Below are 72,089 nucleotides of genomic sequence, written 5' to 3' on the forward strand. Positions count from 1 at the left end.
TCCACTGCAGACATGCCAACAGAGAAAGGATTGTACCCAGAAATTCAACAGCACATAGTTGAGCCTCAGTAATCAACTGCTAACAGAGATCAAGAACCACATGAGAGCAAGGAACAAATAACATCAATCAAGGAAGCAACATCATGACTGTAGTGAATGCAAATTTAAGTATGAAATATCTCAGAGGATACACATACCAATTTATCTCCTGCCAGAGATTTCAGTACCACTATATATGCCTCCACCACATTTTCTACAACAAATACTAATTTCCTGTAGTCCTGTGAGGATTCAAAATGAAAAAAACAATAACATAATTATTCCATCCGACATTTCACCACAGTAATCAAACATAATGACCAGAACCAAAAACAGATTTGACCCAACATATCTAATGCTTCTTCTTACAATAACACTTACTTCAGAGGTCTCGTGAGGAAGGTACTTAACGCATCCCATTAGCAGCTTAAAAACCGGCATTGAATCATACGGATAAGAGCAACAGAATGACACCATAGACGATATCAATTCCATCCCAAATGAAGAGGAGGATGACTCCGAAACTGACAATTTTATGGTCGAGAAATACAGTAAGGGCCTTAAAAATTCACAAACATGCACAATTCCTAGCCGCTTATTCTGCAACATAAACAGCAACACTTGCTGCAAGAGTTCACCGTGAACTTCCGACCGGCACGACAACACCTGCCAAAAAATTTAGGGGTTATAAAAACTCAGCTCACCTCATTCAAGACTCAACAGTTTACTTGTACACCAAGTTCAATGATTTTTTTCTTATTTTGCTTTTGTAACAATAGTACAATACTCGCACAAACTTCCACTCATACACTCCTAAGGGAGGCAGCAGTGGGGAATTTTCCGCAATGGGCAAAAGCCTGACGGAGCAATGCCGCGTGAAGGTAGAGGGCCTACGGGTCGTGAACTTCTTTTCCAGGAAGATTTTCTGGCCCATAGTAGCTATTTTTCCTAAATGGCCTATTTTGTGCACATAGCTCAAATGAAGAAAGCTAGCAAGTAGCAACATCTCTCTAAGACAATGTTATCAACACATTCTTTATTATTAAACAAAATTCATTTCATCTCACTAACTAAATGGCAAGTACCACCAAATAAGAAATAGGACCCACATGATCTTAGCTTAACAGACAAACTTGTCTCAATAACAAAGAATGTCTTAGCTCATATAGTTTGTGAAAGTAACTTCTTCTTCTCCAAATTCCTTGTCATTTTTCTAGTGAACTTCCCCCCAAAAAAAACACACCCCATTTGCCAATTCGAATCAAGTTTCAATCTTTTGGCATTTCAGGCCTAATATACCAGTAAATACGAAAGTGAAATAAAAAATTAACCTCAGAATTCCAAAGTTCACACACAAACAAACATGTTCTTACTTGAACAAAAGGGTGCGTCTGTATCGAATTGAAACGCCAGGAGCCATTGTTCTTCTGAAAACCGAAGCGAACAAGGAAGCCCAACCCCTTCACGAAAACGGGCACAAGCTTCGGGTCGGATCCTTCGAGTGCGGACTGGAGCTCCAGCAAGCCACGAGCGACGGAGATGACGGAGTCGGTGACGAGGCGGCATAGCTGGCGGACGGACTGGTCGACGACGATGGCGGAAGAGGAGGTGAGGCAGTCGGAAATGGCGCGCTTTCCGGGTTCGGATTCCGGGTCGAGGTACTTGGGCGCTGATCGGAGCTTCGAGAAGATGGAAATGACGGCTAGTTTTTGGAGACCCGGTTGGGGGACCCGGGTCTTCTCCAGAAGAGGACCGTATGACTCCATCTTCACTCTCACACTGTAAAATTCAACTGGCACTCATACAAACATCTTATATTAGTTCAGAAACTGACCAAATTCTACTGTTCACTTTGATTTTGATGCAATTCCTTCTTAATTCTATTTAACTTTTATTTTTTGTTTATCGGGAAATTAACAACTGGCAAAGAAACAAACTAAGGGATGACTAGAGAATCTTTCAACATATGAGTCTCTAGCTTGGAAGAACGAGCAAGTGAATCAGCAGAAGAATTATCATCACGGTGAATCCACGACATCTGGACCCTTCACCCTCTATTTAGTTTTTATTAACACACCATTCAAATGATATTTTCACGCCTAAAATAATTATGTATTTGAAATTGAAATGCCCTTAAGTGTAGAAAGTGTTCGAAGACACTTAAGGGCGTTTTAGGGTTTTTGTATAGCTCTTAAAAGTTAAATTTTTTTTTCTATAATTTGAACTTTCAAATATATATGTTCGCACTTTCAAAAATTAAACTTTCATAAGTTTAAGTTCTGAAAATACGAAACAAATATGCTTATAGAAGTTCAACTTTCCAAAGCTAAAGTTTTGGTATCCTAGAAGTATATTTATTTTGCACTTCGAGAAGTTTCTTAATAATTTAGCTTATGAAGTTCCGTTTTGATAGTGCTAATTAAATACACTTTCGGAAATTGAACTTTCAAGAGATAAATTTTTGTGTTCCGGATGTTCAACTTTTAGACGCGTATTTATTTTGTACTTCCGACACGCAAAGCTTTCAGGAGTTCAGTTTCAAAAATATCGTGAAACAAATCCACGCCTAGATGCTAAGTTTATGTATTCTGGATTTTCAACTTCTGAATGTCTATTTTTTGGGTGCCCACTAGGGTGGGGAACTTTTAAATTGGTCCACCGATGGACCACCCCCTAAACACCATTGGATTAGAGAATCTTGGAATATTCTTTAGATCAACGGTTAGGATTTACTGAAAACTAAAAGGGTAAAAATGTAAAATGTTATATCATTATCTCCCTTCCTCTCCTTCCTCTCCCTTCCCCGAATCCCTGCGAAACTGCATTAAACCACCAACCTCCATTGTCAAGACCTCCATAGCGAAGCCAAACCATGCCTCCTTCAATTCAACCCCTCCATCATCATTCACAAATAATTTCACAAATAAACTGATTCATTCTAAGAGGAAAACGGAAATAAACTTCCAGAAATCAATTCCAAAATAAACTCCAGAAATCAAAATAACCAGATCTGAAGTAATCTCAAAATACGTACCAGAAATCAATTCCAAATATCAATTCATACAGAAAACTCAAAATAACACAAAAAAAAAATTCATATCAGGGACACAACCCTATGGCTCAATCTGGAGATGAACAACTCAAAATCATCCCTTCAGTTGAAAACGGGGTGGAGGCGCCGCGAAGAGAACAGAGGACAGTGCTTTTCCGAAGTGAACCGTAGCTGATGTACTTGGTTGTGGCTAAGATGCGCCGGTTGATCTCGCTGTCCATCTCAAACTCGCTGCCACCTTCAACCTCCATTCCCCAACTCTTCCATGCAGTCAGCGATTGAGCCTTGGCAGAGGGTTTTCGCCGACATCCATCCCACTCTGACGGCTGCTCCTCATGCATCCACCGTTGAAGCCATCGCGACCAGAATGGTGGCGCGAATCAACAAAGAGACCACCGTGGCTTCAATTGACACTGAGGCCAGTACCCAAATCCGTCAACGGAGAACCCTCGACCTCGTCCTCCTCCCTTTCACAAGCTCTCATTCACTACTACCAACTCGCCGGCACGCTTCGCCACCGCCAGGATCACCGCCTCAAGCTCTGGTGCGCCGCCGGCCAAGGCGTCCCTCTCATCCGCGCCACCGCGGACTTCACCCTCGATTCCGTGAACTATCTTGATGATTCGAAGCCCAATTTCATCGAGCATCTGGTGCCCGACCCGGGACATGAAGAGGGGTTGGAGCGAAACCATCTTGGTATATGACACGGTGTTAAAGCTTCGACCTTGACCGTGGGACTCAGTGCGAAGGAGCAGATCGATGGGTCTGATGCGAAGAGTGTAAGGGGCTAGAGGTTGAAGATGGTACTTTGATGTGAAGATGGTGGTGGGGACTGGAGCAGATCGATGGGACCAGATCGATGTTAAACTATTGAGGAGCAGATCGCCATTGATCGATGCTTGTGTTGTTGCTGATTCTTCACGAGTATGATGCATTGATGCCCGAGCTTGTTTCCTTTTAGATTTCAGATTAACCTAGGTAGGGAAGGTAAAGGGAAGAGGGAGAGGAAAAAGGGTAAAGGGAAGGGGGAAAGACAAAATTACCCTTCTGGTCCATGGGTGGACCAGAATATAACTAGCCCACCCTAGTGGCCACCAATTTTTTGCACTCCCAAAATTTGGACTTCAACTTGGACATGAAAATTTAACTTCTAGAAGATAATTTTTTTAATCAATCAATACATATATTAAAATTTGGAGGATGTATGAAGTTGTTAGCTGATGTGTCAACTCCACAAATTTTTGGCAATATTTTATTCCCCACCTAAATAAACTGTAATATTTTATCACTCCTTTGATTTTGATTTTGATTTTGTTTTACTGGAATGCATTAATCTAATGTCGTTTTGGATTGTTGCATTGAATCAGTTGTGGAATTCGCGAGATTGACGGGGACGTCTACGGTATTCGCTCTTCTTATGCTATCTTCCTGGGATTAGTTTGGAAATAGATCCCCTTTCTTATATTTTCTCTCCACTGTCTCACTCACCATCGCATTCACCTGCACTTCTCCCTCTTCCCACCTCTCTTTCCCTTCTTGCATATCCTAGACATGGTTCTGGAGGCTTGGACTTCTTAAACTAATTGACCTTCTGTTTCAGTATGCTCTTTGAAGAGGTAAACAATCTACCTGTACAGTTATGTTGTAACACAATATCATTTCTTTTCTCATTTCTGCTATTGCCTCAAGTTCTATGAATTTATTTTCTCTAAAATGTGTATGTCTTCAGTGTTTTCATTTATTGTCTCATGAAGCTCATGTTCCCCCTTTGTGCAGGAAAATAGTTGTCTCCACTATTATTCTTTATGTGGAATGCTTCAAGAGGTAGTTTTCTATCCTGCCCTTTATGTTGGTTGTTATATAACTATCCACTGAAATTGGCTATTATGTGCAGGCATTGTGATTTGTTGTTTCTAATGAGCTAATACTATTTTTAAATTGATTATATCTGCTTCATTAGTTAATTTCTCTATATCTCTTATTGTGAGATATGGATTTGATTTGAACTCTAAATTGGGTTTTTGTAAAAAGAAAAGTCAGAGGTTATTTATGAATTTATACATTCCCACTTCCTTCTCCCCGCCTTATGCGACAATTTCAAAGTTATTGTTGTTTCCAAATATTGTGGTTTTCAAATTTGAATTTAATGCCCTTTTTCCCAATCTTAAGTCTTACCTGTCATCCAATTTGTTTCACTTGCAAAATTTCAAACTTTAATTGACGGAGGAAAAACCATTAGTTTCTGACTCTCTCTCTCTCTCTCTCTCTCTCTCACTTCAGACTTCATTTGGATTTCAAACATCTGTTTTGATGGTAACTCATTTTTATCCACAGAGAGAGTATGTGATCTGTATTGAGATTGAAAGCTATATATATATATATATATATATATATATATTAATGGGGGCTTCTATTGTAATGTCATGACTAGGTGAAGCATTTGTTGGAATAGAGTAGGAGCACAAGAAGAACGTAGCAGTAGAGTGAAGGAATTGCAGAACACTTGGTGATATTGGAAACTTGGCCACTTGGTGTATAATCATTCATTATATATCCCTTAGAGAGTATTCGGTGTTTCATGTAAGGTAAGAAGGAATTCATCAAAGATTCATTACCCATCTCCTTTAATTTTTTAGAGCAATGTGATATAAATTATCAAGTATCTAATGACACCAAGTTCTTATTGGATCGTCTTTAAAATACCAATAAGGTTCTTTTCTTCAATCCTGCTAAATGTTCATCAATTTTTATGTACAGAATTGTGTATTATAACTGAAATTGAACAATATATTTTTGTCGTAATTTGATACTGCTGCTTGGCCTTATTCTTTTGTGCCTTGAAGAAGTTTTAGGATGTTATTGGCCCAGGATCATTTTCCCCAGAAGCTCCCTTAGTAATCATGAACAGAATTATGATATTGTTACTGTCATGACCAAATTAAAAGCCATGGTTAGTTCAAAGGACAATGAAAACTATGATGTCTCTTTGAACATTTCCAACAACTCACATACTCTTAGAAAAAGTTACTGCAAATCTTATTTGTATTAGAAAATTTTCATTTGTTTCAAGCATTATTTTTAACTTTTTCCTTATTCAATTTTTTAAGGTTATTGATTAGATAATTATTTGCCTTATGTTTGAGTTGTTTGGTCCATGGGGCCAACGTCAGCTATGTAATGTGAAAGTGCTTTTTGTTTGAAATGAAGAAAGTGCTTCCTTATTTGTTTTCTTTTTCAAAGAAATTCATTTCAAATAATGAAGAAATAAAAAAAATTGATAGTTTAGATCAATTTCAATTTTCTTATGTAATTAATACACTAATTTATGGTTTAATATGGCTTGCAAAATGTCTTATTCAGCTTTCAAGCATACTAGCGTTTTTACCCCGTGCGTTGCACGGCGAATATTGATCTCATTATTTAAGCACGATTAATGAATTAGGCTTAATAGCTCTTTTGGTCCCTCACTTATCACAATTTTTCACTTTTGGTCCCTTTAGGAAAAAATTAGCAAAATTAGTCCCTCATATTTACACACTTTTGCAGTTTTCGTCTAAATAGGGATCATTTTTGCAAACAAATAAGCAATGTAGAGGATCAAAAATGCTAATTTTTTATTGGGGACCAAAAGTGCAAAACTGTGATAAGTGAGGGACCAAAAAAGCTATTAAGCCTTGAATTAAGATATGAAAAATTGAAAAATGAGCATTCAACCAAACAAAATATCAATGAGTATTACACAACTTGCAAAATTTGACAAAAACTTTATATACATTTAATCCTAAATATTTTTAAAATTATAAAAAATATATTTAAATTAGATTAAAAATTGTTCCCAAGAGTTAACAATAGTGGTAAAAGCTAGGAGCCATAAGGGAAGGATGGGAATGAAGAGTTAGCAAAAATTATTAGTTTTTACATGAACTATTTCTTGTGTAGAATGTTTTTCCCCGTCGAACTTTTTTACCATGTAATCTAATCATAAGTATATAGTACTCATTTAAGAAAAATGTTTTAAAATTTGACTGAAAATTTGGCCTCAACTACTATTATTTAGTACTCATTTTAAATTTCAAACTGAAATCTCAATTTTTTTTTACAATTTTTAAAAAAGGAAATCCATTAACTTAAATTGAATATTGACTCATTAATCAATGAGATCATTCTATAAATTATATTTATTTCTTAAAAAATTAAAAGAAACCTAATTAATTATTATGAATGAATTTACAAATGATTTAGGGTGGAAAGAAAAGCGTATTCTGTGTCTGAGCAAAATAATTTAAAATCCGAGTGAAAAATTGGATCAAATTACTTTTATTTAGTACCCATTTTAAATTTCAAACTCAAATCGCAAAATTATTTTTTACAATTTTAAAAATAATAAATTAATTAAATAAAATTAAATATTCGCTCCTTAATCTATGAGATCATTCCATTATTTACCTTTTTTCTAAAAAAGGTAAAAGAAACCCCAATAATTATTATGAAAGGAAAAATCAAAATCTACTCATTAAAACGGAACTGACTCTTTTTTTCATCATTCCACTCCGAAATTTCATGTTGCCCAATTAGAATGTTTTTTTTTTCTAAATTGATTATTCATTTCCTTTTTACTTAAAAAACGGATTTGCCTTATTTATACTCATAACTAACTAAATCTGATTTTGCTTAAGAAAGTTGATTATGTACTGCACTCATTAAATTCAATATTTATTTTCTTTTTTCATTAAAACTAAAGGATTAAGCGTTTACATTTTTTTAATATCACACCATAAATTTTGACGCAAGTACTATTATTCACAACCAATTTTCAATTTCAAATTTCAAACTCAAATTTCAATATTAAATTGAATATCCACACCATAATCTATGGAATTATTCTAAATTTTATATTTATTACATAAAAAAGTTAAAGAAACTCCATTAATTATTATTAAAGGAGAAATCAAATTTATTCACTAAAACAGAATTGACATTTTTTAATTTATTTTACCTTGAAATTAAATGTATCCCAATCAAAATGATTTTTTTAAAATTGATTATTCATTTCCTTTTCATTAAATAAACAGATTTCTCTTATTTATATTGATCACAAACTAAATCTGATTTTGCATAAGAAAGTTAATATCTACCCATTATATTTATTATTGATTTGCTTATTTTGTTAAAAAAAATGTATCAAGTGTTTTAAAATCTGACTGAAAATTAGGCTCCAATTACTATTATTTAGTACTCAATTAAAATTTCAAACTCAAATCTCAATTTTTGTTTACATTTTATAAAAAAAGAACTCCATTAACTTAAATATAATATTATGTCCTAAAAAATTCTATATGACCTAAAAAATATAATATTCACACCATAATCTAAACGCAAAACAGTAAATAACTCAAAGTGCACAAATAAATAAATAAATTACAACATAAAACGACAATCTTTGCTAAGTTGGAAGAAGATGCATCAGCTTTTAATCTAGAAGTATTTGTCATGAACGGATCTGAACTATCCTGAAATAAGAGTAAAAATTGAAATTCACAATACATAACTATCTATAGTGATAGCATGTGCATATATAATAGTATTTAATTTTATTTTAACTTACATCACTTAATACTAATTATGTAAGCCGCAACTGTTCAACACTGTCATCATCAACCAAAATCTGTGAACACCAAAAGAAAAAGAGTATAACCAAATTGTAACATGCTAAACATTAAATCAAGCAGCAAGGTCAGTAGATGAAGATTCATGCCTAAAATATAAAGATGTATATGTTTCTTGAGTTATATGTTTCAATATGCTTTGCTCAAAATAAATGTGAATCAAAAAATTCATAAGGCTTACCTCTCCTTCCTCGTATCTCTTCTTTGGTTTTTAATTGTAGAACAAAACTCAACCAAGCCACTTTGGAAAAACAAACAAAAAAATTCAGCAAAATCTAACAGAAAGTAGGAAGAGGGCAAAAACCTCACTTGTTGTATTCACTCTTGAAGAATCTTTCATATAAGCTCACCATCCCCAATTCCAATTCGCAATAAAAGTCCCATGGTGATGAGGCCTATGAAATTACAGAAGGAAAAGTAAAAAAGCATCACTCTAATCAAAATCATTTCAATAAATCACACACGTTGCAGATCATTTCATAATGTTCATAGAAATGTAACTATACCCTTATGATATGGCAAGAAACTGGTTGAATCAGAAGCAATACCTAAACTTTTTTTGCTTTTTCAACATTTGCTTCTCAATTTCCCAGTCATCACAACAATAGTTATTTCAAAGCTCTTAGATGATGGTTAAATAATGGAATGATAGAGGAGAAGAATTACATAAGAGAGTTTATATAGATGAAAACAATTAGGGTTTATGTTGTTTGCACGTGAAAAAAGGAAGGAGAATATTGTTCCAAAAAGAATATTCAAAATTTGAATTTATAGGTTGTCAAAATTTTAAAATTTGAATCTTGATTTCAAAAACGTACTTTTTGAAAGGTTAGCAAAATCAGTTTTAATCACATAAAAAAAAAGCAAAATACGTATAACAAAAGTGAGAAAGTTTTTGTTTTTAAGCCTTATGTATGAATAAGAATATTAAACATCTATTAATGTGATTTTGAATGATTATTCCATAGGTAGTCAATGATGGGTGATGACTTTTGTTACAGCATTAATGGAGAGTTTAAAAAAAATTAAACAACAATTAATAGTATTTTGAATGACTATTCCATAAGTAGTTAATGATGGGTGATGACTTTGGATTCAGCATAAATGGACAGTTAAAAAAAATTAATCAACAATTAATGAGATTTTTTATGATTATTCAATAGATTGTCAATGATGGGCCACAAAACCAAAATTAAGGAGAAATTGTCTCACCATAAATTTGTCAGAATGATTTAGAGCTTGACACTTGTCAGCTAATGAGGGAGGGTGGATAAGAGTGAACCTGGGAGTGCCAACTCATCTAAGTGGGTCTCACAGAGTTCTTCTTTTCTATAGTATATAGATAGATTTTGTGGTACTAAGACTCTAATAGTCAAAATATGACATGGAAGAATTAAAAGAATGATAAGGATGACCCGTGAGGCCATGACAAATTAACCAGTGAAAGATTAACCATTGATAAAGTTGGTATGATTCAGTTTATTGCCTCTAATTTCCAGAATGATCCTTATACAGCTGATCCTTTCCAAGTATTCAGTTTATGTTGATTGGTCAATTTCTTTGCAACCCCAGGTTGTTTATAAGAGTATTACAAGTGTCTGTCAATGTCATCTTTGCAACCCCAGGTTGTTGATTAGGGTATTACAAGTGTCTGTTAATGCTTTGCTTTCGGATCTGCTCAGTCATAGTCTTGCTTATTTTGGCCAAACACTTGAAGTATCAATTCCTGAGCTGAATGAAGATGTTGTTGTGACTAATCCAGCCCCAGGTTGTAAGAGTATTACAAGTGTCTGTTAATGCTTTGCTTTTGGATATGCTCAGTCATAGTCTTGCTCATTTTGGCCAAACACTTGAAGTATAAATTCCTGAGCTGAATGAAGATGTTGTTGTGACTAATCCAGTGCTTAATGAAGGAAGTCCCCTTCATACTCTAACTCTTGCTAAGAGCGTGCCTGAATTTGTCTCAAGGAGCACAATGGGGGCATGTGTCTTTCAAATTTGATTTCACCGTCAAATATTTGGAGCACTATCCAAAGATGGATTTTTCCCAATGCTTTATATCCCTATTGATTTTCATTGTTTTTTTAGGTTTGCTGTTATGATGAATGCTTTAACAAAAAAGCACTTATGTGCCTTGATGAACCTTATAATGATTTCAAGACTGTGGACTTTCATGGCTCACGTTGGAAGGACTTGAAGTATTTGAAATATTAGATTTAGAGTAGTCATTAAATTGCAGGAGGTAGATCTCCCATTGTTGTATTTTGTTTTTTTTTTTTCTTTCTTTACAATGAAATGCTAGGATCATTTAAATTCAGTCATTTCTTTAAGAACCAATGTAATTAGTGTCGGCTATACATGAATCAATTTCAATGAAATTAGCTGTGCAGGGCCTATGCTACATGTTTTCATCTCTTTTGTTAGTAAACTTTCTATGGTTCTCAATTACAACTCTCGCTATTTGTAATCTACCTCATTATTCTATGTCTTGATTAATATCATTTTGCCTGAGCATTATCTTAGTTTTGATTTGGCTCTAATGGGCTTGAAAACCATGTACCAAACGTTTGAGTCTCACTATGACAACTTTTGTATGACTTTTTTTTAAGTACTTTATTAAATTATAATTAGGTAGCAAGAAAATGATGGAAATCATCCCTTGAAGAACTAATACATTGGTTCTCTTTAATATATGGATTAATACTATTCTGGACCTGGCAAAGTTTGTTTTAATATTTGGATTAATACCCGCTCCTTTTGGCTTTACTAAATTCATTAGTTAAGCAATTTTAAAAAATTATAAAGAGTGAAAACATGATCTACGGGTATTAAAAATTATGATTATACGTAACTTGGGATGCAAAATTACGTAATAAAAATACAAAGAACGAGAATCAACATTTTACAATCGGGTAGATTAATATTTTTATTCTTAGAAACAATACAAACTTCAAAGTTAATATTTCTAAATAATAACTAATTATCTAAAATTATAAATAATTTTATGATAAATTCCAATAATATTTTTATTTTTATTGATTGTTTAAAATTTGTATAATACTGAAATTAATAAAAATATAAGAATACATTAAATAATTTTCTGAATAAATTAAATAATTTTATGAATAAATATATACAATTATAACTTATGTCAAGTAAAGATATGTTACACAAGAATAAAAGATCTTATAAATATCTAAATTAATATGATTAGATTAAAATTAGTTATTAAAAAATGTAACCCAAGTACTAATATGTACAAGAAATTACTTCAGTGTTTATATTTAATATTTTTAATAATTTAAGGATAAAAATATTAATATGGAAATTTAATACTAAAAATATGTCTTGCAGAGATTAGAAAGTATTAATATTTATGAGCAAAATCCACCTTGCACGGGTGAGAACATTCAACATGAAAATACTTATGTTAAAGCTAATAGAAGAATTCATTTTTAAATAATTTAAGTGCATTGTTCGTAATATAAAAAAAATAAATTTAGAGAAATTATATATATATATAGTATTTATTGTGTATCAAATACAATAGTACTAAATTTCGCCGTGCAGCGCACGGGTAAAAACACTAGTCATTCATTATATTCATTCTTGACGATAGCTTCAAATAAAGGAAAATAACTTTTTCAAAAAAGTGATGCAATATCCTAAAGACCATATGAAGCCCCTAAAAATCTCAAATAAATGAGCAAGAAATAAACTTCTAAACAATAAGTTATTTTAATCAACCTCACATAACTATTTAACCAACTCTGTCAGCGCTGCAAAATGTGCTACTAATAAGACGTCTGAATCATGACTATAGCGACACCAACAAGGATCAATCAAGCATCTATAAGAAACAAGGATCTAACACGATAGCTTTTGAATATTCTTAAGGTACCTTAGTTAGAGGTGAGTAAGCACATCCACACCATGGATGGAGGCGGAAAAGATAGAGATAACGAAGACTGAGGCGGAGACAGTGCCCGAATCTAGTAGGTGCTAGCTGAATTCTGCTACCGAGGCGGTGAGCGGAGGGTGAAGAGAGGGTTCAAGAAGGAAAGGTGGATTGTGGTGGCTAACAGCGTCGGGAGGGTTACAAAGAAAGGACATAGCAAGAAAACATATTTGTTTAGATAATATGTCAGCTAATGCTGGAAAAAAATCTAACCAAGTAGGAGGAAAGCCTTTCTAGTTGAAGAGCATAACCCGCCAAAGGGGAAGCCCTGAAAGGAGGTGATAATGGAGCAAAAGAAGCCCAAGGGAGGTGATGACGCTACAATGTGGTGGAACCCTAGCAAAAGGTTACTTATTTAGATAATAAATGTAACGCCCCAATTTCTCAACTGAGGAGTCACATTAGTAACCTAACAAAGTCTAAGGACTATTTCGTAATCCTAAGAAAACACGATATATAATTTTTTTTTGAAAACAAACTAAACATACTCGAAACCATAACATAACCTTAATTAAACAACCCGTTTCCGACATATAATAATAGTGTCTTACAATAGCATAAGCAAGTTTCCAAAATAAGTACGCACACTTAAACAGTGGTAAAAACAGGGTTTTAGTAGCAGAGTTTTCAGATAACAAAGAAGACTCAAAGCATAAACTACTAAGAGGAAACTATACAGCTTCTTCCATCCTTGCTCCGCCGGTTACTATCCCTCCTCCATCTCAGCATGGCTAAGCATCGCTAGAAGGCTCTTCATCGCCTAATAGCGTTAAGCGCCCAAACAACAAGTAGCAAATAGAAAGGGTTAACTCCATGCAACTACCACATATAAAAGAGAAAATCATGCTATTCAAATTTAATTACCTAGTATGGTAAATAAACTTGCAACTTAAGTTAATCCAGATATTAACAAAATCAGCGATATAACTAAACTCATATATCAACAACTTAACATAGATTAACTCAGATAATAATAACCTCAACAATATAACATCAAATCAGATATCAATAAACCAATAACTAAAATCCAACAACATAGGGTCATGTGTTAGTTCCCTATAATGCAACTATATGCTGCTACCAAAGTGGATCGATCAATAACGTCTCGCAAGACGGAACAATCACGCGGGACCACACCCCACCTCATCGCCACTTTAGGACATCTCGCAAGATGGGACAATCACGCGAGACCACACCCCACCTCATCGCCACTGTATAACGTCTCGAAGGACGGGACAATCATGCGAGACCACACCCCACCTCATTGCCACTTAAAGACCAAGCCGTATATGCCAAGTCAGTCAACAACAATGCCCAAACCAATGATTAATTCGGAGTAATCACATGTTATTCATATTATCAACGAACATAATTCAATTCAATTGCATACCAACTCAGTTCAATGACAGAAACCAGTAAACGGCCGAAGCCTCTCAGAAAACGGAGACACACGTCTCAATAAGTTCACTCGGCCGAAGCCTCCAGAAAACATTTTCCCAGTTCAGCATATTAATCATAATCCAATGTCAATCAATATAAATATCTTCATCTCAAACGCAGGCAGTGCGATAAATACATGCAAGACTCAAGGACACTCTAAAACTTAGTTACCCTTACCTTCGTGAGTAGAAGTTGTGCATGGAAATTGCGAACCTAGAACAAGGAAACACAATCATCAACACAAGCCCTACTAGAAGCAACACTATCTAATAACACTAATCGAAACCGGAAAGAAAGCTTTTAAAGCTTCAAAGTTCCTATTTAGGCACAAATTGACAACAGAACTTCATTTGCTAAAACGCGCATAACTTGAGCTACAGAACTCGGAATGACACGAAACCAACGCCAAAATTTCGACAATCGAAAGAGCTACGCTATAGCTCAGGTCATAGAGACCCAAAAATTATTTTTGGACAAGGCACCATAACACTAAGTTTCGGCCACTTTAGAAAATAAGCCCGAACTTTTTCTTCGATCTAATTTAATTCCTAGGTATTCGTAGGTGATATCTAGGCCAGGGAAACTCTCATAAATATTTAACGACTGAAAATATGACTTAGGGGTATTTTGGTAAATAATTAATGACAAAAAACTCAAAGTTGAAATTCTGAAAAACAAAATTGATGAGGTTGTTCATAACGACGTTTATAGCACTTAATCTCAAGGGTACTAAGCTTGGTTGCGACTTTTTGATAAGAAAGTAAGCACATGTGAAGAAAAATGGGTTTTTAGTCCGTTTTTCAGATCTACGGCGACTCGGTGAAAATCCGAACGATCCGACAGTGATTGTAGCATGTTGGGTTGTAGTAGAAGATAGTTGGAAAGAAAAATCGAGGTAATCATACATTTTTACAAAAAGCTCAAAACTTTGAGCACAGAAAGAGATAGAATAAGCCGACAGAAAGCTGAAATAAAAGTAAGATCAAGCATCCCTACCTCTGTGCCTACGTGTAGCTTCCGAAATTATGACGATCGGGCAAAGGATGAAAAAGCTCTGCTCCACTCTCTCTTTCTCTCTAAGCTTCGGCCACTTCTTGGGAGAAAATGAGAAATTTCTCATTTTTTCCCTTTTTATAGGTGAGGGGAAAATCCGAAAAATCGATATTTCGCAGTTCTAGTCATTTTGGTACTTTCGTCTGCTGATAAAAATTGAGTATTCGGCGACAGAATTTCGAAACTCAAATCAAGGTTCATTTAATTGAGGAAAACGTCTCAAAGACGGTGTGAGTCGATTTACGCCAAAAAACTACTTTTTGCAGTCGACGTCGGATGAAGAAACTTCCTTATAAAGAAATATCACAAACTTCGAAAGAAATGAGGCAGCGTGGATGGAAACTTCGTTAGAAGCTCCAAATAGAAAAAATCTTCATTCAGGGTCTTAGTTAAAGTCCCCGAGAAGTTAAAGTCTGGCTTCGGCGAACTTCCAGAAAGCGAAACCTAACAAGCGTACAGTCCAGGGTTTCGTATCGGAAAGATGGTCATGGGAAAAATTCTCAGAGGTTCTTATTCTCTCTTTAATTCTAAAATTCTCTTTAACAGTGCTCTAGGAGCGGATATAGCCTTTTTTGGACACTCTCGACCTTAGTCGGGTGCGAATATGGCTCGTGCTATCAATCAAAATGACTATAATGTCATCCTTAAACATACTGCGAACTTTCGTCTTCATAACATTAGTCAAAACGTCAAACACAAGTCAAGTTCCACTCACGCTTACACAGAGTCCTATGCGTGAGCTGGAAATTAATTATTTAATTATAAAATCCTAGGTCTTACAATAAACCACCTAAAATACGAGAAAAAATTTAACCAAGTAGGAGAAAAATCTAAGCATAACATAACCCGCCAAAGGGGAGAAGCCCCCAAGGGAGGTGACAATGGAGTAGAAGAAGCCCAAGGGAGTGATGGCGCTACAATGTGGTGGAACCCTAGTAAAGGTTGTTCGTTTGTTAGGTGTTGCTTCATCACCATCACTCCAAGAGGCAAGACACCCTTACACTATGTTTGTTAGCATAGAGATGGGAGAGAGAGAAATACTGAAGAGAGAATTGGAAGAGAGATGGCAATACCAACCTTGTTTGGTATGAATGATACAGAGGAGAGAGGGGCCGTGGAGAGAGAGATGGGAAGCTTTTTGGAGTCTCTTCAATTTGAAGAGAAATCAATAAAGTTGATGCTACTTTTTATTCTTTCCTGTTTTGCCCTTAAAGTTATCACTATCTTTATTTTTAATATTATATATGTTAAGATAAAAATGTACTTTTACACAAAATATAACTTTACACGTCATTCTTTCTTTTATCTCTCTTTTATTTCTATCATACCAAACAACCTCTAAATCCACTCTGTTTCTCACATATTTCTCTCTACTCAACTTCTCTCTTCCCTACTCTCTCTTCTCTATCTCTCTTTTCTCTACCAAACAAAACATTAGTAAAGCCATGTTGTATTGTTATTGTATTATTATTCCTGGGATGTGGCCCTTCTCTTTTTTGGGCTTTTTGTCTCATAATTGAGTGATCTTTGACCCTAAAAAAATCGTCTAAGTTTAACTATTTACTTTTTTTAAGTCAGAAAATCTTCCGGGTTGGATCTAAGGGTGTTCATAACCGATTCAATCCAATAAAAACCGATCCAAAAAATCGAAATTCAATTAAACCGAAAACCGAACAATTCAAAATTAGAAAATCTGAAAACTTTCATTGGATTGGATCGAATTTTGGATATGATTATCAAAATCGAACCAATACAATCCAAACCGAATGCAGACAAATAAATATAAAATCATTCATACTTATATGTATATGTCCTTAAATGTTTATATAATTATTACATCACATGCACTTATTTATGAAGATATATTTGGGTAAATAGAGTTTGAAGTAATAATTTGAAAAATATGCATAAAAGTGAACATATATTTGAGAATATGTCATTCACTATGTATGATTAAACTTTTTTCTTCTTCTTATTCTTATTTTAGAGTTAATGAGCCAAGAAAAAAAAATGTGGTAATATTTTGGAGACTTTTGGTGATTATCTTTACTTTTTTATCCAAAACTCTCATTATTTAGGCTTAGGCTTGTAATTTGATGTTATATGATTCAAATTAACTTTAATTTGTTCATATAGTAACAATGTCTTTGAAAAACCGAAATTCAATCCAATCCAAACCGATAAAAATTGGATTTGATTGGTTCGAATTTAGAAAAAGAAAAAAACTGATGGGATGATGAAGAGACAAAACCGAAGTAATTGGATCGGATTGATTTTTTTCTCAAAACCGAACCAATCCAGACCGCGAACACCCCTAGTTGGATCTCCTCCTTCCTAATTTATATGTTCATTATTCCAAATTTATATGTACATCAGCTCTTGACACTTTTAACTTTGTTTATGTGAATTCGCCTTGTTCATTATTCCAAATTTATATTTATATGTACATCAGCTCTTGACACTTTTAACTTTGTTTATGTGAATTCGCCTCGTGTAAATTCTTTGCCGCTTAATTAGGGGTTGTCTAAATGACCCATAATAAAGATTGAGTTAAATAACTCATCATCCAATCACATTAGAGATAAGTGAGTTGGAATTTCTATATTTTATTTATTAATTTATTTCCAACTCATTTATCTTCAATGTGATTGGATGATGGGTTATTTAACCCAAACTTTATCATGAGTCATTTAGACAACCCCTTAATTACATCATCTTTTTTAAGTTGGTGCAATTTTTAGCTTAACACAAAAACTAATGTTAAGCAACGCACATTTTGGTTGATTATACATCAAGAAATAGCTCATATATAATCATTGACATAATTAGGAGTACTTCATGAGGATATGAACATGGAATTGATAGAAAAACCAGGGTAATGCAAGTGATTGTGCGTGTGGTTACATTACATTATATATATTAAACATGAAATTGAACAATTAATGCAAGTGGAACAAATACAAATTAACACACATTCACAAGAACTATCAAACAAACAACAACACAAAGCCAAGATAGATCGAAGAAAACCCCCCACAACACAAAGGACGAAAAACTCCTCCAAAGTACGTACATACATACAAAAGTACCAAACATGGTGCCACTGATTTTATTTTCCCCACATTATATATAAATCTAACCATGATATAAAACCCAAACCGCCGCTATTGATCATTTTGTGTCATGTGTTGTGATTGGTGTCCTCTTGGCTTCATGCGCCTTTGTCTGTATGTCATGTCCAACCTCCTTAGTCTTCTGCCCCACGTAATCCGCCATGTCCGCCATGCGGTTCTTCGCATAATCTAGCTGCTCCGGCACAATCCCCCGCGTCTCCCGAATGTAGTTCATCAGCCACGAGAATGACATCAACCCGGTCAGCCCGAACGCCCCTGATGTCAAGATCCCGGCCACTGCAAGGCCAATGGTCATGACAGCAGGGACTATGACCGGGCTGAACAGGATGAGGAGCGGTGTGAATACCGCCAGCCCAATGAGGCTGGCGATGAGGGAGATTCCGGCGAGGAGGAGGAGCGTTCCGCCGATGGGGACACCGGCAGCGACAGCAATGATTTGGGAGGCTGAGGGGCCTCTCTCCGGGAAGAGGGAACTGAAACCTCCTCCTCCTCCTCCGTAGCGTTGTGGCTGGTTGTTGAAATTGATGCCGCCGGCTTCGTAGCGTTGTGGCGGGTTGGCACCGCCGGTTTCATAGCGGTGTGTTGCGGTGGTGTGGACATGCACTTGTTGTTGGGGTTGTGCCATTTTTTAGAGTAATCAAACAAGGTTAATTTCGAGAGTGGAGATTATTGAGGATTGTGTTGTGTGAACATGTGAGTGAGTGATGAATATTATAGAATGAAGTGTGTGGTGTTTTATAGAACGGTGGAGATGCAGGGTGGTGACACGTGCGTGTGACATGGTGAGTAAGGGGTTTGCATGAGGAACAGGTTTCAGGGAAGCTTTGGTTACATGTCATACCCAAAAGGGAAAAATAATAATCTGAAGGTGAATGAATTGTAAATGGGGAAATTGTGTTTTGAAACTTGGTTTTGGTGTGGCATTTTGTTGTTGCTGTTGCCACATTGCTCTGTTTATGCTCTGCAGAGTTGTTGTGTTGTGCGCATTACATGGAAACAGGTGCACTTTTGGGAGTCCAGTCCATTTTTTCATGTAAAGTTGAGTATTGATTTACACATATTTTCTCTATTATTTCCACTTTTTCATCTCACTTTTCTATTCATCTACATCATATATTTCTCATCTCTCATTAATCTCTCTTCTCTATTGTATATATATATATATATCTCATTAGATGGAGATGAGCATAGAGCGTCAAGAAAACATTATTCTAACTTGCGCATTGTTTGTTTAGCATGAAAATAAGTGGAAAGAAAATAAGAAGATGGAAAATAAAACTCACACTAGCACACAAAAAAGTTTGAGGGGTGATACATGAACCATAATAGATGTCAGGATAATCACATTTGTGATGGTCTTTAAAGTTAGGATATCCACTTTCGTGACAATTTAAAACTACAACAAAATGAAAAGCTTGAAAAAACACTAGAAAACACATTTTGTGGCGATATTAGATGACCACAAATTTAGGTATCACAGGCGTTTTATACTATACGATAGTTCACCTATCATTTTCAAAAAAGTTTAGTGACTCTATTTGGGAAATTAGTTAGTGTAGAATGTAGATAGGAAAATAAGTCTTTCTAAAAATTGGAACATGCAAGACTAATTGTAAGACCATATGCAATGGGTGTGTTGAGTGGGTAGTTGAGTGTTGAGAGAGTAGTGTAGTGGTGTTGAGTGGGTAGTTGGGTTTGAGGAGAGAGGAGAGAGGTGTTGAGTAAACTCAACATGTTGATAGTGGGTTGGTCAGGCCATGTGGCGGCCAAAGATTGGCCGCCACAGGCGCGTGGGTAACACGAAGGGACAGGGCGCGTGGGAGCAGGGAAAGGCGGAGAGAGAAAATGGCTGGTGGATAGGTCTGACACGTGGCTAGCTCTGATTGGTTCGCTGGATTTTTATCTTCTTAATCTTTTGAACTCAATTGTTTCATTGAAAAAATAAATTTCCGAAAAAAAATTTTATACCAAAATTCATGATTTTTTTCCCTCTATAAATAGAGACTTGGTTTGTTAGATTTGGACACAGAAAAAAATCCAAGTTTTTCACCATCTTATTATCTTTCTCACCATCTCATTATCTTTCTATTAGCCTTTGTTTTGAAATGGATCACAACAATTACCATTATAACACTCATAATTCTTCTAACTACCCATTTAGCAACCAAAATCTCAACAATTTCCAAGATCCAAATCAATTTTCCAACTACCAAAGTCCCAACAATTATCAAGATCTAAGTCAATTTCTCAACCAACATCCTCAAAACATAGATAATTTTGTTTTGGCACCAAATTTCAACCAGTCATCCTCTGTTCCAAACTTTCATCCATATCATGGATCTATGTTGAGGTCTCCATCTCAAACACCCCCGTTTAATGTTGGTGTAACTGATTTTCCCGAATTTTCAACAAACATGACTCTTGGTGACATGACAGCTGTGAATGAAGTCACGCCTAATGAAGAGGATTCAACTCCTAGGAGCAGGAAAACCCAGTCACCGGCATGGAACACTGAACAAAATTTGGTGCTAATTAGTGGGTGGATCAAATATGGAACAAGCAGTGTTGTCGGGAGAAACCAGAAAGGAGAAACATATTGGAGTCAAATTGCTGAGTATTGTCATGAACATTGCTCATTCGATCCTCCTCGCGAGGGAGGTGCATGCCGAAACTGCTTTAATTATATGAGCAATCAACTGAATAAATGGATTGGCGCTTATGATGGCGCTAAGCGTGTGCAAGGAAGCGGTTGGTCGGAGGATGATATTTTGGCAAAAGCGCAGGATATATACACAAATGGGAAGAATTCACACCCATTTACTTTGATGAAAGAATGGCTTGCTCTCTGTAATGAACCACATTATTGTAGTCAAGTAGGAGGAAATCTTGGCTCAGGAAGTAGTGGATCTAAGAGATCCCACGAGAGTGATGCATGTGGCTCAAACTCTATAGGATCGATTCCTCGTCCAATGGGTAGGGAGGCAGCTAAAAAAAAAGAATAAAAAGAAAAGCAGAGATGCTGCCTTGGAGGTGGTGAACAATGAGTGGTCTGAATACAAGCAATTGAGAGAGCAAGAGCTTGAACGATTGGAGAAGATATCATCGGTGCAACAAGAGGCTAACCGATTGGAGAAAATGAAAATGTTTCTACAGCTAAGTTTCGAAGAGCATCTTGATGACCGTAGGAAAGAGCTATTGAAGCAGTTGTCCCAAGAGCTATTTGAAAATTAATTTCAAACGAGTATTTGTCTGTATTCAGTCAAACTTGTCAGTGTTGTCAAGTATGTAGTGTTTGCTTTAATAATTTGTCAGTGTTGTCAAGTCTGTAGTGTTTGTTTTAACAATTTGCTAGTGGTGTCAAGTCTGTAGTGTTTGCTTTAATAATTTGTCAGTTGTGTTAAGTCTGTAGTGTTTGCGTTAATGTATGGGTAACTGTGTTGGAATATATATCACTCAATTCGAATCTAGTCCTTTTCCGATAATTAACTCTAGTTGATAACTTATTTTGAATCCGCCAGTGGTGTCAAGTCTGTAGTGTTTGCTTTAATAATTTGTCAGTGGTGTCAAGTCTGTAGTGTTTGCTTTAATGTATGGGTAACTATGTTGGAATATATACCACTCAATTCGAATCTAGTACTTTTCCAATAATTAACTCTAGTTGATAACTTATTTCGAATCCGCCAGTGTCCACCATTCAATGTACTTATATATATGGACTCATAGATCCATTGATGTACCAATATCCCAAATCTCTTCCAATCTACTTCAAATTTCACAACAAATGGATCCATCAGAGTATCGTTTTGATATGGCAACATACCTTCAAAATCGTGAAATTGAAGATACTTACATAGTCAACCGATTTACAGAGCGTCGAAACAAAATATTGGAAGATAGTGCACCTCGTTGCAGAAAATATTTCAATAGAGATCATGCAGCGGCAAACCGAAGGCTAGTTGACGACTACTTTGCAAACGAGCCAACATATGACGATGCAATGTTTCGTCGTCGGTACCGGATGCAGAAACATGTTTTCCTTCGAATCGTTGGGGACCTTTCAAGTAGTGACAACTACTTCACCAGCGAGTTGGTGCAGCCAATAAAGAAGGTATATCACCCTTAGCAAAATGTACCACAACAATGCGAATGTTAGCATATGGTGTGGCAGCAGATGCGGTCGATGAGTACATCAAAATATGATGTACTACAACACTGGAGTGTTTACGTAGATTCTGTCAAGGAATCATACGATTGTATGAACAATAGTACCTTAGAGCACCAACCGAAGATGACCTGCAAAAAATACTACATGTTAGTGAAATGCGGGGGTTCCCAGGCATGATCGAGAGTATTGACTGCATGCGCTGGGAGTGGAAAAATTGTCCTAAAGCATGGGAAGGTCAATTTGCTAGAGGGGATAAGGGAACCACAACAGTTATTCTTGAAGCAGTTACATCTCATGATCTATGGATCTGGCATGCCTTTTTTGGATGTCCGGGAACGTTGAACGATATAAATGTTCTAGACCAATTGAAAGTATGAAAAACGATAGAAAGGGGGGTTTGAATAGTGTTTTCAGAATAAAACTTCTCACTTAAGATTTTAACAAATCTTTCGAAACACAAGTAAAGTGCTTAAGATAAGAGATGAGAAAAGCACACAAGGATTTTACAACTGCACTTGAGACCTACAAGTGACTAACAATACACTGACTTAGCTCACACTAAGATTCACTCTCTTAGTCTTCTCTAGGATCCGATCAATCTTGATCTCCTAAAGGTAAAAATAAACAACTGTTTAAAAAGTATTGTTTACAATGAGATTGCTTCTGAAAAGCTTGTAGTAAACACAATGAATTCGATGAAGAAAGATTGCTAAGAAGATTTGAATATTGCTTGCGCGTATAAGTTTCTTCAACAATATCTTTCAGTCTTCAGCCTCTATATATACTCCAAGGATTAGGGTTTGAACATTGCATGGGAATGCTACTGTTGGAGGGCAGATATGAGATTTCCAGCTTCTGATGTGGCTGAGAATGTTAGGTTAGGTCGTCAGGATAGTACACTGCTTTTGTACTTTGGATAGTGACGTGATCTTTAACCTTGTTGACTTCTGATCATAGAAATGTTTCGTGTTGGAACTTGTGAAGCTTGTTGATCAGAGTCAGAGGGAAGCATGGATCCTCTGACCGTTGTAGCTTCTGATTCTGAACTCAGAGGAGAAGTACTTGGTCTTCAGAGCCAATTTGCTTCTGAACTTCAGAGACTTCACTTTTCAACTTCTGGATCTTCAGAGTCTTCTAAACCATCAGAGCTTCTGAGCTATCAGAACGTCTGGATCTTCAAAACTTCAAGTGAGCTGAGTCCACATCAGAGCTTGACTATCTTCAGATCTTCTGAAGCCTTTCTACTGTTCAGTTTGAACATAGAGATTGCGAAAGCGTTGCTAGGGTTACTCTTTAAGCAAAGTGTTTCTGATTTGTGTGAGATTATATCAAGGTCAGAGCCTGTCATGAACACACTCAGAAAACACGTTGGAGTACCATAATTGTTCATACTAAAACGTTAACTTGTAATCATAAAAACATAGAGTTGTACTACTTGATCAAAACTTGATCTTACACGGTCACCAGTGTTTGATGACGTGGAACAGGGAAAGACTCCAACGGTGAATTTCTTTGTGAATCAACGTCCCTATAATATGGCATACTATCTAGCTTATGGTATCTACCCTTTTTATCCAACTTTCGTCAAATCGATTAGACTTCCTCAAAGTGAACCCGATAAGTTATTTGCAAAAGTTCAGGAGGGATGTCGGAAGGACATCGAACGTGCATTTGGAGTGCTTCAAGCTCGTTTTAAAATCATCCGTGAACCAGCTCGTTTGTGGGACATAGCTGATTTAGGTATCATTATGAGGTCATGCATCATATTACATAATATGATTGTTGAGGATGAACGAGATTCATATGCTCAATGTTGGACCAATTTTGAGCAATCTGGGGCAGGTAGATCTAGTACACCGCAACCATACTCGACTGAGGTGTTACCCGCCTTTGCAAATCATGTGCGTTCTAGATCCGAGTTGCGTGATTCAAATGTTCATCACGAACTGCAAGCAGATCTAGTGAAGCACATCTGGGCAAAGTTTGGAATGTTTCGTGATTGAAGATGATTTGTATCGTACTAATTACGTTATTTGTGTGTTGTGTGCTTAGTTTGTTGTCTTGCATTTTAAGTTATTGTGTGCTTAGTTTGTTGTCTTGCATTTTAAGTTAAGAAAATAAAATAAATTATTGTGTGCTTAGTTTGCTGTCTTGCATTTTAAGTTAAGAAAATAAAATATATTATTTTCTATATTTAAAAAAAATTAAATTGTTATATGTTTATTGTTTTAATTTAATTTAAATCGATAATTGTAATTTTATGTAATCATAAAAACAAAAATATAAAATTAAATAAAAATATGAAATAAAAAAGTGGTGGGGTAGGGTGACTGGTGGGGTAGGGTGTTGAATGAAAAAACTATTGGAGTGGGTAAAAGTTGAATGGGTGTTGAATTGGAGAGAGAAGATGATGTGGAGTGTTGGGAAGAGAAAAAGTGGTGTTGAGTGTTGAAAACCATTGTAGATGGTCTAAGAACTGCAACTATCTATAAAGTGAATGAGTTTATTTTACAGAAAAAGTAAGCATTGTACTTATTGGTGGAATTTTTTTTTGTCTTTATCAAGAGCAAATGTGATGTGTTAAGTCTTTTTTGGTACATAGGAAAACTAAACAAAGAAACTAAGCCTCTTCCATTTCCAAAGACAGGAGAGGCAACACCACCTTAGGGGGACACCAGTGGCGGAACTAGAAATTTTAGGAAGTCTAGGTAAATTTTATGATTAAGTCCCTAAATTTTGTCTTTCCTTATAATTTTGCCTTTTCTCTATTTTTTTTTTGGCCAAAAAACCTACCTAGTCCAAAGAAATTTTTATTTTTTTTTCTCTGAGCCAGGGCATTGGACCTTCCAAGCCCTGTGGTAGGTCCACCACTGGGGGACACAACAAGCTCAGTAAATGAACATTGTAGAGACGCTTCAAAACCCGCTAGACAATCTGCCGGTTCATTGCCCTCTCAAGGAACATGAGTAATGGAAACCTCTCAAGCCCTTGAGAGCAGCAAGATGTGTTAAGTCTGTGTACATTCAAGAATTACTACTTTATCAAAATAAATAATCATTATATTGGTCAAAAGGTTTACTTTACTTTTTAGGGGTGGTTTAAATATTCCATGAGAAAAATTAGATTAAATCACTCATTATCCAAGTGTACCAATCATATTATAACATGTGCCTCATGCTATCCACCTCACTTAATTAAACTCTTTTATTTTACATTTTCATAATATTTAATTTATTAAATAATTTAATTACAGAATTAACCTATAAGTTTTATAATAGCATATGACTCCTTTTGTTAAAAAAAACCCAAAAATCCCTAATCCTATTTTCTTCCACACTCATATTGTCAAACCCTAAGCACGGATAATTTGTACTAATTTACTAACAACTAACATTTATTTATAAAAAATCTTATAGGTTTATTCTGTTATTAAATTATTTAATAAATTAGTGCTTGAATCTGATTCCTCTCTAGCCGTTGGATGGGTGAAAACAAAGCTCGTAGATCCTGAAAGATGGCCAATGAATTGAACATGATTGATCTCCTTATGGCTGAAGTTGATGCTGTGGATTTATCTCATTTTTTCAGAGAAGCAAATACCAAAGTTGATCTCTTTGCAAAGACTGGGGTTGATAGATCTATACCTCTTAGTGTTTTCTTTGGTTCTATCTAGCTTTTTCCCTATCGAAGGGGCAGTGGGGCTGTGATAGGTTTCGGTTTCTTTTTTATGTTCAAAGTGATAGGTTGCGGTTGGAAACAAAATGGGGCTTTGAGGGTATTGAATCAGGCAGTAGAGTTAGTGAATCGAACTTAGTGGGCCAAGCATTAGTGCTAACGAAGCATGGTGGGCTAGTACCAAATAGAGATAAAGATGATGGGCCTTATACAGAGGAAATTGAAATGAGGCTGGCCCTAAATAGAATCACAACTACTTCGGCTGGGGATATGTTGTAGACTTGTAGGACATGCATGTTGAAGTAGGTCATGAAAATGTGAGTGAATATCATGAGAGCATAAATGGCGAGCACCAAATTAAATTGTGAGCGATCAGGGGGTGGGGTCGGGTGATAAATCTATTCCCCATATATACAAGAATCACAAGAAACATTGAGTGAGAAGTGAAGTGTTCAGTGTATGAAAGGCGTACATTGACTAAGTGTGTTGGATGTGTGGCGATGAAAGGAATCCACCTAATATGAGATGAGTTAAGTTGGATGGGATTCGCTTGATGTGAGGCTCATCCTAGGTTCTTTTTTTGTTGGATAAGCCGTGAAAGGAATTTGCGTGGAGTGGGGTGCATCAAAGGCCTTGTTTCCCTTAGCCCTGCACATGACGCATTGACCATATATAAATGCTCCGCCTCGGTCAAGGCTAGTCGTGTCGCATTGCTGTCCCCTAGCCTTTGTCAATTATAATTTGCCTCATTCTAAGTTTGTTTTACAGTACTGACTCCGCCAGCTATAATCATGATTGATATGACTTCATTTATCCTCCACCGACTCGATTCTTCAAATAAGCCTCATGTGAGGTAAAGTACACACACCAGGCTATCTTACTTTCCTACCTGGTAGGAGTGTTTGCGGTTTGGATTGGTTCGATTTTGAGGAAAAAAATTATATTTTTTTTTTTGATAAGCAAAATTGTATTAAGATGAAATACTAGGGGTATTTCAACCCATGTACAAAGAAATTAAAAGTGGAATATACAATGAACAGTGAGAACTGATCACATAAGCAAAAACCCAACACACTAAAGTGATCCTATTTTCCTCACGCTGGCAGTAGTAACCCAAGACAGCAGCAAAGGCATCAGAACCCGAAAGCAAGAAGAGACAAGGAGAAGCAATGCATCCAAAATAGAACAGGGAGAGACCAGAACAAATAACATGAAAAAACTAGAAGGGGTAACAAAGATCAGTGTCAATTATCCACAATGTTACCCACTCTGAAGCTAAAAATATGGAACCTGAACAGGTACTGCTCCCTTGCATTTACCATGGTTATATGATCCAGCATCCCATCAACACATTGTAAAAGCCAGGTTTCTTAACCAATACTTAATATCTATGACAGAGCTTCTAAACAGATAGATGGGTTTGTATGCCAATCATAATAAGAATAAGAGAACCCTTTTTCTTTACCTCTAAGCCATTTCCAAGATCTGAATTTGACTGCATCAAAGATTTTCTCCTAATCAATACTCGCAGACTTGAAGATAGCCTCATTCCTTGACAGCCACAGAGACCAAATGCTGGCACACCACACCACTCGCCAACCCATCTTTTTGCTGCTTCTCCCTTCAATGAAGTGCTGATAAAAGTGGCTTTTACCTCCCAGGGGCAGTACAACTTGTATACCCAACCAGCTGTAACATTTCATCCAAATTCTCCAAGCAATCTTACATGAGAAAAGCAAGTGGTCAGTACTTTCTTCTTCCTCTGAACATAATGCACACAGACTTGCCTGACTGCATAATATTTCTTCGCCTCAGATTTTTCCTGGTTTGGATTCTGTTCAGGATAGTTTTCCACGCAAATGCTAGGATGTTAGACGGTGCTGGTATTTTCCATAAATTTCTGAAAATTTCACAGTCCTCCAATCCAGTCTGTTCCTGCTGGCAATTATATGCTGATTGAACTGAAAACATCCCATTTGATGAGGCTAACCACACCCAACTATCTCTTTCCCCTGGTTTAATTTGAGCTGATTGGACCACTTGCAGGAAGGACTCAAGCATTTGCTTTTCCCATTCAAAAAGGACCCTTCTCCATCTAAAGTTCCATTCCCACCTACCCTCCTTCCACTCACCCATATCTGCCATCGTGTTCTGTTGTTGAGAAGAAATGTCATATAATCTCTTAAACCATACTTTTAGATTCCTCTCCTCCCCTACCCATTTCTCCTTCCAGAATAATGTGTCCCTCCCATCCCCAAGCTTCTTTTTTAAATTTGATTCAAACCAACCTCCTTCCTCCCCACAGCTTCTCCACAAATCTATCCACCACGTAGACCCACTTGATTCTCTCAATACTTGCCCCTCCTTGCTTAATGCCCCATATTTTGATTCCAGCACTTGACACCATAGTCACTCCCTCTCTCTCAATAGTCGCCATCTCCACTTTACTAACAGCGCCTTGTTAAAGCTCTCAAGGTCCTTCACCCCCAGCCCTCCTTCCTCTTTTTTTTTGCATATCTCCTCCCACTTAACCCAGGCCACCCCCCTCCCTTCTTCACCCCCCCACAGGAACTTTCTTTGGATCTTATTACATTGATCAATGATGCATTTTGGAGCCTTAAAGAAAGAGAAGAAAAAGAGAGGTAGAGAGGACAAAACACTTTTGATAAGACATATTCTCCCACCGAATGATAGTGATTTGTGTTTCTATAGTGATAGTTTCCTCTGCATTTTCTTAATCACCGGTTCCCATGTTGCCGCCTTCCTTGGATTTGCGCCGACTGGAATTCCCAAATATGTAAACGGTACCCCCATTACTTTGCAGTTCAACATGGCAGCAAAAATTTGAGTTTCTCTACTCACCATTGAAATTCCAGCTAGTTTACTCTTGAAGAAGTTAACCTTTAGGCCCGACATAGCCTCAAACCATCTCAAAATGCTCTTCACCACCAAGATGTTTTGTGTAGATGCTTCCCCAAAAAATAGGGTGTCGTCTGCGAATTGTAACAAGGATATTTCCACTTCATCTCCCCCAACCCTATATCCTGTGAATAATTTTTGTTGTACAGCCTGCCGCATCAACCCGTTGAGGCCCTCCGCCACTATTAAAAATAGGAAGGGAGCTAGGGGGTCTCCTTGCCTCAACCCCCTACCCATATTAAATTCTTCTGTGGGGCTCCCGTTTACTAGAACCGACGAAGACGCAGATTGGATGCACCCCTTAATCCAGTGAATCCATTTATGACTAAAGCCTATGCGACTCATCATATAAAATAGAAAATTCCAATCGACCGAATCATAGGCCTTTTCAAAGTCTACCTTGAATACAAAACATTCTTTTTTCCTCCTTTTAGCCTCCTCAACCACCTCGTTGGCCACCACCACACTGTCTAACATGAATCTTCCCCCTATGAACGCTGTTTGTCTATCGTCTATGACTTTGCTTAGGACTTCCCTCAACCTCATGGATAAAAGTTTTGCTACAATCTTATACACACAACCCACTAATGAGATTGGTCTATAGTTGCCCAACCCTTGAGGATTTTCCACTTTTGGAATAAGAGTAATGAAAGACGCATTCCCCCCCCTTAGGCCACCTCCCATTTTGATGGAATTCATCTAGCAATCTCCTCACGTCTCCTTTGATCACCTCCCAAGAATTCTTGATGAACCTGAAATTAAACCCGTCCGGTCCCGGGCTTTTGTCATTCCCACACTCCCAAACCGCTTCCTTTATCTCCTCCATACTGAATTCCGCTATCAACTCTCTATTGTCTTCCGCTGATACTTTAGAGAATGGAACCCCATCCAACCTTGCCCCCTCCCATGGCCTTGCTCTGAAATTGTCTTCAAAAACCAGTTTTATGTTTCTCTTGACTTCAATTGGATCCTCAATCCAAGTTCCATTCACTAGAAGTCCCCTAATTGTATTTACTCTCCTCCTCCAATTGACCACTCCATGGAAATACTTTGTGTTTGCGTCACCCTCCTTAATCCACTTCTCTCTAGACTTTTGGTAGAGCAAAGATTCATTCATACCTGAGTATTTCCAGAAATCACATAGCATCTCTCTCCTCTCTAATATTTCTGCTGCAGATAAGTTGTTTTCCTCTTCTTTCACATCCAGGTCATTAATTTTCTGGACTAGCTCATTGCACTTCCTTTGTAAATCCCCGATATTTTCCTTGTCCCAAGTTTTCAGTTTTCCTTTGAGGGCCTTTAGTTTCTCCTTCACCACAAATGCCCCCCAACCTTTGACGTTTACCTCTGCCCAACTGTCTTTTACAAAATCTGAGAATCCCGGTACTGTTAGCCAATGATTCTTGGTTCTGAAGGGCTTTGGTCCCCAATCGACATTTATGTTCTTCAATAACAGTGGGCAATGGTCTGAGATGTCCCGATTTAGGACATATTGTGCACTATTGGGCCAATTAATCAGCCATTCTTGAGAAACCATGAATCTGTCCAATCTACTCTTAGATTGTCCATTGGGCCTGAACCACGTGTATTTCCTCCCGAGCATAGGTATATCTTCAATCTCCATGTTCTCTATGAAGCTGTTGAATTCCTCAATTTCTGATGTAGCTGTTAAACCTATTCCCCGAGTACCTTTCCTTTCCTCCAAACAGCGTACCGAGTTGAAATCACCCGCCAAGCACCATGCTTGCACGTTACAGGTTGCCCTCCACTGTAGGATTTTCTCCCATGTTCTCCTCTTGTCCTCCATCGCACAATGACAGTAAACATTTACGACCACACACTCCACCCCCTTCCAACTTCCTCTCAAGCCTAGAAAACCCTCCCCAATAACAAATTATATGATCCAATCACTTCAGTTTTGTCACTACATTATCCAATCGATTTTTTCTTTTTGCAAATCCGAACCAATCCAATTTTTTTCGGATTCGATTGGATTTCGGTTTTTTAAAGAAGCTATAAATATCAAGTACCTCTAAAATAATAAGAAGAAGAAAATAAATCCTACATAATATATGACATATTTTCCAAATTTATATTAACTCTAATGCATATTTTTCAAATTATTACTTGAAATTTTATTTACCCAAATATATCTTCATATAAATAAGTATGTGTTATATAATAATTCTATAAACATATAAGGACGTAAATATGTAAGTACGAATGATACAATGTATGTTTAAATAAAATTATATATATTTGTAAATAATCGGTTTGTATTTGATTGATTCGATTTTGAAAATTAAATCAAAAATCCGATCAAATACAATAAAAATAATCGGTTTTTTCTCAATTTAGAATTCGTTCGGTTTTCAATTTGAATAAATTTCAGTTTTCTTTTATCAATTTTTCAATTTGAATTGAATTAGGTTGGTTATGAACACCCATATTATATTTTTTTTTTTGGTAAGCCAAATAAATTATATTGAAGTGAAGCATAAGGGGTACTTCAAACCCAATACAACTAAGGAAAAGAGGAAAGAAAGCTAAAGACTTCAATCCAATACACCCCTATTACATGATCATAACAATCCCTTTAGTAAGTATTTTCGTTTTTTTTTTTTTTGAAAGTGAAGTATTTTCGTTGTTTGTATTCTTTTGATAAATGGTAGGAGCTAGGGACATAAGGGTTGGGTGGGGTGAAGGATGAAGGGTCCTGGATTCGAACCCGAAAGAGCGATTAATTTACTAACATTTCTAACAACTACTATTTGCCTATGACAAATTTTTTTTGGGCATTACATTTTTCTATAAATAAAAAACCTAGACATGGAGTAGATCAATTAAAGTGAGATGTGAGCGATATTAAAATTCATACCGACAAAGTTGTTGCAAGAAATTTAATGTTAAAGAAAGTTCCGTTATATCAGCAATTCAGCAAGCAACATGCACATGTACTTGTCTTAATAGGTCAAAATGGCCGATAAACATTGGTGTATACACATTGGAATGAATAGCTAGACTTGTAGTAAAAGATAGTCAAAAGGTGTGATTGTGAAAGAATGAGACAAATTAGAGGGGGGAAATGAAGTGGAAAAAAGCTTAAAAATAATATATAGTTTTGTAAAATTAATAGCTCTTTGATCACATGCGTGAACAGAAAACAATCACATTCGGAATCCTTGCCAATCATGTCATGCTTGATAGTTTTTTTTTTTTAATATTGGAGCTTGATAGTTTTTTTTTTAGTTAATCCTGATAATGATAGCTACGGGATCATGGAAATGCTTTCGTGGAAACATCCCCACCAGTAATATTCTCTTGAATATTTGCTTTACTAGAAAAAAAAGTGAAATACAAAGTCAAAAAATTAACATGTCTTGCTCCTTTGACCCCAGCATATACAGTATATAGAAGTAGAGTGAATTATATAGCCTTTAAAAATAATATTATAAGAATATAAGGAGGAATGGTTTCATGATCTCATAATTAAATTGTGTGTGAAACTTCAGAGAATCATTTTGCCCTTGCACTAGATGCGGCGTGGCTAGATATGAAGCAATTAAAGGCCACTTTGAGATCCTCAGTAAAGAAATACAAGTAGGTTCATGGAATCTATAGTGCATGCCTGAAAAGGTAGGTATGCCGATATATATATTGGAAGAACTAGAATATAAAATAAAAAGGAGGTCAATGATCGATATTCTGTTTAAATAACTGCTCTCTCTAATTAAGGCAAGTCGGCACATAATTCAGAGATTTTAGGCCATTTAATTTTCTTAATAAAATATTTTTGTGTATTATTAGTAAACGAAGTTTAATTTCATCTTATCTTGAAGTACTAACATTAATTAGCACCGGTACAAATGTGTTCTTTTAGATAATGAGGAAAGAGTATGTCTCTAATCTCACTGGTGGTGGCGTGGTGCAAAGCTAAATGCACAGTGGCGTCTTGAATATCCAAGGCAGAACATGGTGGGAGAAATATTGCAGAAAGCACTTTGATGCTCAGTCAGTTTATAATCAGAGAGTAAGAAAGTTGAAGTCTAAGAAAAATAATAATGGGCAAAGAGTTGGTATTAACAATAATATAAGCGCTTAGCATCTTGAATAGGGTCCAAAATGATGGCACTTTGGATCATTTAGCCTTGCCCGTTTTGCCTTTGCTCGATTAGGACAAGATATAATTTTGCTTTTTAGTCGTAATGGCAGACCAACATAATATTTACTTAGTTGTGAATCATTTTGATGGACCAAAACAATATTAAGCTTTATGACCATTTAGACCGGTCGGAACTAAATGGATGTCTAAACATACTTTTAATGGTCAAACTCAAAACTGAAGAACATATATATGTGCAGCACTACAACTGCTCAGACTAGATACTATGAGAAATTGTGAAACATTCTAGTTTGAATACGTTAAGACTTTTCATTTCAGTTCGCTTGCTAGCTCAATATAGAGAAGTGGCTAAGGTCAAAATTGTAAATTAATCAATTTATCTTGTAAGGTATATGATTGTTTTTTAAATGTCAAATAAAATTAACAGGAATCACACAAGGATGCTTCAACCCATAAGCATAGCGCTCACTTATTACATCAATTCCGTTATACATATCCTACTAAGGTCAAAATTTCAAATTGATCAATTTGTCTTTGTCTTGTAAGGTATAAGGCTATATTCAATGTTCTTAGATCACAAAATAGCCCCAATTGGTTCAGCAAATTAAACTGTATCTATGCTTACAAACACTATTTTTTTTCTTTATCTCTATCTTCTTGTCACATCATATTATATATCACATTTATAATTTTCTCTTTTTTCTTATCTCACTCCAAGTATGTACACAAAATGGTCTACACCCAACATTACTTATGGTACATATATGCAGAAGGTCTCCAATACTCAATACATACAGATAAGCTTCTTAATTGTTGCGTCACATAATTAAGAGACCTTTGGAACCATATACACATATATTAATGTACAAATACATATATTGAATCAGACCCATAGCATCCCATACTCTACCACAAGTCCATAACGTAACAAACCCCATATTGGTATAACTTGAAATTAAATAGTTGAGACATGCAGAATTTACGCATAGAGAATTTTCACATGCTGTTAGATGTCACCTCTGTGGTAGCTAGCCATGATTATTCCAAGGGTAATAGAAACCTGATCCACCATGATGAGTAGTTGGTGTTTCACTACATGCACTATAGCGGATCAAATCAGCGTTTGCAGCATCAAGTTCCTTTTGGAGCCTAAGGACTTGTCTTTGGAGCACAGAGATGGCCCCAACACAGCCATAAACAGGATCTTTGATGCGCGCTTCGGCTTCGTAGGCCAGAGAGTTCACTGCATCCTCCCTCTGATGGGGCAGGACTTCGTTGAGGATCTTGCTCACGTTGCTTGCTCCAAATATCTTGTGAACATTCACAAACTTGTGAGGCTCTTCTGGTGGGAAGTAAGGGGAGAAAATGCAATCTGACATACATTTCCTTCTCAGAAACTTGCAGGCAGCACAGGGAGAATTGTTGGAATAGCTAGAAGAGGCCATGATGATCTTCACACTAGCTGCATCCAAGAATCCAAAAATATAATTCAAAATTGGGAGTGCATATGGCATATCACAGTTTTGTTATATACATTCACAGGAACCATAGTGTTCAATTTTTTCGTGTTAGCACATGTATTCTCTACGAGAAGCTAGCAATCATTTTGAGTTGGGAACATCGATCAACATCATAATAGAGCCAACTTCCATAGCACATGTATGTATTACCTCTAACCAAGCCCTCTACGATACCAAAACTATGTTGATATAAATCACCAAAAAATTTATCCTAAATGCATCCAGTTCTTATCTAGCCTGTATGAATTGCATAATATCCAATCGGAATTTAATCTCTTCAAAATCATAACTAATTAAACTAGGGTTGTGAACCAACAAAGTGTTGGTCTATAATGGTAAGCAAGTTAAACGCCATAAGAATAATGACACAAGTTCAAACCTGAAAGTTATTTATTGGAAATGACAGTTATAGTTTCTAACAAATAGAGTACATCCGGGTCAAAGTTGACCAAAACAAACTAGGGTTATGGAATCTGACATTGTTAAAGCACTTTGTTGCTGCTACTTTTAAATTTCAAACCTTTTTTTAACGTTTTGTGCCTAAGCAGTATTCATTGAATCCGAGAGAGCTACTAACCAGAATCCTTTCTTAATTTATTTTTCCTTTTTTGCAAAGGACAAGGGAAGAAAGAATTTGATAAGTATTCCATATGATGAAGACAGTTTATAAGGCTGAGTTTCACTTCAAGTTCAATCTATATATTGTTTATAAGTATTGTTTATGTGAATATATTTCTCTCTCTGGCTCAACTTCTTTCCTGATCCACCCTAGGTCTATATGTCCTATGATTTTCAGTGGTGGAGATGTCTTTTCTTTCAACTCATTTGGGAGTATTTGTTCTTAACATGATTTTAGTCTAAATTAAAAATTCTGCCTTTGAATATATATATAGACCCACACCAATAATAGGAAGGTGCACCTACCAGGGATCTTTTTAGTTTATGCTCGCTAAGACATGTAGAAGCTTCTCAATTATCAACTCTTTCTTCTGGACAGTACTACACCTTTCATCCACAATTTCATATACCTTTACAAAAACTTTGAAAACCAAAACCCTGATCCAACCTTAGAAGCATGAATTTATAAGGAAAAACTCCAACAGAAAAAGTTAGAAAAAAACACGTATTTGGGATAAAAACTAAATATACCTGGCGAAGTAGGTTTTACTAGCTGTTTCAAGATCTATGATCTTTGACAAACATGTGTGATACCGTGCAACCAGCTGAGAGAGAGAATTCTTGGGAATTTAACCATGGATGTGAGAGTTGAGGGAGAACCCTAGTTAGTTTGAGGACAAGATGAGAGAAAACCGCAAATACAGTGACAACTGATAAGCAACATGAGACTGTATAGTAGGGAGACAACAACAAAGAGCATTTTCGGAGACAAATTAAGAATGGAAAAGAAAGCAAAAAGACAAATGCAATTAAATGGGGCACCTTGGTGAAAAAGAATGAATATGACACAACCTTTATAATAATGTCAGACTGTGCAACAGTAGCCAAGAATAAGATTTTGTAGTAATCTACACCCACTTGCTAGTTTATATATAGATGCATAACATATCTTCCTCCGGTAACAAAAAAAAAAAAAATATAGATGCATAACATAGCCGATCTTATGATTAAGCCCAATATCGCTCAAAGGTTACCCGAAGGATTCACACCTAAGTGAACTTTACATTAGTCAGTTAAGATGATTAAAAGTGAATTCATCTCCTCCAACAATTAATCGATCATATTTATGAGATAACTGCAAAGCTGTCTAAGGAAAACTTATCTTAGAAGCCATATCACGCTTTAGAAAGGTTCAATGCCTTCCAACACATCTTTCATAAAAATAAAAGATTATGTGCAACCTTTTATAGCCTTCAGCAACATTTATAGAATTAACTCATCCTTGGACCATCTCTCTTGCAATATTGTGTATAATGATGACACGAGATTCTATGATTCTTTTTTGTAATATTTAGCATATGTTGTAATGGATTTTGTTAGGTTATGTCGGTCATTTTAAGTTAATTTAGGCTCAATTCATGCATTAATTTTGCTATTTTAATTATATTTTAGTTATTTTCTTTAGTTTTTATGTTATTTCATTAGGATTTACTTAATTTATTTGAGTTGGTTATCTTATTCTATCTTCTAGTTAATCTTTTTTCTTAGCTTTTAGTTATTTTTCTTTATTGTTATTGTTATTTTAGGAGAAGATGTGGAAACAAGGAGAAAATCAAGGGAGAGAGATAGGAATTTTGAAATCTGGAACAATATGGATTTCTTTGTGCCGGTTTTGCGCCAATTTCCTCTTGCATCTCGCGCAGACGCGCCAAGGAAGCAGCTGCTGGAATATTTGTCCCCAGTTTTGCGACAATCTGCATTCGTGGAAATAACAGCTAGACTCTATTGAAGTGCGCTTTTAACCTAGTTTATACATCTTATTCACGTTGAAACAATTTGGATACTTTTGGGAGGCAGAGCTTTGAGTTCTTAGGATCCATTCAGGTTTCTATTGTGATTTTAATGCTTTGTTTCTCTTTTCTTGAATTGTTTCATATGACTATGAGGAACTAATCTTCTTTTGTACTGGGAATTTGATATTATAGTTGGACTGGGCGGGTCAGCACAAGCCCGTTGACCCGCCCAGTAAGACTAATGCCTTATGGATAAAGGCATGGGTCCCAGCAGGAAGACGTGGGCCCGAGTTACTTTGTCTTGTTTATATTTAGGGGTATATATATTTGTCTTATTCCGCATTGAGATTTGGGCCTTGCATGTAAGGCACAAATCCATGAATATTCTAGATAAGGATCACTCCCACTATAAAAGAGGTGTCCTCACCTTGTACTAGGTACCTTTTTGATCATTAATGAGATAATTTCCTTATTCATACATCATATATATTCTTTTAGCTCTGCTAGGGTTTATCAAGATACTTTATAACCATTGTTAGACCTTAGGACGGAACATTGGCGCCGTCTGTGGCTCTTACTCAGTGATTGTTCTTCTACTGACGTGAGAGGCAGGTCATTTTTTATGGAGACACGTTCTTGTGGTGGGCGAGCACCACACCGTTCTGGTGGTGGCCGTCATAATGGAGGCAAAAGCCTGGCACACGTGGTCCGACCTGAACTGGAGGGGGAAGCTTCTTCCGATGGAGCCTCGGTGGCAGTACGATCTCACGCCACCACGGTTCCAAAAAATCTGGTACAGCCAGGTGTGGCTGTTATGTCCGGTTTGGACCTTAAAACGAAGCTTCCCACCCCGGAGACAAATGCTTTGGGTGATCAGCAAGCTGAAACACCTGTGCAGGCGCCGGACAATGCATTGGGAGCATCATCTGCTGAATTGAAGCAGGTGTTGGATACTATCCAGGCGGTGCAGCGTTAGAATGAGGACTTACAAGCTCAAGTGGAATATCTTAATCAAATGCGTGATCTGAGGCGTGGCCAGCGTGTGGATGCGGAGGATGTGGTAGATTTTCAACCATTTGCCCCCATTGTGGCTGCAGTTGAGATTCCGAAGCACTTGCAAACTTTGACATTGGATATGTATGGGGGCGACACTGACCCGATAGATCATTTACGGTATTTCAATACTAAAATGGTCATTGGAGGGGCGACTGATGCTGTAAAATGCAGATTATTGCCTTCCACATTTAAGGGCGTGGCAATGACTTGGTTTATCAAACAGCTTCCATATTCCATTTCAAACTTCACCGATTTGTCAACCAAGTTCTTAACACAATTTTCAACCAATCAAACTCAAAAGGCGACCCCCGGTGATTTGTTCAACATCCGTCAGCACGTGGGCGAACGCATCAAAACGTATATGGCTCGTTTCAGTTCAATTAGAGGACGCCAGTCCAGAAGTATGTGTGGCGGCCTTCAAGAATGGGCTCAGGTGTGGCTCGTTGAACAAAGAGTTAACCAGAAGACCCGCCAAGGACATGATGGACTTACGTGCCAGGGCGCAGGAATTCATCTTAGTGGAACAAGATGAACATACCAAAAAAGATAGAGACAACTGGCGTACTCAACCTGAAGTTACAGTAGAAAGGGGGCGTGGTTCAAAAGAGCAACGCCCAGCTCAAACACCGCGCCAACAAAGGCCGGCGCCCTACCCTTCAGGCAGGCAGGGGCTACAAAGTAACACTTGGCATCGAAATGCTCAACCTGCTTTAGCGAATCAAGGAGGAAATGCACCCGCCCAAGGGCAACAAACCAAACTGAATGCTACTCTCAGTACGATCTTGCGAGCAGTAGGGCAAGCAAATGTAGTCCAATACCCAAGGCCACCTAGGCGACCTCCTGCGAATGTGGACACTACAAAGTGGTGTGAATTTCATAAAACTATGGGACACACTATGGATAATTGCTGGACTCTGCGCAAGGAGATTGAGAGATTGATTAAAGCAGGTCATTTGGCAAACTTTGTCTCAGGAGAAAACACACAGTCTGAAACAGTTAAGGCCACCGAGGGCAGATCATCAAAAGGAAAGGAGGTAGTGGAGGATTTGGGAGCACCCGATGGGTCGTGCTCATCAATCGTTGGAGTATTTGGTGGGGGCGTCTATCTTGTAAATGGCGAAAAAGGTATGTGGAGGCGGTGAATTCAGTACACAAAGCCTATGAGGGTGAGTGTTGGTTGAACCACACTCCTATCACTTTCACGCGTAAAGACTTCGCTCATGTGATTCCACATGACAACGATCCAATAGTGGTGACTTTGCGAGTGAACAACTATGTTACTAAGAAGGTCTTTTTGGACCAAGGTAGTTCCGCGGACATCATTTATGGCGACACATTTGAAAGGCTAGGCTTAAAGGAGACAGACTTGAAGCCATACACGGGATGTTTGGTGGGATTCACCGGCGATCGGGCCAAGGTCAGAGGATATGTGGAGTTGGCAACAGCTTTTGGAGAAGGGGAATTTGTGAAAAAATTCCAATTGAAGTATTTAGTTCTTCCATGCAGGGCGACATACAATGTACTTTTAGGGCGCGATACTTTAAACAAAGTGTGTGCTATAATCTCAACTGCCCATTTAACAGTAAAGTATCCAGCTTGTAATGGAAAAATTGGAATTTTAAGGGTGGATCAAGAGGCTGCAAGAGCATGTTATGCTGAAAGTCTAGCACTTTATGGTAAAAAGGCGGCCAAGGAAGCTCATCGTGTCACGAAAATCTTTCCACATGAAGATTTTAATTTGGATCCACGTGATGACTCATAGGAATTGCGACCTCAACCTGCGGAGGAAACAAAATCTATTCAGGTGCTGGGGCGAGCTTTGAAAATTGGAAGCACCCTGTCAAAAGAACAAGAAGACCGGCTGGTTGATCTACTCAAAAATAATTTGGATCTATTTGCTTGGACGATCAAGGATGTACTGGGCATTGATCCCAGTGTTATATCTCATCACTTATCAATTCTACCCGGGGCCAAACCTGTGGTACAAGCCCGAAGACGAATGGGCGAGGAAAAGGATAAGGTGGTGCAGATGGAAACCCAGAAATTACTGGAAGGAAAGTTCATCAGAGAAATTCAATACCCAACTTGTTTAGCAAATGTGGTCATGGTACGAAAGGCAAATGGAAAATGAAGGATGTGTACGGATTACACAAGTTTAAACAATGTGTGCCCAAATGATTCATATCCACTCCCAAACGTGGATAAGTTAGTAGATGGGGCTTCTGGAAATGAAATGCTAAGTTTGATGGATGCATATTCAGGTTACAATCAAATCATGATGTACCGCCCAGACGAGGAAAAAACGGCGTTCATGACTAGTCAGACGAATTACTGCTATAGGACAATGCCTTTTGGATTAAAAAATGCAGGAGCAACTTACCAACGTTTGATGGACAAAGTTTTTACAAGCCAAGTGGGAAGAAATATGAAAGTTTACGTGGATGATATAATTGTTAAAACTGTTAAAGGGGGCAAGCACCACAAAGACTTGGCTGAGGCATTCGCACAGATCAGGAAGTACAACATGAGGTTGAATCCGGAAAAGTGTTTCTTCGGAATTTTGGGCGGTAAATTCCTAGGATTTATGATCACTTCAAGGGGGATCAAGGTTAATCCAGACAAATGCAAGGCTATTTTGGACATGAAAAGCCCGTCTAACATTCGAGAGGTCCAAAGGTTGACAAGACAATTGGCGGCCTTATCTCGCTTTTTGCCAAAGGCAGGCGATAAGGCAACACCATTTTTTGCATGCTTAAAAAAGAATACAACTTTTCAATGGACAGGGACATGTGAAGACGCTTTCCAGCAGCTGAAAGAGCTGTTAGCCTCGCCACCTATGCTGGCCAAACCTACACCGGCGATTCCTTTGACTCTTTACCTAGCGGTCACCGATGCGGCGGTCAGCACAGTCTTGCTTCAGGAAGAAAACAAGCAGTACAAAATCATATACTTTGTTAGTCATACATTGCAAGGGGCGGAGGTACGTTACCAAAAAATAGAAAAGGCAGCTCAAGCAATACTGAAAACGGCCAGGCGACTTCGGCCATACATTCAGAGCTTTCAAATAAGGGTCAAGACTGACATTCCTCTGTGGCAAGTTTTACAGAAATCTGATTTATCAGGGCGACTGGTTAGTTGGTCGGTAGAACTGTCATAATACGACATCATTTATGAACCAAGAGGACAAGTCACAGTTCAAAGTTTGATTGACTTTGTAGCAGAACTAACGCCTACTGAAGGCGACAAAGAAAATTCAGAGTGGGTACTTTCAGTTGATGGTTCGTCAAATGAATCAGGAAGTGGGGCTGGTGTGTCAATCGAAAGCCCAGATAGAATGCTGATTGAACAATCGTTAAAGTTTGAATTCCGGGCAAGCAACAATCAGGCTGAGAATGAGGCATTGATAGCTGGTTTGAGACTTGCCATTGAACTGGGAGTGCAGAAACTATACATAAAGGGCGACTTTCAGTTGGTTGTAAATCAAGTTCGCGGCGAGTACCAGGTGAAGGACCCACAACTGTCTAAGTATCAGGAAATTGTCCAAAGGCTTATTCAGGCGATCAGACAAGTTAAGATTGAGCACATACCAAGAAGCCATAATGAGCGCGCAGATGCATTGGCTAAATTGGCAAGTACTGGGCGACTCGGGAATTACCAAACTGTGATACAGGAAACCTTACCCCGCCCAAGTACAGATATGGTCGAATTCAAAGTGGCAAAGGCTATAGAGAACGGTGGACCATCTTGGATGGATCCAATTATCAATTTTTTAAGTCAGCAACCTCAGGATGAAAGCAAAAATACCAGGGAAAAAAGAAGAGAGGCTAGCTTTTATACCTTGGTTGGGGGACAATTGTATAGGCGGGGGATTATGTCCCCAATGCTTAAATGCGTAGATACCGCTAAGTCTCAGGAAATAATGGCTGAAGTTCATGAAGGAATTTGCTCAAGCCACATTGGAGGGCGGTCTTTGGCTGTGAAAGTACTCAGGGCGAGATTCTATTGACCAACTATAAAAAAAGATTGCCTTGAATATGTGAAGAAATGCTCGAAGTGTCAAATTTTTTCTGATGTACACAAGGCACCGCCTGAACAACTCACAACAATGACCGCCGCATGGCCTTTCGCCATGTGGGGGACGGACATCCTGGGACCTTTGCCAGAAGCTAAGGCTCAAATGAAATTCATCGTGGTGGCGGTGGACTATTTCACCAAGTGGATAGAAGCTGAAGCACTAGCCACTATTACTGCAGCCAAGATAAGAAATTTCTTGTGGTGGCGAGTTGTGTGTCGCTTTGGAGTTCCAATGTCTTTGGTCATGGACAATGGCACACAATTCACCAGTGCATTGACCAAAGACTTTTGTGCTGACCTAGGGATTGACATGCGTTTCGCTTCAGTCGAGCATCCCTAAACAAATGGCCAATCTGAGGTGGCCAACAAGGTCATACTAAATGGGTTGAAGAAAAAACTAGATGAGGCGAAAGGATGGTGGGCGGAAGAGTTACCAAGAGTCTTGTGGGCGTATAACACTACGGTGCAAACAAGTACCGGGGAAACGCCCTATAGGCTGACCTATGGTTCTGATGCTATGTTGTCCGTAGAAGTAGAAAACCAAAGCTGGAGAGTTATGAACAGGAATGAAGAGGAAAACAACGACAATTTGATTGCAAACTTAATCATGCTTCCAGAACTGCAAAGAGAGGTGCACTTACGCAATGAAGCTGGAAAAGTAAGGGTCGCCCGTAAATACGCAACCAAGGTCGTCCCCAGAAAAATGAAGGCGGGAGACCTAGTGTTGCGTGAAAGAACTTTGACTTCAGGGAAAAACAAGTTAACACCAAACTGGGAAGGACCCTTTAGGGTTAAAGCTGAAGTAGGCGCAGAGGCGTACAAGCTTGAACAACTTGATGGCGGTGCAGTGCGTCGCACGTGGAACGCCTCCAGTTTGAGACAATATTATAGTTAAGTACAAGAAAGTCACACTCTTTTTTTGTTGAAAAAGGTTTGTAATGAGGCGACCTATGTAAAAGAAGAGAGGAAACTCTCATGTAAGGATCTATAGATCCTAGTTTTATTTAAAGAAATGAGAAAAGTTTTACAGTATGATATTCGTCACAACTGACAAGATCTAACTCATGAACTTTCTTAATAAATTTTTCTATGGCGATGATCTAGTATGACAAAAAGCTTTCGCAATCAGAAAGTGTCATCACTGAGCAAACATAGCCTTGGCAATTCTAGTGGCCACTAGAACCCAAGCCTCGTCCGTAAAACGACTAAGACCAGTAATATGTGCCTAAGCCTTGGCCATTGTACCAAGCATAAAAAAGCCTCGCTATAGGGCGATCAAAGCCTCAGTAAAAAAGCCAATAAAATCATATTAATTGCAGCACATGGTAATTAAAAATGGAAAAAGGGGCAAGGCCCAAATATCATAGTCATTACAAAAAAAAAGAGAAGGGCGAGGCCCAAGATCCAAGCAATAACAACTTAAAATCAAAGATCTCAATTACAAACAGGCAGAAAAATTTAAACTTAGTTATTCTTCACTTGTCTGCATCAGCATTGGAGGCATCTTTCTCCACGCCCTCGCCTTGAGCTTCTCCATCGGTGTTGGTGGCAACTTTCTTCTCGCCCTCGCCCGTGGCTTCCTCATCTTCCTCATCATCAGATTCTTGCATAAAGGGAAGGCTGCGCACGGGACCAATGACCTTTCCATCCACAATTTTCCTCATGAAGCCGAATTGGGAGAAATCCAACTTAGGATACAGAATCTGCAGTTGAGCCTTGGCTCCTAGATGACCAAGGACATACTGGTGAGAACTCTTTTCCAAAAGAGTCTCGTCAGATTCCTTCAGCTCGGCCTCAAGCTTCTTGATCTTTTTATCCGCAGCATCAAGCTTGGTTTCAAGACCCGCTTTCGCAGCCCTCTTCTTGGCGAGATCCTCCGTCGCCCCTTGTAACTGACGACGAACACCTGCCAAAGCATCTTCAGTTTGCTTCTTGGCAGTATCAGCACGCTTAGCAGCGATATCCGTCTCAGTTTTCAAATGGGAATAGGTCGCCTTAGCCTCTTCAAGCTTCAGTTGGGCGCGGGCCTTCTCAGTTTCAATGTTCTTCAGATGAGGGAGAAGACCGGCGGCACAGTTGGCAGCGGCGAGGGCTTGGTTCACAGCGAGGGTCACAGCACCTCGGACACCTTGACAGGCCACTTCATGAAGAATTTGGGTATTAAAATTCCTCTCCATAAAATGGAGCCCATTGAATTTAGTGTCAAAACGCTGTGAAGAGCGCCGATGTCATTACCGGGCACCGCGTCTCGCGATGATTGAGGAACAGGGCTGGAGGCGGCCACCAAGTTGTCAAAAGCACCAGGAGTTTGATGCTTGGGCGGGGGAATGTTGCCGTGAGGTTTTCTCTCCCTGTGAGCCTTAGACAAAGAATCAGTCAAAGTTGTTTGCTTAGGATCACTTTTGGAAGAGCCACCAGATTTCTGGCGTTTGGGCTCACGATCATCAACCAGCGGCGACTTCTTTCTTTCGCCCTTGGGGTCCTTCTTCTCATTCTTTCTCTGACCTTTAACAGTTTCGACCTGGCTCGAAATAAAGGCATGCATGCTATCAGGATTGACGCCGCCCTTACTCTTGCCCATCTCAGTTGTACACAAAGTAAAGAATATACAAGTCAACAACAGGCGATCAAAGAAGACTGTCACTACAAGATGTATATTCGATAAATCTAAACAAAAAAATTCTTGAAGTTTCTCATCTTTGGCGGCCTGGAGAAGGTCACAACAGGAAATTTGAGGAAGGGTAAGGATGTATAAGGCGACCTGTTGCTCCTCCTCGGTCAACGCCTGGAGCATAACAGTAATATCACGGCGAGGGTTCATAGTCCAATGTAAAGGGAACAAAGGGCGATCTTTTGAGTCAAGGATAAGATTGGGAATTTCTGGAGAGTGAGCGATCTTAAAAAACTTATTCTGTCAATGTTTGAAATTACTCTTTAAAGGTTTAAAGATGGACATATTGGGGCGTGCCGAGAGAGGAACAAAAGACACACAAGAGGGTTTGGCGATGCTAGTTTTGTAGAAATAGAAAAATAAGGGGTAAGTGGGGGTGAAGTTTAGCTGCTCACACAACAATTCAAAGCAGCGAATGAAACCCTAGGCGTTCGATAAGAGCTGACACGGGGCGACATTTAAGAAAGTAAGTATGTCACAGACAAAATGAGAAAAGGGGAGCTTCATGAAAAGCTCGGTAAAAATATATCCATTAAGAAAAAACCAAGCGGGCGCACCATCGGCCCCTGAGGGTTTAAGGGTGACAATGTCATTATCATCACAAGGGGAGACATTTAGGGACAAATCATCGTTATGGCCGGTTTCAGGGTTTACTCTGGTAAAACCCTGGGCGTTGAGGCGATTATTATTCAAAGATTGAACGCTATTCCAAATGGAACAGAAAAGGAACTTATTATCCATGCACTTTTCACTAGTGCGCCAATCTTCCGAGATGGAAGGATTATCTGAAGAAAGGTGAGAAGTTATGGAGCGGGTTTTCTTGTTGGCAAGGTTTGAAGTGGAGGGCGAGTTGTTGGATTCGGAATCAGAATCAACCTTAATAACTTCTTGACTAACGGTGGTTCTATCGTCGTCAGACCCAGAATTAAGAGAAAGAGAGGAATAGGTTTGACCTTGTGCAGACATTTTGGGAAGCTTCATGGGAAGAAGATGAACAGAAAAAGCAAAAAATAAAGAGAAAAAAGAGAAACTGACCGAAGGTAAGCGAGGTAACTGGAAAGCAACGAGCTATGGTGGTCGGAGCAGTGGAAGGTCACCGGAACAGCGACGACTGTTGAGAACAGAAAGCTTCAAGATACTCAGAGGAAAACAAAGGTGAAAGTAAGGAGAAGTAAAAGAAACTAAAGGAAGACACTTTGGGGTTTTATAGAAAAACTGAATGAAGAAAGAGAAAATAAGAGGAAACGACACGATCAATTTTGAACGTTTTCACGAAACGAGGCAATCCCTCGAATCCCGCGTGAAAAGATAGCGACAGTTGAATGCTAATGATGGCAACTTCTCGGTAACGGTGCAACGCTACACGAAACGACACGAGATAAGTTAGACAGTTTGGGCGATTGAGAATAAAAGAGCGGTCTTGTACGTATTTTTTAAGACATGACAACTCCAAAAGAGGCGAGGCTTCATGTCTTGTGGGCCTGTAGGCTAGGTCAGATAAGGCGAGTTGCTTCTATGAAGGCGGTATGGCTTTTTCACTCCAATCATAAGACATTTCAGCTCCAAGAGAGGCGAAGCTTCATGTCTTGTGAGCTTGTGGACTGAGCGGGTCAGCACAAGCCCGTTGACCCGCCCCGTAAGACTAATGCCTTATGGATAAAAGCATGGGTCCCAGCAGGAAGACGTGGGCCCGAGTTACTTTGTCTTGTTTATATTTAGGGGTATATATATTTGCCTTATTCCGCATTGGGATTTGGGCCTTGCATGTAAGGCCCAAATCCATGAATATTCTAGATAAGGACCACTCCCACTATAAAAGGGGTGTCCTCACCTTGTACTAGGTACCTTTTTGATCATTAATGAGATAATTTCCTTATTCATACATCATATATATTCTTTTAGCTCTGCTAGGGTTTATCAAGGATACTTTATAACCATTGTTAGACCTTAGGACGGAACATTAGTTATCTTTAGACTATGTTTTGATATGTTTCAGTAATCTATGAATGGTTATATTAGTTCATTAATTTCTTCTTTATTTTTATTGAATCCATCGCGAAATGGTTTCATGCTATCGTTTGCACAATTGGGAAGTTGGTAGATGATATAGATCTAGGAGGAAATTGAATAAGGGTCTCTACACCTTAGGGATAAGGGTAGCAATTAATTTGTATTTGCTTGAACATGAAATTGAATCTCTAGTTAATTAGGATTATGTATTAAGGAATTAGCTATCACTAATTAACAATAAGGGGTGCTTGACTAAGAGATTAGCAAGTAAACAAATAGGCTTCTTGAGTATTTCGTAAAGCATAAACTTGTTAATCCTATAATTAAATTGTATTACATGTCAAGTTGGGTGTGCTCCTTTCAAGTTGGCCCAAAAAGGCTATTAGGCCTAAAATCGTCCAAAGGCGGCATGAACAATCCACAACTGAGTGGACTCCGTGTTGGTCAGCCGAGATAATTAAAATAGAATTCATCTTGTCCAGCAAGTAGTGGAGCAGATTTAGGCCGACACATTTATGAGACAATTGCAAGGCTGCTTTCGAGCAACCATCAAGCCAAATGTTGAGACTTTAGTAAGGCTCAACACCTAGAACATATCACTCACCATGCCTAAAAATACAGTTTTTTTGGTCCTTCATTAAATGAACATTACTTATATTGTTATCTCTTTTGTTTTCTTACTATGAGCTTATCTCTCAACGCTCTCATATTAACTTGAGAGTCGAAGTGTCTTTCTTGGTACCCCGGAAGATTTTCAAAACTGTACACCGCAAAAGATCAAAAGTATCTAGTAGCTCAGATTTTGAAAGAACATTTTCCACTCTCAGATGAACAATAACTTATTTACTTAAGAGCATAATGGAAATACAAAAGTGATTATATGGGCTCATTTGGTGCGTTGTATCAGACATGATAGTATAAACTTATATAATACATTATTAGTTTATCCATTGTTTGGTGCTGACATTGTGTTGCATAAGATTATCTATCAATCACTCTTATACATTAAAATGGTGGATTATTTAATCCATCATTTAGATGATAGATAAGACATGATAAGATTATGACATATAAACTCCTTGAAATTATTTAACCCACTGCTATCACCGTTGTTGTTACCATTGTCATCGCCACCACTGCCACCATTGTCGTTGCAACCATCCTCGCCACAACTACCGTCGCCACCACAACCAACTCCACCACCATCCTTACCACTGCCTCCACCACTCTCTACCACTTTCATCGTCACTACCATTATCGCTACTCTATCGCCACTATCCACTGCCATTGTCGCCACCACCACTACCGCCACAACCATCGCCATCGTTGTTGTCGCCACCATCGCCAACATTGTTTCTGCCACCACCCTACAACACTGTCACTGCTACCACTACTCCATAATCAACTCCACCGCTCTCTCACAATCACCTCAACCACCCTCCACCACTACCACCATCACTCCCATGCACTACCACTCTACCGCCACCACCCACCGCCACCACTACCACTATAACTACCATCCTCCACTGCTACCATCTATACTACGACCACCACTCTTCACCACTACTACCGTCCACTTAGCATGTGATTATATCAATTTTTAAATGATATGATAAGTTAAACAGTGTATTACTAAACGTTGTATTTTTATCAGACATTATCCTACTAAACTATCTACAATTAACTTAATATTGTTAGACGTTATACTATACAACATACTGAACCGGTACCGACGAAAAAGTTCATAATTCCTCTTTTGCTGGATTTAAATTCGGGTCTCTGCATACCTTTTAAAGATTAAATACTCATTACAAGCCTATTGAAATTTTTAAAAAAATGTTAATATTCCGTCATGTACCTCAAATATCTATATTGATATACATTCCCATTGTACATGTGTACTGTGAAAAACGTGAAGCTATAGTTCTTCTGCATCCATAAACAAGGACTCAGAGAAATCCAAATTAGCAAACATGACAAGCCAAAAAAGTTGAAGGACATATTGATCAATTTTTAACTATTTTATGAGATGACACATGCTAAATGATATATATGTTCTTCCCCAATCACCGTCGTCCGTTCTTTTTTGTAGGGTACACAAATGATTCAGTTCTATAAAGATATTCTGGTTTTCCCTGCAAATCTTTGTCCTCTGAGTTTGTGTATATACTAGTGCCGTCCTCAATTATTGATCATTAGTGAATGAAAAAACAAAGCCTTGCTATAATTCCTCAATTGATTATCACTTGTTCATCTATCAGCAAGTAAATGTTGTAATAATTACTTAAGGAGTAATAATTACATAGTGTTCCAAGATGACAAGTGTGTTGATTTTGTATTGAATGGATTGGAATGAAGTCTCACATAGAAAGTGGAGCAACTTTTCAAACATTTATATATCATTAAATGTCAACCATTCAACAAAGAGACAAAGTGAGGATATAGTGCCACATGTGCATGGTTTGGTGGTCCCAAGCTTTTATGTCACATGTTCCATTCACACCACCCCTCGCCGGTGTCGCCACCGGCGTGGGCGTGGGCGTAGAGGCGCTAGTGGCGGCTTGTAGACGGCACGACACTTGATGCACTTTAGCACGACGCATCGACGGCAACGGCAACGTGGTTTCCGTAACGTCCGTTTGTTTTGCTCGTTTTAGAATTCAAATTTTGCACTTGTTCACGAAGGGTCGCAACTATTCACATATTTGTTGGTAACAGACATAATTTATGAAGGGTCGCAACCTTATAAATTGTTCTGTTTTTGCCTATAAATAGAGTGCATATTCAGAATTCAGAACACACAATCATATCCTCTGTTTTCCAGAAAATCACTTCCCTTCATTTCGAGTTTTCATTAGTCTTGTGCAAACTCGAAACAAGGCTGATTATCCTGGGTATTCTTGCATCCAAACTCTAAGACGAATTCAGAGAATGCTTGAAATACTTTAAGGAAAGTGATTTCATCACGATCAAGCCTATTCGTTTATAACAGTAAACTCCTCTACATAGTCAAAGATAAACAAAATGTAGCTTAGTGTTCAAGTATAATTCATAGCAGGGGCCAATTGTTGATGAAGTGGGTATTCATTGAAGTCTCACATCAAGCTATTAGCCATGTGTAGAGAAAGTAAGTGCTTATCAAAGTCCCAAGTTGAACGGTGTTTAAAACAAAAAAAGAAGAGTGTTATTATAAATATAAAAATTTTGGATGAAAGGAGAAATGTTCATTATGACAAATTGAGTATTGATACAACTCTCACGTTAAATAGTGCGAAGAAAAAAAGAAGTGGAGAAACTTGTAAGTTATTGTAATACTAAAACTAATAGGTTAATCTTTGGTTTGATCACAAAATTAAGATAATCATGTTTGAACGGTAAACAGTCACATGGCAGTTGGATTGTGACTTTGTTCAAAGTAAATCAAATATATACCCATTATATAGGGGTGATCCAATTGATAATCCACATTATGTTCAAAAGCTATGATCTAAACTAATTAATTATCACTCTTCTCTTCAAATATGTACTATTTAATCCACATCATGTTCAAAATTTTCTTCTATATAATCTGAACCAATGTCCACCTACCCCATTTAATTTACTTCGAAGTTCGAACTAATACTACTAAAACGAGTATAGAGAGCTCGATGTGCTTTTTAAGTGTCATAATAATGCTTACTATAATTAAGAATTCATTGAACCATATGCGGAGTGCTTAAATTACTAAAGGCAACCATAATACACCCATAATATAGTTTTCTTAAGCTGAGACAGTGTTTTTTAAGTACTTTTAACTTTAATAATCTTTTTCTTATTAACAACAAGGGTCCCAAATAACAATTAAGACTGGACTCTGCCGAAAGGCCAAATAGGTACAGAGATTATCCTATGAAGACATGGTTTTAATTAGCAAATTGGATGATACATAGATTTGTGAGCAGAGCATTTGGACATACTCAAATCTCAGTCAATTCTCACCGACGTTGTGGTTAAGCCCTCATTATATATAATATGCATCTTGTTAATGTTAGCTAGTTAAAGCGTGTGTCAGCACATATGATTGAGGAATTAAAGATTAAATCATTGAATTACTCATGATCACCTTCTTTAGATCCTCAAACAAAATTGATGAATCTAATTTGTCATCTAACATTATAACATATATATGGACCTTCTCCTAGATTGGTTTGGTTATTAATATATTAGCTGCCATATACAATGTGGCCAATCTCAAGAAATAAATGTAGATGTGCCATCATATGTTATAGATAGTTAGATACGATCGATATCATTAAATAATCAACTCCCAAGTATCTATGACGAAATATGCACCCATTGATTATCATTTTCAAAAGCTATGATTGAGAGGAATATGGAATGCCCTCTTAATTTGGTTCTTCCTGCATCACCATGATTGTCTGGATTATGCAAACAAGCATTATGTGGGTCGGGTTATTAGGTAGAACGGTCATTTAATTTGAGGAAAAGTTCCTGATAAGAGAGTTTTCCTCTTTTTGAAAGAGGAAAAAAATAAATATGAACATATGGCACTAATGATTAGAGAGGCACAATTATTGGTTAATATACATATCACGCTCACAAATTTTTAAATGGGTTACAAATTTTGCAAAATAGAGCCACGAGCTGTGACATGGTGGTGTAAGATCAAGTTTTGATCTAGTAGTACAACTCTATGTTTTGATGATTACAAGTTAACCTTTTGATATGAACAATTGTGGTACTCTAACGTGTTTTTATGAGTGTGCTATTTACAGGCTCTGACCTCAACTCAATCTCACACAAATCAGAAGCACTGTGTATAAAGGGTAACCCAAGCAACGCTTTCGCATTCACCATGTTCAGTATGAACAGTGGAAAAGCTTCAGAAGTTCTGAAGCTATACAAACTCTGATGTGGACTCAGTCGCTAGAAGCTCTGAAGATCCAGAAGTTATGATAACCAAGAAACACTGAAGGTTCAGATGTTCTGATGGTGTAGAAGACTCTGAAGATCCAGAAGCTGAATAGTGGAAACTCTGATGTCCAGAAGCAAGAAACTCTGAAGGCCATGTTCTTCCCTCTGAGTTCAGAATCAGAAGATACAATGGTCAGAGGATCTGTGCTTTCCCTCTGACTCTGATCAACCGGCTTCACAAGTTCCAATATGAAGTATTCCCCTGATCAGAAGTCTCCTAGGTTAAAAGGTCAAGTCGCTATCCAAGTACAAAAGCAAGTGTACCTTCCTGACGACCTACCTAACGTTCTCAGCCACAGCAGAAGCTGGATTTTCCAGAACTGCCCTCCAACGGTAGCATTTCCCATGCAACGCTCAACCCTAATCCTTGGAGTATATATAAAGGCTGAAGATTGAAAGAAGCGGCTAAGAAACTAAGTAGAAGCAACATACACGCGCAAGACATATTCAAAATATTCTAAGCTTTCTTTCATCTTGAAATTCATTGTGTTTACTATAAGCTGTTTAGAAGCACTTTCTTTGTAAACAAGAACTTCATATACAGTTGTATAGTTTGCCTTTAGGAGATCAAGGTTGATCGGATCCTAGAGAAGACTAAGAGAGTGAATCTTAGTGTGAGCTAAGTCAGTGTAATTGTTAGTCACTTGTAGGTTTCAAGTGCAGTTGTAACTCTTACCTGATTAGTGGATTGCCTTCATTCTAAGAAGGAAGAAATCACCTTAACGGGTGGACTGGAGTAGCTTGAGTGATTTATCAAGTGAACCAGGATAAAATCCTTGTGTGCTTTTCTATCTCTTATCTTTAGCACTTAAGTTCTCAAAAGATTTGTCAAAATCTTTAAGGTGGAAGTTTTGTTCTGAAAACGTTATTCAAACCCTCCCCTTTCTACCGTTTTTCATACCTTCAGGTGGTTGCTCACGACCTTTAACTATGAAGTCAAAAGTTTGATTCTTACCAATGAGAATAAATCATATTTCGTGGTCAATCGACAATCGTTTACCATTTAGTATGAGCACCCATTAGTCATTGTTGTTGACGGTTAATATTTTGGTCTAAAAAAAGTTTTGCAAAATAGAATTTTACTTTTAGTAGTTAGAGGTGTTTCTAGGTTTTGTTTGATCGTTTTAAACAGAAAAATGACCCGATTCAATCTCATTGATTTTTTAATTTTATTGTCCAGTGGATTTGTCTCTAGATTCAAACTCGATCCAAAATATCAAACTCTGAAGCTTCGAGAGCTTTCTCCGGTTTTGATTAGTGTTATTAGATTGTATTGTTTCTTAGTGACTAAGCAATTCTATTTTTCTTAAGGTTTGAAACGAGTTGATGAGCTGAGGAAAGAGGTTTTGGAGCAAGATGTGAGATTTCACGACGGAAGAGGAAACCCTAGAGAACTTGCTGGGTTCGGGAACTATTTTTGGATCGAACTGTGAAGTCGAGCTTAGAAGGAGAAATCAAAGGTAAGGGTAACTCATTATAGAAGTGCCATTGAGTCTGGCATGCTTTAATTGGACTGCTTGCGTTTGAGATGAAGGTGTTTTGTTCGATTGTTGTTTGATCGAAATATTAACATACTTTACTATGTTGTATTCTTGCTGAATTTTTGAGGAATATTGTTGGTTTGATTGATTACCCTATAACATGAATTGTTCAATAACTTGCTTGATGTGAATTCTATTTGTCATTAATATTGATTTGATGAATTCTTAAGCATATTTAATAGGCTTAATAGCACTTTTGGTCCCCCACGTTTCCAAAATGTGTAAAAAGAGTCCCCCACGTTTAAAAATAGCATAATGGTACCTCGACGTTAATCTCCGTTAGCAGTTTTGGTCCCCCACCTCATTTCCGTTAGAAACTTAACGTTTTTATTTGACCTGGCAATTTTTTTTTCTGATGTGGCATTAAGACTAGGAGAGAAAACCGGTTTTTTAAGGAGCTCACATGCCCTCACGTGACCCTAACCTCTTTACATCTTCATCTTCATCATTCATCTTTACATCTTCATACATTTCTAGTAAAAAATAAAACCAACCCAGATTTCTTCATCTAACCCCAGATTTCTTCATCTTCATCTTCACTAGAATCCCAAAATAAACCCAGATAAAAAATTCAGATCTTTCAACATTTCACAAATTATACAGACTAGCACTCAATAAAGAATCAAGGGAAGGAAAGCACCAGGGATATTCAAAAGCAGCAGAACAACAGGAAAGAGGAACAGGGGAAGGAAACCAGGCAGCGACAAACGAACCATGAACACAGAACATCAGCCAAGCATTCTGACCCAACAACAAAGGATTGAGATCAAAGGCAAAGAGAGCAAATCAAAGATTAAGGACAGAAGAACCCAGATCTTAATTGCTTTCATTCCTTATCTTCTCTCTCAACCAACCAACCCAAACTGCCATTGTAATCGCGCCACTTGCAAGGGAAGAAGAAGAACCGATTCAATTAACACCACACACGAGTACAGGCCCTAAACCTAGCAAGAGGGTTCTGGAGATCTGGAGACTCGGCCACCCCTGCAAGCCTCGACCACAAAACCCAGTCATGCGTCTGAACCGAACCGACCCAAGCCTCCCAGATTCTGGAGATCTAGAGGCTCAACGAAGGTGTGATGGCGCGGCGCTTCGCGGAGTGGAGATTCATGGGACGGCGGCGCTGCGAACCCAGAGGTGGAGGTGGCAGTGCGGGTGGAGGTGCTTAGGGAAAGGGGTTAACCGCGGAAAGAAGAAACAATCAGAGAGAAATGAAGAACAAGAAGAGAATTAGAGAATGGAGAAGATGAGAAGATGATGAAGTTCGTTTGTTATTTTTTTCCTGATCTGGAAGATGATGTTTGGTTTTGAACATGAAGAAGAATGTTTTAATTTGTTAAAAAATTTCATTATTTATTAAAGGCTTTTTATTTTTAATTAATTTTATCCATTTAAATTTTATAAAAAATTCCACATCAGCTAAAACCGTTAGTTTTTGGATGGAAAATTGACAGGGGACTAAAACTGCTAACGGAGATTAACGCCGAGGTACCATTATGCTATTTTTAAACGTGGGGGACTCTTTTTACACATTTTGAAAACGTGGGGGGACCAAAAGTGCTAATAAGCCTATATACCCGACTTATGGTTATTGAAATTTGGAATGGCTTGTGGTTATTCTCACTTGATTATCAGATTTGGAAATACTTTGAAAAGGAAAAGAAAAAAATATATCCGCTTTTGTGAACTACATATGAAAACATGTTACGTTGCATATTTATTTGAGACAGGTTACTATTGTGACCCCTGAAAGTCGGGGCGCAGTCACACCATGGAAATGAATGTGTGAAAAAACGACGTTTGAGATTGTGGAACAGCAAAGGAAATAGGAATTTAAAAAGGGAGGCAAGTTCGTACCGGAGTGGAGAGGAGGCATGTGTAAAAAAAATTCTCTCATCCCTCCCATTGATCCCATATTAATAAGATATTTTCATGAGAAAATAGTATTAAATAAAAAAATAATGTTGGAGAAATTTTTAAAGTTCATAGCTTAGATTAAGGAATTTTCAATGATCAGAATTAGGGGTGGAAGTAGGTTGGGCTTCACTAGACTTTGCTTAAATAGGCCGAGCCTCCTTAAAATATTCAAGGCCTGAGTCTGGCCTGTAGCATGTCCAAAGCTTTTTTTATGTCTGAGCCTGATCTATTTGGAAGTCTGGTCTAGCCTGATAGCCTATATAAAAGCATGTTTCATTGTAATACATTCAAGTAGACTGAAAATTTTACTTGTAAACATGTCAACAAACTTATAAACTAATGAGTTAAAATACAATAATATGATTATATAGTCCAAAAGGTTTATATAGTTAAATCATTATATAGTCTAACATATTTAAATATAAATAATTCAACAAGTATATAGTTTTAAGATATTATAATAAAAATCTAATGAAAATAATAAAAAATATATATTTTTATTTAAATAGACCGACTTGTTAGACTTGTAAGCCTTTTTGTGTGGCCCAAGCCTAGCCTTTTTAACTAAATAAACTTTCAAAAAGGCATTGGTCTTATCTATTTAGTAATTTGGCTTGCCCTTGCCTGAGCCTGACGTAGGCTAGGCTGTAGGCCCCTGTCGGCGGCCTGGTATACTTCCATAGTTCCATCCCTAATCAGAATAATCTAAAATAAAACAAATTATCAAATTGATTACGACCTACAATGTTTGAAAATTTCATAAAATAATTGATATTTTTAATAAATTAATAATATGATTAATCAAATTTATTATATTTTAATATACAATATTATTTTTTGTTTGGTTAGAAGTAAATAATTTTTTTAAAATACATTTAAAAAATTAATATAAATTTTTTAAAATAATTTTACCTATCAATTATCATTGATAAATCCTTTTTTGAAATCTGAAAATTTAATTTAAATTTTAAAGTATTATTTTGCATTTATTAGTTAATTGGTTAATTTGAGTTGGATGATATTATAAGTTAGTATAAAATTAAAATAATTCTTAGATGATAAATATTTGATAAATATTTTTAAATGTGTTTTTTTGTGTGTTTTGTGTTGAGTTAATACTATTTTATCAATTTTATCATTTTCTAAAATGTTTGATATTATTTTATCTAAGTAAAATAAAAGATTTTATGTTCTAAGCATAAAGAAAGATCTCATAAAATTTGTTTGGTGAATACTATTTTACAACTTTTTCGAAAATCCGAGAGTGGTTGAAAATATTAAGTTATTTGATTATGGTCATAATTATTATTAAAATTAAATTTGATGTGACAAAAATATATTAAGGGAAGTGGTTGAAGTGTTAGCGTAATAAAACGCGTTTCAGAAATTATAATATGTATATTTATATAAATTTAATAGATATACATTGTTTTACATTGATAATCAATCACAATATCTCACGTAAGATGAATAATAATTTTTATTTTTGAATTTTAAATTAAAAACATATATTTTTTTGTCAGAATTTAATTGGACAATTGTGTAAGTCTTGTTTACACTTAGCTGCACCAACTTCAGTCCTATAATTATAATACTACATCCGTCTCCTATTAAAAATTATTTTTTCTAAGTATTTTTTATCTCAAAATATAAGTCACTTACAAAATTTATGCAACATTAATTTTCTTTTTTCATATTTACTCTTATAGCAATAAAATGTTTTTCCTACATTCCAAAAAATATCTTTACTTCCAAGGGAACTATGTTTATATTTACTTCAAAAAAATTAAAATTTCATTGTTTATTGGTTGATGGAGGTTTTAGACATAGTGAAAAATTAATATAGAGAATGGAGAGGAGAAATAATTTAATTAATAACTTTTAAATGAAGGTAATTTAGAAAAATGATATAAATTTATCGTTATAACTAACTTTAACTACCAAACTACCAAACTTAATCCAGAGAATTAGGTAAAAGTGATTTATAATAGGAAATAGATAGATGAAGTAGATTACAACAACAAACACTTGCAGAAAATACAAAAACCTCTTCGAAATCGAAACCCCTTTTCATCTTTTGTTATTCACCTGTTAGATTCGAAACGAGGATCTTTTGTTTTTCGCATGTTACACCAACAGTCATAACAATGGCTGGATTGGAGGAATTAAGGAAAAAGCTCGCACCCTTGTTTGATGCGGAGAAGGGTTTCGGTTTCTCAACAAGTTCAACCTTGGACCCCTGTGATGATTCTTACACTGTAAGTCTTCAATTTGGAGTTGTAGGCATTGAATATCATAGAGTGCAATGATATTGATAATGGGTATTGGATGGTTTTGTCTAATATATTTTCTTTTTTCTGTTTTGGGTGTTTGATTGATTCAATTGTGAAGCTTTCGGATGGTGGGACTGTAAACTTGTTGAGTAGATCATATGGGGTGTACAATATCAATGAGCTTGGGTTGCAGAAGTGCTCGTCGTCGTCTCGGTCTGTGGATGAAAGTCATGATTCTGATCACAGTGAGAAGACTTATAGGTGTGGTTCCCGGGAGATGAGAATATTTGGAGCAATAGGGAGTGGTGCTAGTAGTGTTGTGCAGAGAGCTATACATATACCAAAGCATAGGATTATTGCATTAAAGAAGATCAATATCTTTGAGAAGGTATTTCCTGATCTTAAGTCCTGTGGCCGCATTTTGCTATAATTTCATGATTTACAATTTTCATGTGAATTGAATTTGAATCTCATAGGCATATAGATGTACTTTTTCTTTGTTGGTTTTAGCTCTGTATTATCTGATATATGATTGTCGTTGAAGCAATGGTATACATGAGTTAAATGTGGTATTTTCTTGATGATGAGTGACAGGGATGGAACCAGAAAAAATGTTATAGGAAGGTGACAATTTAACACATTAAGTAAAATTAACAATAATAATTAGAGGAGGCAGTGTAAGAATTTTAAGGGGGACAAATGCAAGTATACAACTTTTCGATACTATTGTATTAATGAATTTTTTCTCTTTTGGGAGTGACTTCCTGGGCGTTGGATCTTAAGAGGTGTCCCCGTATAGATAGAACACTATCATCCCCTATCATTTCATCTTCCTGATAGGGGTAGGCTACGACCTGATGAGATGGACGGGCTCCCATTTGAAATGTAGGGGGGTTTCGTCCCTTAGTTATGTGGGATAAACTTTTGATCTGCTGTGTTTTTGAAGTGTAGGAGTTGCTAATTCCTTGACAGTATACACTTTACTATGTGACTTAGAGAGCCTGTTTAAATACAGACCACAGAGCACTTTATTGGAGCTTATCTACTAAAAAAAACACTAGATAAGCTCCAATAAGTGCTCTTTGGTCTGCTTCCAAATGGGTTATTATTCTAGATAGATAAAAGTTTTAAAAGAGCAATTTGTAAATAATGAATGATGATAGTACACCCCCTTGCCCCACAAATTTTAGAAGGTCAAATCATAATAACCACCTGTTACTGAACAAATGAACTTCTTTCTTCCTATCAGGAGAAAAGACAGCAGCTCCTTACTGAGATAAGGACATTATGCGAAGCACCTTGTTATCAGGGTCTTGTAGAATTTCATGGGGCATTTTACACTCCAGACTCTGGACAGATAAGTATAGCTTTGGAGTACATGGATGGAGGATCACTTGCAGATATCTTGCGAAAGCATAGAAGGATACCTGAACCTATTCTATCATCCATGTTTCAGAAGCTCCTACATGTAAGTAAAATTATTCTTGTATTTTCATTTTGGTATTTTCCTTACAAAAAGAACACAAAGATATATTGATTAGCCTTTTATCCTTTGAAGGGTTTAAGCTATCTGCATGGAGTCAGACATTTAGTTCACCGAGATATAAAGCCTGCCAATTTACTTGTAAATCTCAAGGGGGAGCCAAAAATTACTGATTTTGGTATCAGTGCTGGTTTAGAGAGTTCAGTGGCAATGGTTAGTATAATCTACCGGTCTTAGTTTTTGGTATCTTATTGCTTTCATAAAATTGTTAACAAATGTAAAATTCATTGTTTGGTCATGTTACTTTTCAGTGTGCTACATTTGTTGGAACGGTTACATACATGTCACCTGAGAGAATTCGAAATGAAAGCTATTCTTATCCGGCTGACATTTGGAGCCTTGGACTCGCGCTTCTTGAATGTGGTACAGGAGAATTTCCATATACAGCTAATGAAGGACCTGTCAATCTGATGTTGCAGGTGTGTGCCAGTGCTTTTTTATGCTATTTATTTGTTTAAATGAATGTAAATGTTGTCCGAGAAGAACATCTAGGCTTACTTTTTTTTCTGTCACTTGTACGAAAATTAATGGAGCCACTAGCTTGCAGCATTAATGTGATCAGTGACATTGAAATATACCCAGCCTTGCTACTGATGAATAGCTGCTTTCTTCTAGTAATTCTTCTGTCTGCAAATAATTATACTTGGTTTATGGCAGATCCTGGATGATCCATCACCATCACCATCAAAACAGACTTTTTCACCTGAATTCTGCTCCTTTATTGATGCTTGCTTACAAAAGGATCCAGATGTTAGGCCAACAGCAGAGCAGGTGAGAGAGATGAGATAAAACTTAATATCATATCAGCATGGTGTCTAGCATCTGTGATTTGCATTGTTATGTATATTGCCTTGTCTACAAAACTACCTAAAGCACTATTGTGTTAGTGTACATGCATTTATTTCCTTTGGTTCACTTTCTGCTATCAATTTTTCATTTAAAGTATAATACTGTCAGTCACTCAGTCTTGCATTTAAGCACTCTTCTGAATAAAAACATGATGGTTTCAACTTGATAATTTGGTCTTGCCCTACTGCAGCTTCTTTTCCATCCATTTATCACAAAGTACGAAACGGTCGAGGTAGATTTAGCAGGATATGTTCGTAGTGTTTTCGATCCTACACAAAGAATGAAGGACTTGGCAGATGTAAGTAGCTGCCATTTTGTTCTCTATTCTATTTGTGAGCATACATGCTTATTTTCTTTAGTTAGTATAATCACAATACATAAAACCAATGAATGGTTATTAGTTTTAGGTATTAAGTTGCACTTTTCATGCTTATCTAAAAAAGGAAAAAAAAGTTGCACTTTTCATAGGTTGGTTCAATTAGAACTAGAGATAAACTTCACAGCATTTTCATTTTAGGTCATAAGTCTGCACCTGTAAGCAATATTCCCAAGCATTCATTGGAATGCTCAATGAAAAAAAGCATAATTTCATTCATTTATTTCACATGGATATATTGGTTTTGAAATGTGGGTAGTTGTTAATATCAAGAGTTTAGAGAAGTTTCAATTAGTACTTATTATTCGTATTTTTCCCTCCAGATGTTGACAATACATTATTACTTACTATTTGACGGACCTGTTGATTTGTGGCAAAATGCAAGGAACTTATATAGCGAAAGCTCAATTTTCAGGTGTGTACTCTGTGTGTATTACTTCTGCATCAAAAAGCTTTTTCATTTGTAACTCACGATCTTTTTGCTATGGTAAAAAATGTAATAGAAATTATTCACTTACAAGAAACTTGATATTATAAGAGAAACAAATGAAGTTCTTAATTCTTTTGTGCTATGTATCTGAAAAGAAACGTATAGAGGAAAATTTAATTCAAGTGTTAGAATTGTTTCTCCATTGTCAGAATCAATTTTTAGATGTTTGGATGTTTCTTTTTACAATTAATTCTAGCTCTAAAATCAATTCTGTGAAAAATCTACAAATCATACCTTCTTGGAAAATTGATTTCAAGTGCATGGTTGGAAATCCTTCTATAATTATGAGTAGAGAGAAGATGATCCAAGCATATCAACATTTGAATTTAGGGTTCCACAACTAGATTTCACATCATTACCCTATATAAATCACTTTTCTCATAAATGTATTTGATTCCGAACACAGATCACCTCGATTTCAACTAGTTTTACCATAATCAATTGTACCTAAATCAATTATATCCAAAATTGATTCTAATAATGCTGATCCAAACACGCAAGATATCAAAAACCTGCTCAAACTGTGGATTTTGGTTAATCAGTTCAAAATATCGTGTTGAGAACTTCTTGTGAACTTCTAAAGCTTTCTAAGATCATGCATGCTAACATTATCCTCCTATATTTTGCAGTTTCTCTGGGAAACAACATGTTGGTCCAAACAACATTTTTAAAACTCTATCAAGTATTCGATGTACTTTAGTTGGTGAGTGGCCTCCTGAAAAGCTGGTGCATGTGGTTGAGAAGCTTCAGTGTCGTGCTCATGGTGAAGATGGAGTTGCAATCAGGGTCTCAGGGTCCTTTATAGTTGGCAATCAGTTCCTCATATGTGGAGATGGCATTCAAGTAGAGGGCTTGCCAAATTTTAAGGATCTTGACATTGATATCTCTAGCAAGCGAATGGGTACATTTCATGAACAATTCATCGTGGAACCAACGACCCATATTGGATGCTACACCATTGTTAATCAAGAACTGTATATTAACCAGTAATGTTATGTTAAATTACAACTTAACAATTATCATGACTTTAGAGGAGAACCTGGTTTTCCAAGATGTAACATTTAAATTAGATTTTTTATGTATCTAGGTTACGAAAAGCTGTTAATAGTGAAGATCAATTCTCATTTGAATTAAGATGTGATTCACCTTTCACTTAAGCATCAAATATGAAGCATATGGCACAATCTGAGAGATACCTTTGAGTAATTTTTTAATTTCAATATAGAAAATAGCAGTTTTTTTTGGGTCAAAACATATTAGCTAAGCGTCCTCAGCCACACATTTTAAATAATTAAGTGAGATGGTTCTCAAAATACACGCATTTCCATTTCTTATCCCTGGATGTAGAACCAGACCCAGCTTTAGTCGCCATGAAGCTAGCAAGATTTTCTTATGCTAGAAGACCCCAATTTTTTCACCCTTTAAGGATTGCCAAAGTATTTATATCCATGCATGCAATGTGTGGCGATATTATCTATGATGTAAAGTATGCAATCAACGCATATAAAGTATTTTCTACTCACGAAATGGTCACCGAGCAAGCAAAACTAGGTTCAAAAATCAGTACTTTCATGAGTTTTAACAAAGTACATTACACCTTTAAGCATTTAGTTTTTCACTTCTGGTGAAGACATTACCCTCAGCTCAAGGCACAAGCCACAAGCCAAGCACCTTATATACCCTAGTCACGCTTCACATAGATCACCATTCACCAATTACATCAACGATGATATTAGAGTGGGGCATCACTTTTTGGCCTAATTCTGATGCAAAAAAAATGAGTCAGAATTTACATGCTCATCTAGTATATATGTAACATTCCATTTGTCTCTACCAAAACAGCAGAAACAAACATATGTCCAGTTTATGTTTAAGGCTTTTAGTCTCCCTAGCTTGATCACAACTAAGGAGTAAAAAATCTCACGGATGAATTATGCTACAACCAAACTTCTAAGCACTTTACATTTCAAAAAACCTGCAGAAACAATAAAATATTGTGTAAACAAAAAATTACACTTCTGAATAAACTAAGCATTTTGATACCTCAGGAAAAAGAACCTTACCCAAGAACATAGTTGGAGAAATTCCAAGCCTCTTGCCTTCCCTTACACAGGATCACAATGTGCAATAACTTATCAAAAAAATTAGTTAGTTTAATGAACCTATCATGAAGATGCTAAGAAGTAGTCCCGGATAGTTCTTTTTAGGGAGGATGGCGGGTTCAATACAGATGAAGGGCTCTTCAAGGCAGACTCTGGAGTTTTCTCAGAGTCAAGAGTTTGATCCAATCCTGATGAGAGCTGGTTCTTGTGGCCTTCAGATGTGTTCATTTTAGGTGGTGTGATTGGAGTGGCTGGCTCAGTTTGATGGTGAGGTTCTTCTTCTCTGTATAAAAAAGCCTCGGCATCTTGCTTGCGGCGTGTTTCTTCATTATCTGAAACCAGTGTGTAGTGGCAACTAGGCATATTAATTATCCTTCTTCGGAGGGGAAGTGGAGTCTCTTTTGTGCGGATACTACTGGATTGTCTCCATACATGAACCTGAAAATGGAAAATTGGAAAGACTGTTACTAGCCGAAAGAAACAATTTGACGCAGTTTCAATAACAGTTGTGTTTCAATTTCCGTTAGCAAGGCTTAATAAATAAAAACATTTTAACATAAATTCATATCTCACAATAGGTTGAAAATAAGTGTTGATTTTTGCAACAGAAACATATATACGCAGAGTACTTAGCTGAATGATGTTGAGAATATAATGCAAGAATGTGATTTTGAACACACTTCAAGTCTCAAGTCAAAGGAATAAATCGGAAAAAAAGGAAGAGATAACAGTTCTGCTTACTGAAGGATCATCAGAAGCTGTTGCAAACTTGTTTATGTCAGAGGAGCACCTGTGAAATAAGAAAATTTAAAAACTCATATTAAAGAGAACTAGAACCACACTGAGGATTTCCAATTTACCAGTCAACCGCTGTAACTTCCTCATAATGACTCTTCAAAATACTATAGTCTTGAGGCTTGTTAACCTGATTTTAGAAATTTCAGTTAAATGATAGGCCAACAGCAACCTTAGGGAAAAACTTCCACTAGTTCATTAAAAGCAAGAAACGTACCCGCCAAACACAGGGTCTTCCATTAGTAGAACCACAGACTATGTGCGATGCATCAGGACTAATTGCAGCCTGAAAAGGCACACATCAGACAGGGAAAAAGTGAGGACTTGTGAAATAAACCGAGTGCAGAAAAACTTAGGATACAGTTGCAATACTCACCTTTACAAAAAAAGACTCTATTTGACATCCAGAAAAAGATTTAAAATGCCCCTTTTCAAGTTGAAGGGTATTATACAGATAAACTCTGCCAAAAAAGAGGAAAAAACAGTATATTTACATTTTGATTTACATTCTCTAAACAATAGTTTGATTCACAAGAATAGAACATAATAGGTTGTCAAAGGAAGATACCGGTTATCCATGCAAGAGGCTGTAAGAAAAAGTCCACTGTCATCTTGAGACAAGCTAGTTATACCATGTACTTGCTGAAATAACAATGAAGAACACAGTCAAGCAAACCGAAGACTGATGATCATTTTATAATTTCCAGTATCTAATAAAAACCAGTTTGAAAATCAATACTGTTCAAATATAATAGCGACATGAAAAGCAGAATGCAGCTGACATTTTCTATCACATTTACAATTTTAACTGGTGATTTTGAGACCATAACCCCTAGCCCTGCACATTTCTTATTGGACGTATGAAGCATGGTTCAATTTATCATCACGCACTAAATTTGTAACCTCCTGACTGTAAAAAGAAACTAAAACATATTCACTTCACAGTGTAGTTCCAACCAACCTTTTCTGTTGACTGAGGATGAGGACATGTCTGTGTGACAATACTTTTCAAATTTCTAGTATCCCAAAACTTCAGCACACTGAAATATACCAATTGCATAGTAAAATCAATTAAACTGATTACAAGCTTCAGAACATTCAATTATCAATTTGATGAGTAATACATTTAACTAACCTCTCCACCGCCCCAGCAGTGGCTATGGAAACTTGATCCTTGAGATAAAGAACAGATGTAATACTCATTGAGGCAGCCTAACAAGTTAGGATTGTTAATTGGAAGATTTAGTTTGCAAAATGTGAACAAATGACAATCCATCATCAACTAACCTTGCGCCTTGTTACTCGTTTTGATTGAGATGAAAGATGTGCACCTTCGACAACAGCCGTTGAACTAGAGAAGCAAAAGGATGATAAAAATAACTTTAAATGAAACAATGAACCTCAAATCAAAACTAATGATCAACTGATCAAGTACTTATAATTAGAGGGATTCTACAAATAAAAACTGCAATTTACCTTATGCTCGCTTCCCCACTTCCAGTCTTAGAAATTGAGTTGCACCTTAAGTCCCAAAGACGAAAGGATCCGTCTCTTGAACCAGAGACAATAATATCTGTAAATTTGGAGATAAAATGATATTAATTGCTGATATATCACTTCGAAGTTGTAGACAATCCTGATTTGTGTATAAACGTAGATATGAGGATAAAATGAAGTATTACCAGAATTAGTTGGATGAGAAGACACAGATTTCACACTTCCAGTGTGTCCCGCCAACACTCCAAGACACTTCTTCGCTTGAACATCCCATACCTTCATCTGTAAATGTGCATCATAAGAGCATTCAAAATAAAATTAGCTTGAAGGAAACTCTGTATCTACTTGCAAGGATGATGAAAACCTATTCAAATGTAAGTCAATGAAATGAAAATAGCATCTTCTGACTTGAATTTCAGTGAAATATGGTCCACAAGCAAGATCATTCAAATAGAGCATGTGAAAAGTCAAGAACATAATAAGACAACCTCCAAGGAAAAATGCACCATGATCATTCAAGTCAATGCAGATATTATTTAAGCTAACATTAGTAAACTGATTATCATAACAAAATGACTTACAGTTTGATCACCAGAAGCTGTAATAATCTGTGTATCCTCCTGCAAATAATTATAAATCATTTTCAGAACACAGTGAAATAAACAAATCATCAGGAGAAGTTACAAAAATGTATTATAAAAAACTTCTCTATGGTAGCAGATTTGAGTATTACCTTAATCCAACAGACATCAAAAACAGCATTACGATGCGAAACCCAATCACAAATCCTTAAATTCTCTGAGATTTCATGTAAGTAAATAATAAACCATTAAACTCTGACCCCTATTCATTACACAAAGTTATAAATAAACTGAAAAAAAAAACAAAAACAAAAACTAACCTGCGTTTAGTTCATGGTCCCAACTGTTGAATTTGCGGCGAGTATCGAACAAGTTGACGAATCCATCCTCATCAGATAAAGCGAAGATGTGACCGTATTTTGAGGTCTGCAAAAAAAAAAATGAAACCCAAAAAAATTAAAAAATCAGGTTCCGCACTCATGGAGAAAAAAACAAAAGGGTTATGCTCAAAATCAAAGCTTAGTTAGGTTTACAGTACCTTGCCGAACTTAATTGATAGAGGGATAGTGTCTTCTGCATAGTGTTGTGTGGCTATACCTCCGTAAAGGTAGTAACCATATTTGAATGCATCCATGTGAGGTCGTTTTCGACCTGCAATGGTGAAACCCAAACGCGATGGTGAGTGAGGAAACGAAACAACGGTGCAGTGAGAAGTGAGAAGAAGTGTTGTACCTTGGAGGGGGTTGAGCTCCCTTGAAGCGATGTGGCTGAAGACGGACCTGTGCTTTGGAATCGCCATTGAGATCTGAGAGAACCAGAGAAGAAGAAGATGAAGATGAAGATGAAGTGAGAATTGGGAATTAGGGATTTGAGATGGAAACTGAAGGAATGTAATTTGTAAGCGCGCCATGAAATGAAAGTGAAGGGCGCGTATCTGAGTTGGCGGGAAATTGAATTTTCATGTACACTCTCACCAAATTTATTTTTCCTATATTTTTTTATTTGGCTAATGTTACATGTTGCTTTTGAATAAATAGATTTAGGGTCCTCAAATGATAGCTTAAGTGGTAAGAGCTTGTGCACGTATGAGTTGAGGAAGGGAAAAGTCCAGGGAGGCAGGGATCAACCCATAAGACATGTAGTTTATCACAATGCTACTTTGATTAAAATCACTTACGTGAGTTCATATTTCCAAGGGTAAATTTATGTGTTATATTTTATTTGGTGCTTGGGCGGGGCTAGGTCTCATAACAAAAGAAAAAGGAGAAAACAAGAAACAAAAGACCACTCCCTCACAAATGAGGTTCCCCTAGCATCCGCTTCCAAAAGCGGTTTTATTCCTTTTGGAGGGTCACGAAGCAAAGACAGCGCCAAAGACTGTTGAGCCCCGACCTCGCCCAGGAAATCTGCACAGGCATTCTCTTCCCTTAGGGTGTGAGACAACCTGACTTCCCAGTCCATATCCAATAAATCACGAATGACGTTCATGATATTATATTGATTCTTAATTTTGTAATTATGATTTCTATTCACTTAAATTTTAATTGTTATTTTTTTTTTCGAAAACAAAATATTATATTGATGAGAATAAGATTGTCAAAGATATACAACCCTCATCGAAAAGGGATAAACAAAATCAACAAATAAAAAACAACTCAACCAAACAAAGAATAACCCCCAAGGTCAGGCAAAGAAGAAATTCCCCATAGCCAAAAATCAAAAACCCTAGAGCACCCACCACCACCCACTCCTACCCTAAGAAAGTATTCGAGCACAGATCTTTGAAGCAGTTAGAAAAAAGGCTACCCTAAATTGTAATCATTATAAGAATAAATATCAGGAAAAACAAATCATGTAAGATCTACCTGAATAAATTGATTCTAAAAGAATTTGGGGCCATCAAATAACAAATTTGAGTCTAAAAGTCATACATGACATGATGTCTATGATACCGAATGCAAGACCTAAATGAAATCTCATAAATGATTATAGAAAACCAAATATATGAAAACCGATTTCGCACCTTTAGAGGATTGAAGATGTGGGTGATCTACGTCGAAAGTCGTCTTGCTTTGATCTCCGGATCTTGCAACAGTGAATAGATAAGGCCTTTCACTGTATGTCACGCTCTCCTTAGAAGAGAGTTGCAACACCGTAAGTTTTCGCGACCACGAAGAAGACCTATCTAGATAACCATATCTCCTTCATGATATGGGCCTATCCTGAATGGATCACTTAAATTGTCAAGTGGGTTTACTTAAGCACCCTTGCCCAAATCATGAATTGGTATGTTTTGTCCAAAAAAAAATATCTAATTGGTTGCAGCCCACACAAACTAATGAATAACTAAATTTAAAAATCGCACTTTGCATTGTAGGTAAGATTACTATTTTTTTTAGTGTACCAAATGTTGTATTTACCCTTTTATTATTTTATTCTCATTTCAAAAAAAAAAATTATTCTCTCTCATTTTTTTCTTTTTACTCTCTTTCAATTTTTCCCCAATTCAAACAACTTTACTCTTGAAAATTAAAATAGAATGTGGACAAAATTTTATCCTTATATCTCTCATTTCCTTGGCACTTATTTATGTCTCTTTCATGCGGTTGGAGTGAATATGGTGTGAGTGGATTATTAATCTATTATTAAATATTTTTTCATTTCTCTTCAACAAGGCTTTGTCGGAGTCTTGTAGGAAGCATAAGTTTTTTCTTGAACAACCTTACACAAGGGGAATCTGATCTGCTATGACAGGTTTCCCGGTTTTTTTTTTTTTTCTGAAAAATAAATATTTGAAATAGTTTTTTTTTTCTGAAAAATCATTTTATCACACTTCCTCTCTCACCAATCTTCTTCTTTCTTCTTCAGTCGAGAACCACCCCTACCACCAGGGGATTGGATTTTGCACCTCACTCGTTATAAATGTCAATGATTTTTTCAATTGTACACACACTTAACTTTTTCTTCAGTTTCAATTCCACTTCTTCTCATTTCTATGTACTTTTTATATCATCTCACGTCATATCTCAAGTTATAATTAGTCACACTTTCTCTTCATGTACAGTTCACTTTCTATCTATCTATCTATAATTTTTTTCAATTGTATAGACCATCACATCTTTTACTTTTTTCTTCTTATCTCATTTTCCCCCACTCAATTTACTCTTGAAAACTAAAATAGAGTGTGGACAAAAATTTATCCTCATATCTCTCATTTCATTGTCTTATTTACATTTCTTTCATGGGGTGTGAGTGAATATGGTGTGAGTGGATTATTAATTTATTATTAAATATTGTTTTATTTATCTTCAACAAGGCTTTGTCGCAAAGAGGGATTTCATCATAACCAATTAATAGTTCTTCCTTGGTTGTGCATGCTCATGACTCAAGAGTCAGTTTGTGTTGGAATGTCTAAACTATCATCAAGTTATTTACACATCTTATTCACAAAACTTCATTCCTTAATTTTCCACTAGATTTTCACACTACCACGACATCCAAAACCATTTTTCCAAAGTAGTAACCAAACAAAAATTAAGAGCTCAAGCGAACCTCCGCAGACATTTTAAGAATGGTTGATGAGAATCAAGAACCGGTCATTCTAGAGAACCCGGAGGAGCAACAACGACACCTGCATCATGAAAATGGAAGAGGTAAAAAAGAATGAAGAATCGCTTAGAGGGATAAATGAGGAAATGGTGCGATGAAGTGATGCCGCAGGGTGAAGAACAAGAAGAAAAAATCATCATGAAGGAGCTGAAGTTGATAAAGCCTTGTCTCTGGTGTGGATTTGATCCTTCTTGATAAGATTTGTTTTTCTTAGCTTAGCTTATGTTTTGACAATAACGTTTTTTCATATATTGCATATTATCCATTTTTGTATAGTGCGAGTATATTTCTATAGTCAAATCATTTGGAGCTCATTGTATTGTAGTCCTAGGGTAAGATTGTATCCTTCATTCCACTTTAGCAAACTAATTCATCATATAGAAACACAACCTAGCAAAATAGAATTCACATAAATCAACATTAGAATCTATTAAGCAAACTAAAAACCACAAGTTAGATTCGAATACCAATGGCACTTGTGCTAGGTCGCCCTTGTCGTAGCCCTTAATCTTGAATTCCACTTTGGCAAACAAATTCATATCTATACGATGCGTCTATTAAAAACAAAACAAACAAATCTAGTAAAATAAAGCTCATACAAATTAGATGGCTTATAAAAAAAATGTCATATCGGCATACCAACAGATCTAGCGTAAGATAGTGGAGATGCAATGGGAGCACGAAGTGGAGCGGCATGCAGAAAGTGAGCGCTAATAGTGGGGTAACACACAAAAATTGGGCGACAGACAGGAGTAGGAGTGGTACAATGACGAGGAAGTTGGGAAAAGACGCAGTGGTGAGGACAATATTAAATTCAAATGCTTGAGGATAGAAGGAGATGATGGACAATCTAAGTTTGAACCATTTCTAGGTCAAGAGTTTAGTTCAGATCATAAGGTCTACCGGTTTTATCATGCATATGCAGCAGGGCCGGTCCCGACATTTTGGAGGCCCTCGGTAAATAATAAAAATGGATCCTGTAAGACCTAGGATTTTATAATTAAATAATTAATTTCCAACTCACGCATAGGACTCTGTGTAAGCGTGAGTGAAACTTGACTTGTGTTTAATGTTTGGATTAGCGTTATGAAGAAGAAAGTTCAGGAAATGGTTAAGAATAGTTATTTAGTCGCTATAGGTTATAGCACGAGTTTCATTCACTTCCGCCTTAGGGCGAAAACGTTAGTAAATGGCTAATTTGCTCTTAAAGCACTGTAGAAACGATATTCAAAAATATTCAGAGGAATATAAGAACTTCTCTTATTCCTTTCCATGACGAGTGTTTCGATCGATTTCGATTCTCGGAAGTTTGCCGAAACCGAGTTCCTGATAGCTCAAGAACCTTAAAGTAAAATGTTGATGAAGACTTTTTCTATTCGGAGCTTCAAATGAAGATTCCACACGCGTGCACCCATTTCTTTCGATGTTTCCAATCTTTCTTCAGAAGGAAGTTTCTGCATCTGACATTCCTTGAAAAAAGTAGTTTTTCGGGTTGAATTATTTCATACCGCTTTTTGGATCGTTTCATTTATTCCAAAACCTTGATTCAAGTTCTGGAAACTTGATATCGGAAACCCACTCAGAATTCACGGAGTATTGCACAGGAAAAATCGGAATCGGGAAATATTTGTTTTGCCGCGTTTTTGACCAATCTATAAATAGCCAAAATTTGAAATATCTTCATCTTTTTCCATGCTTTGGCAGTGGGTGAGCTTGAGGAGAAGAGGGAGAAGAGCTTTTTGCAATCCTTGACTGATCGTCACACTGACAGTTGCTATACGTAGGCCTCGAGGTACTGATGCTTTTCCTTACCTCTGATCGTAAATTCTGTCGCTTTTCTCTATGTCTTTCTGTGCTCAAAGTTTTGAGCTTTTTGTAAAACTGTCCAAATAACTTGATTTCTCTCTGTAAACTTGTTCCCTGCATGCCCAAGAGCATGTTTAGCGGATTACATTTCGCCAAATCTCGTCGAATCGCCGCAGAACTTCAATTCTGCTCAAAAACCCATTTTTATGCTGAGGTTCCGCTTTTTGAATCAAAAACTCTCGACTGAGCTTAGCGTCAGTAGGATTAGTTGTCATAAACGTCGTGGGCATCGACCTCATCCAATTTATTTTTCGAAATTCCGATTTTGAGTTTCCGAGCTAAAAATCTTGACCAAAATACACCTGTTCTAGTTTTCGATCCGATAATTTTTCTGAGAGTTTTCCTGGCCTAGATATCACCTACGAATACCTAGGAATTATATTAGATCGGAGAAAAAGTTCTGAAACCCTATTTTCTAAAGTGGCCGAAACTTTTTGGAGCTGTACCGTGTCCAAAAATAATTTTTGGGTTAGTATGACCTGAGCCATAGCGTAGCCCTTTCTGTTGTCGAAATTTTGGCTGTGGTTTCGTGTCATTCCGAGTTCTGTAGCTCGAGTTATGCGCGTTTTAGCGAACGAAGTTCTGTTGTCAATTCGTGCTTATATAGGAACTCCAAAGCTTTAAAGCTTTCTTTCCGATTTCGATTAGTGTTATTAGATTGATTGCTTCTAGTAGGGCTTGTGTTGATGATTGTGTTTCCTTGTTCTAGG

General features: G+C 37.0%; 5 protein-coding genes, 1 long non-coding RNA gene and 1 pseudogene across 11 annotated transcripts in view; 3 read left to right on the top strand and 4 right to left on the bottom strand.

Moving 5' to 3' along the window:
* The window catches only part of LOC130739196 (protein RST1), a 14,497-nt gene extending 12,645 nt beyond the window's left edge, over positions 1–1,852 (bottom strand). The window contains exons 1-4 of one of the 2 annotated variants that reach the window (XM_057591436.1): positions 1,413–1,852; positions 421–705; positions 198–281; positions 1–79 (exon numbers count right to left, since the gene is read on the bottom strand). The exon at positions 1–79 is cut by the window's left edge and continues 201 nt beyond it. In XM_057591436.1, coding sequence (XP_057447419.1) covers positions 1–79; positions 198–281; positions 421–705; positions 1,413–1,805 — 841 coding nt within the window. In that variant the 5' untranslated portion in view covers positions 1,806–1,852. The remainder of the gene's footprint in view (positions 80–197; positions 282–420; positions 706–1,412) is intronic. The other variant, XM_057591437.1, reaches the window with a different exon arrangement.
* Positions 1,853–4,469: 2,617 nt separating this feature from the next.
* On the top strand, positions 4,470–5,916 carry LOC130735605 (uncharacterized). The gene is made up of 3 exons (XR_009018514.1): positions 4,470–4,707; positions 4,868–4,915; positions 5,523–5,916. It is a non-coding gene; the product is annotated as an uncharacterized LOC130735605 (long non-coding RNA).
* A 12,144-nt stretch (positions 5,917–18,060) lies between these two features.
* On the bottom strand, positions 18,061–19,421 carry LOC130735606 (oleosin Ara h 10.0102). The gene has a single exon (XM_057587537.1). It carries the CDS (start codon positions 18,965–18,967, stop codon positions 18,380–18,382), a length of 588 nt encoding a protein of 195 aa, XP_057443520.1. The 5' UTR covers positions 18,968–19,421; the 3' UTR covers positions 18,061–18,379.
* A 1,026-nt stretch (positions 19,422–20,447) lies between these two features.
* Positions 20,448–24,510, top strand: LOC130735607 (uncharacterized; annotated as a pseudogene).
* Positions 24,511–33,946: 9,436 nt separating this feature from the next.
* Positions 33,947–36,181, bottom strand: LOC130739197 (protein LATERAL ORGAN BOUNDARIES-like). 5 transcript variants are annotated; one of them, XM_057591440.1, is made up of 3 exons: positions 35,894–36,181; positions 35,669–35,772; positions 33,947–34,686 (listed from the first exon to the last, which is right to left on the bottom strand). In XM_057591440.1, exon 3 carries the CDS (start codon positions 34,667–34,669, stop codon positions 34,253–34,255), a length of 417 nt encoding a protein of 138 aa, XP_057447423.1. In that variant the 5' UTR covers positions 34,670–34,686; positions 35,669–35,772; positions 35,894–36,181; the 3' UTR covers positions 33,947–34,252. The 5 variants fall into 5 exon arrangements, with proteins under 5 accessions (XP_057447423.1, XP_057447425.1, XP_057447421.1 ...); XM_057591442.1 differs by having other exon boundaries at positions 35,669–35,783; XM_057591438.1 differs by having other exon boundaries at positions 35,669–35,800.
* Positions 36,182–57,419: 21,238 nt separating this feature from the next.
* LOC130739198 (mitogen-activated protein kinase kinase 3) lies at positions 57,420–62,086 on the top strand. The gene is made up of 9 exons (XM_057591443.1): positions 57,420–57,656; positions 57,790–58,059; positions 58,921–59,139; positions 59,230–59,367; positions 59,466–59,633; positions 59,872–59,985; positions 60,254–60,361; positions 60,763–60,854; positions 61,559–62,086. Exons 1-9 carry the CDS (start codon positions 57,546–57,548, stop codon positions 61,917–61,919), a joined length of 1,581 nt encoding a protein of 526 aa, XP_057447426.1. The 5' UTR covers positions 57,420–57,545; the 3' UTR covers positions 61,920–62,086.
* A 352-nt stretch (positions 62,087–62,438) lies between these two features.
* On the bottom strand, positions 62,439–66,800 carry LOC130739199 (uncharacterized). Its single transcript, XM_057591444.1, has 17 exons — positions 66,637–66,800; positions 66,443–66,555; positions 66,225–66,330; positions 66,057–66,121; positions 65,905–65,943; positions 65,509–65,605; positions 65,303–65,399; positions 65,114–65,177; positions 64,962–65,038; positions 64,788–64,866; positions 64,395–64,468; positions 64,203–64,287; positions 64,044–64,112; positions 63,892–63,956; positions 63,773–63,821; positions 62,993–63,469; positions 62,439–62,904 (listed from the first exon to the last, which is right to left on the bottom strand). The coding sequence occupies exons 1-16, from the start codon at positions 66,701–66,703 to the stop codon at positions 63,095–63,097; spliced, it is 1,521 nt and encodes a 506-aa protein (XP_057447427.1). The 5' UTR covers positions 66,704–66,800; the 3' UTR covers positions 62,439–62,904; positions 62,993–63,094.
* Between the last annotated feature and the right edge of the window lie 5,289 nt (positions 66,801–72,089).

This window comes from Lotus japonicus, chromosome 2, assembly GCF_012489685.1.
Source record: "Lotus japonicus ecotype B-129 chromosome 2, LjGifu_v1.2".
Lineage (NCBI taxonomy): Eukaryota > Viridiplantae > Streptophyta > Magnoliopsida > Fabales > Fabaceae > Lotus > Lotus japonicus.

What these genes read in the sequence shown, in the direction of transcription:
- LOC130735606 (XM_057587537.1), bottom strand. Translation starts at nt 18,967, where the DNA reads ATGGCACAACCCCAACAACAAGTGCATGTCCACACCACCGCAACACAC.
- LOC130739197 (XM_057591440.1), bottom strand. Translation starts at nt 34,669, where the DNA reads ATGGCCTCTTCTAGCTATTCCAACAATTCTCCCTGTGCTGCCTGCAAG.
- LOC130739198 (XM_057591443.1), top strand. Translation starts at nt 57,546, where the DNA reads ATGGCTGGATTGGAGGAATTAAGGAAAAAGCTCGCACCCTTGTTTGAT. An exon ending in AGATCAATATCTTTGAGAAG is followed by an intron (nt 58,060 to 58,920) that starts GTATTTCCTGAT and finishes TCTTCCTATCAG; the next exon opens with GAGAAAAGACAGCAGCTCCT. An exon ending in TAGAGAGTTCAGTGGCAATG is followed by an intron (nt 59,368 to 59,465) that starts GTTAGTATAATC and finishes GTTACTTTTCAG; the next exon opens with TGTGCTACATTTGTTGGAAC.
- LOC130739199 (XM_057591444.1), bottom strand. Translation starts at nt 66,703, where the DNA reads ATGGCGATTCCAAAGCACAGGTCCGTCTTCAGCCACATCGCTTCAAGG. An exon ending in TATCAATTAAGTTCGGCAAG is followed by an intron (nt 66,331 to 66,442) that starts GTACTGTAAACC and finishes TTTTTTTTGCAG; the next exon opens with ACCTCAAAATACGGTCACAT. An exon ending in AACGAGTAACAAGGCGCAAG is followed by an intron (nt 65,039 to 65,113) that starts GTTAGTTGATGA and finishes CTAACTTGTTAG; the next exon opens with GCTGCCTCAATGAGTATTAC.